Source organism: Petaurus breviceps, unplaced genomic scaffold, assembly GCF_028583685.1.
Source record: "Petaurus breviceps papuanus isolate PSGF00001 unplaced genomic scaffold, PetGlider_PUasm1.0 90491, whole genome shotgun sequence".
Lineage (NCBI taxonomy): Eukaryota > Metazoa > Chordata > Mammalia > Diprotodontia > Petauridae > Petaurus > Petaurus breviceps.
Genome location: NW_027187263.1, coordinates 3,548,672 through 3,620,760, shown reverse-complemented (window position 1 = coordinate 3,620,760; position 72,089 = coordinate 3,548,672).

The following is a 72,089-nucleotide window of genomic DNA, read 5'->3' as shown; positions in this document are numbered from 1 at the left end:
TTAGACTACCTGAAAGCCATGATCAAAAAAAGAACCTAGAAATCATCCTTCAAGAAATTCTCAAGGAAAATTGCCCTGATGTTTAGAACCAGAGGGCAAAATAGAGGTTGAAAGAATCTACTGATCACCTCCTAAAAAAGATTCCAAAAAGAAAACTCCTAGGAATATTATAGCCAGGTTCCAGAGTTCCCAGATGAAGCAGAAAATATTACAAGCGGCCAAGAAGAAACAATTTGAATATTGTGGAAACACAATCAGGATAACACAGGATATGGCAGCTTTTTCCCTGAGGGATCAAAGAGCTTGGAATATGATATTCCAGAGGTCAGTGGAGCTGGGATTAAAACCAAGAATCACCTACCCAGCAAAACTGAGTATCATGTTTCAGGGCAACAATATGGCTATTCAATGAAATAGAAGACTTTCAAGCATTCTTGATAAAAAAAAAACAGAGTTGAATAGAAAATTTGACATTCAGATACAAGAATCAAGAGAAGCATGAGAAGGTAAACAGGGAAAAGAAATCATAAGGAACTTATCAAAGTTGAACTATTTACATTCCTACACGGAAAACCAATAATTGTAACATGAAACTTTTCTCAGTATGAGAATAGTTGAGGGGAATATAAAGGAATATATATGTGTGTGTGTGTGTGTGTGTATGTATGTATGTATGTATGTATACAGAGAAAATGTGTAACTCAAAATCTTGTGGAAAGGAATGATGTAAACTAAAAATTAACATAAAATTTAATTTAAAAAAGAGAATACAAAGAAATACCAAAACACTAGGTAGTCTGGGAGGGAGGAAACTAGCTGTTAGAAAATATAAGAAAAGATTTCATGTAGAAGATAAGTCTTGAAGAGAGTGATTCTATGAGGAGAGAATCAATTTCAAAAATGAACTATGGTCAGTACAAAGGAAGAGGGATGTGAGATTTTAAAAATCTTTTTGGAGCGGGGAAGGTAAGGCAATTGGGGTTGTTACTTAAACAGGGTCACACAACTAGTTAGTGTTAAGTGTCTGAGGCCAGATTTGAACTCAGGTCCTCCTGACTCCAGGGCTGGTGCTCTATTTACTATGCCACCTAGCTGCCCCAGAATAGTCTTGAAAAGAAACAGAGAGAGGATCTCTTCAGATCACCTTGTACAAGGAAAATCCTGTTAATAAGGCTGGGAATATAGATTGGGGTGAGGTTGTGAAGGGTTTTTTTTTAGTGTTAAACAGAGGAGTTTATATTTTATCCTAGAGGCAAAAGTGGGGTTTAATGAGTAGGTGGGTGATATGGTCAGTTTTGTGCTTAAGTAAATCACTTTGGCAGTAGTTTTGTAGGTTGCATGGAAGTGGGGAGAAACTTGAGGCAAGAATCTTAGTCAGTTGACTGTTGCAAAAATCTAAGTGAATGGTGATAAGGGCCTGAACTAAGATGAGGTTCTGTGAGTAGAGAGAAGGAATTGAATAGGAGAAATATTGTAGAGGTAGAAAAAAAGGAGGACTTGACAATTCATTAGATATGTGGGATGAGGAGAAGAGAATGAAGAGTCAAGGATAATGCTGAGATTATAAGGATGGAAGACTTAAAGGAAGCTAATGCCTTCCTTGGGAATGAGGAGGTATAAAAGAGGGGAGAATTTCAGGGGGAAGATAATTGGAAATACTGAGTTTGAAGTGACCATTGGAGACATGGGTAATCAGTGCTCTGATCAGTGTGCTTAAGTTTGTTTTTATTTTAAATCATTTATCTATTTTTAAGTTTTCAACATTCATTTCCACAAGATTTTGAGTTACAATTTTTCTCCCTTTCTCTCCCTTGGTCCCCACCCCAACATGGCAAGCATACTGAATACCCCTTCCACCAATCTGTTTTCTCTTGTATCCTCCTCCCATTCCCCCCTTACTTTCTTGTAGGGCAAGATGGATTTCTATACCCCATTGCCTGTATGGTACCTAGCTGCATGTAAAAAACAATTTTTAACATTTGTTTTTAAAACTTTGAGTTTTGGATTCTTTCCCTTCTTCCCTTCTCACCCACCCTCACTGGAAAGGCAAGCAATTCAATATAGGTTGTACATGTGTAGTTCCACAAACATTTCCACAGTAGATATATTGTGAAAAACTACCTATATTTCCCTCCATCCTATCCCACCACTCAGTTATTCTATTTTCTCCTTTGACCCTGTCCCTTTTCAAAAGTGTTTGCTTCTACTACCCCCTCCCCCAATCTGCACTCCCTTCTATCATCCCCCCTCTTATCCCCTTTCCCCCTACTCTCCTATAGGGTAAGATACTCAATTGAGTGTGTATGTTATTCCTTCCTTAAGCCAAATTCAATGAGAGTAATGTTGACCCATTCCCTTTCACTTTTCTGCTCTTCCCCTCCATTGTAGCAGTTTTCTCTTACCTCTTTTATGTGAGATAATTTACCTTGTTCTATCTCTCCCTTTCTCCTTCTCCCAATATATTCCTCTCACCTCTTAATTTTAATTTTTAGATATCATCCCTTCATATCCAACTCATCCTGTGCCATGTGTCTATGCACACACACACATGTACACACACATATATTCCCTTCCACTATCTTCATACTGAGAAAAGTCTCATAAGTTACAATTATCATTTTTCCATATAGGAATGTAAATAGTTCAACTTTAAGAAGTTCCTTATGATTTCTTTTTCCTGTTTACCTTCTTATGCTTCTCTTGCTTCTTGTATTTGAAAGTCACATTTCCTGTTCAGCTCTGATCTTTTTTGTTAAGAATACTTGAAAGTCCTCTATTTCATTAAATATTCATATTTTCCCCTGAAATGTGATACTCAGTTTTGCTGGGTAGATGATTCTTGGTTTTAATCCTAGCTCCTTTTACCTCCAGAATATCATATTCCAAGCCCTTTGATCCCTTAATGTAAAAGCTGCTAGGTCTTGTGTTATCCTGATTGTGTTTCCACAATACTCAAATTGTTTCTTCCTGACTGCTTATAGTATTTACTCCTTTCCCTTGGAACTCTTGAATTTCCCTTGGAACTAGGCTATAATATTCCTAGGAGGTTTCTTTTTGGGATATTTTTGAAGAGGTGATCAGTGTACTCTTTCAACCTCTATTTTGCCCTCTGGTTCTAGAATATCTGGGAATTTCCTTGAGAATTTCTTGAAGGGTGATTTCTAGGTTCTTTTTTTTTTTATCATGACTTTAAGGTAGTCCAATAATTTTAAAATGATCTCTCCTGGATTTATTTTCCAGGTCAGTGATTTTTCCAATGAGATATTCCACATTGCCTTCTATTTTTTCATTTGTTTGGATCAGTTTTATAATATCTTGATTTCTCATAAAGTCATTGGCTTCCATTTGCTCCAATATAATTTTGAAGGAATTATTGTCTTCAGTGAGTTTTTAAACTTCCTTTTCCATTTGGGCATTTCACCTTTTTAAGGAACTCTTTTCCTCATTGACTTTTTGGGCCTCTTTTGCCATTTGAGTTAGTCTATTTTTTCAGGTGTTATTTTCTTCAGTATTTTTTTGAGTATCCTTTAGCAGGCTGCTGACTTGTTTTTCGTTATTTTCTTGCATCATTATCATTCCTCTTCCCAATTTTTCCTCTACTTCTCTTACATGATTTTCAAAATCCTTCTTGAGATCCTCCATGGCCTATAACCAGTTCATATTTTTCTGGGAGACTTTTGATACAGGAGTTTTGACTTTGTTGTCTTCTTCTGGTTCTATGTATTGGTCATCTTTGTCTCCAAAAAATGATTCTATATTTTGTTTATGCTTCCTCTGTTTGCTCATATTGTCAGCTAATCATTTGATTTTTGAAGTCTTTGCCATGGTAGAACTCTGCTTCCAGATTGGAGAGTGCTGTGTCCCAAATTTCTGGGGTTTTATGCAGCTGTTGTCAGACCTTTCTGCCTCAGAGCTGTGAGAGTGACTGCATTTCCATTGTTTCAACAAGTTCTGCCATGCTAGTGCTCTTCACACTGGGACTGTCATCCAAGGCTATGACATAGATCCAAGCGAATCAAAGCAAGAACAATTACCCTCTGAATGGTCAGTTGGTCATTGGTCCCCTTATGATCTATAGGCCTGGAGCTCAGTTGGCAGCTGCAGCTGCCACCACCTCTGCCACCTTGGGGGCAGGGATCAGACCACTCTGTTCTTTCACCCAGTTCCAACTGGCCTTTTACTTTCTCTTTGGTGTTTATGGATTGAAAAGTCTGGAAATCACCAGCACTGCCAGTGAATCAGTCCCCTAAAGTCAGCTCCAGATGGTCTGTGCTATGGGTCTTGGCCTGTGCGGCTCATGTGGGCCTGGGCTCCTCTCCCAGCTTGGTGTGATAGACCCTTGCTGTCAGCCTGTGTGATAGTAATGGCAATTAAAGATTCCCCTGTATTGGCTTGGTTTTCAAATTGATTGTGTTAAAACCCAGAGCTTGTTAATCCCACCTGTGGGATGGACTTGTTGATGTGAAAAGAAAGTCCTGAACTGGGAGGAGCTGGTGATGTAGATTTGGAGAGACAAGAGAGAGGCGGAAGATTTTTTTGGAAGCAGCACCTCATGGAGAGAGAGAGACTAAGAGAATTGCTGGTGGCCGCTTTGAATTGCCCTGGACTTTTGAGACCTGCCCCCTGAGCTTCCAAGGACTGAGGAGACATGGCTGTTTTTCTGGTACTTTGTCTGTCTGTTTTGATGTTGTTTTGCCAGATTTGTCCACTGGTGAAAGACAGTCCTTTTGTTGAAGAAGTCCTGGAACCTGGCTGTTCGCTAAGAAGCCCTGAGACTGTCCTGCAGACAGAGAGTGAATACTGTCCACTGGTGAGGGACAGTGCTGTTGTTGCAGGGGTCTGGAGACTGTCCTGCAGACAGAATGAATACTGTCCACTGGTGAAGGACAGTGCTGTTGTTGCAGGGGTCTGGGAGCTTTTCTGTTGGTTCAGAAGCCCTGAAGAAGGATTTTCTTGTTGTATGTTTACAGAAATCCTGGGAGAGGGCTTTGCTAATGTGTTCAGGGGTTCTAGGACTGTTCTACAGACAGAGGATAAATTCATGAAGGGACTGGCAATGTATCTTATGGCCTTGCTAAGCCTTGTCTCCCCAGGAACTAAGATTGCTGAGAACTTGCCTCGTGTCAAGATGAAGAAAAGACCTCCATTTGGGTATTAAGTGCTGTGTTTAAACTTGATGTAACTCTGGGGTAGATTCAATTGTGATCCAGGGGTGGGGAACTTTTGACCTTATGTTTGGAAACTAATCTCCATTTGAGAACAGGGGCTTTGTGGTGGACTTAATTAAGGTATAGCCTAGGGGTGGAGAAGTATTTAGAACAGAGACTTTGTAATTGATTGAATGATTGGAAGGTCCTGGGGTGGGGTAGTACTTGGAGATTATTTAATCATACTTAGTAAATACTGTATTTTGAATGATGTCATGTTTTGATCTTCTCTGTTCTGGGTTTGTTACTGAATAAAATAGAGAGCACCTATGCTGGTATTTTGAACCTGGGAAGTTGCCTTTGCTTGGTATTACATTACAGCCTGCCAGGCTGCCTTCAGCAGGAGATTTGTTTCTCTCTGTCACTTTGTGGGTTCTGTAGCTGTAAAAAATTTTTAGAGTAATTTTTTTTTCAGGTATTGGAGGTGGTTGGAGCAGGAGCTCAAGCAAGTTTCTGTTTTTAGTCTGTCATATTGGCTCCACCCCCTTAAGTTTTTTTTGTCTTTATAATATTATTCTCGTGTATATTTTTCCTTCATGTCTCTACTCAATTTATGATGAATCAGTTGACATGAACCAGGATTCTCTGCAATTGTTTCTTTCACCATTTATTTTTTTTTTTTGGTCCAATAAAACTCTGTTGCATTTATACACTGTGATTTGTTTTGCCTTTCCTCAGTTGATAAACACCTTCTTAGACTTTTTACTTCTTTTCATTTATTGTTCATTCCCCTGCCCCCCTTGAATCTCCACTTCAGGATCAGGAAATTTGTTTTACTTAAAACTATTTCCTTTCTGGCATTGTTTTCTCCCTTAACTGTCCCACCTCCCCAGTTCCTGATTGTTTCTCTGTTGAGGTTGATGCATTCCTACACTCTGTGTGCGTGTGTGTGTTTATGTGTGGATTAAATCCCTCTTTATCCATTTCAGGTGAGTGAGGTTCATGTGATGCTCTATCCTCCCTTCCTCCAGTTTTGAATATATTTCATATACTCCGATGATGAGAAATAGCAAGTTCTATTCCCTTTCTTCCTTCTTTGTGAACTAGAGTATACTTTTTATCCTCCCTTCTAATCTTTTTTTTTTTTTTTGCTTATTTTCAAAGGCAATTGGGGTTAAGTGACTTGCCCAAGGTTACACAGCTAGTTTTTGTGTTAAGTGTCTGAGGCTGGATTTGAATTCAGGTCCTCCTGACTCCAGGGCCTCTATTCACTGTGCCACCTAACTGTCCCTCTCCCTTCTATTCTTTCAAACACTTAGAATAGAACCCCATATGTTAAAATACAGGAGAGAAAACGTATCTGTTTTTCTATTTTTTTTAACTCCTTCACTACCCTTTAAAGATATTTAGGTTTTGAAAGGAGTCTGTTACAATATTAACACTATATCATCACACAACCCTTTCCAATTGCTGAAATTAATTCAACTTATCTTGACTTGTGTTTGTATTTCAAAGTTCCTACCCAGCCATGGTCTGCTCACCAGAAATACTTGAAAGTTCTGATTTCTCTTAAAGGTCCATTCTATCCCATGTTAGATTATACTCAACTATTTGGGTTAATTTATTCTTGGTTATAAGAAGATCTTTTGCCTTTTGGAATATTGTATTCTCAGATCTCTCATTTAAAATTAAAAGCTACCAGGTCTTATGTGATTCTGACTATGATTCTTTCATTCTTGAATAATTTTCTTTTGGGTTTTTGCAATATTTTTCCTTTCATATGGGACCTCTGGATTTTTGCTATTACAGAACCTTTTCATTTTAGAAAGTAACAACAGAATTTTTTTCTGTATTTATTTTGCCCTCTGGGTATAAGAGATATGGGCAGTTTTCACTTATTATTTATCAATTTCTAAAATCCATAATTAAAAAAAATATGTTTCGGGTGGCTAGGTGGCACAGTGAGTAAAGTGCTGGCCCCAGAGTCAGGAGGACCCAAATTCAGTTCCAGCCTCAGACACTTAACACACACACACACACACACACACACACACACACACACAAAACTAGCTGTGTAATCTTGTGCAAGTTACTTAACCCCAATTGCCCTCCAAAAAGGCAAATATATATACATATATGTTTCAGGGAGTCCAATGATTCTTAAATCACCTCTCCTTGACATGGTTTCTAGGTGAGCTTTTAAAAATATCAAATATATTCACTTTTCTTCTATTTTTCTCTCCTTTATTTTAACATTTCTTGTTTCCTTATGGAGTCCTTCATTTCTTTTGATCTATTTTAGTTTTCAGGGAAAGGTTTACAACTTTCTCTCCTAACCTAGTTATGGTTCCAACTCTTTCCTGAAGATCTTTTATTTCATTTTTTAAAAGTTTGCTTCACTTCTTATAGGGATTAATATAATCGTTTTGAAAAAATCAATTTATTCTTTTGAATTCCTCCAGTTGTTAAGGATTTTTTTCTCTTCTCAGACAAATTTTTAGGGATATTGCCAGATGTAAAATTTTAAAAAATACTGGTTGTCATTTTCTTTTGTTTATCTTTCTAGCTTTAGTTCCTAAATTGTGACTTTGTGCCCCAGCCAGACCCTTCCCCTTGCTGTGAATTGGTGTTTGGCCGTGAGTGATTATCCAATGGGTGTGGTAGGAAGAATATCTCTTAAAATCTGCAACTTTGCAGGTTAGACTATTAAAATGAATTAAAACCATCCTCAAGACTTAATTTACTCAGGTCATTAATTTCATTTCCTAGTCACCTGAATAAAGAAGTCAGGAGGAACTCCAGCCCTTTTCCTGCTTGGATGGTACAACACCATGGGCAACTTAGAGGCAAGGGAATTCTATTCAGCTGATCAATATAAGTGTCTTCATTGTATCTTTGGTAAGTATTCTTTTCTGCTATGGCTAAGTAAATCCTCTTTTGTAAACTGTTAATTAACTATGTGTCTCACTTTATTTCATTATCAGATTTGTTCTAAGGGACTAGCATGACTCAGACAAGCCCACAAGAATAGGTTTCTTTATGTCTTTCTTTTTCTTCCTCATTGGGATTATTCATGATTATATCATCACAATTCCAATTTTTAAATCCCCCTATTTCTCTTTAACTAGTGAGGAACAATGGGAAAAAAACCCACTGGATTTGTAGTCACAGGACTTAGGTTTGTGCCCCTCTTTGCCACTTACCAACTGTGTGAACTTGGACCAATCATTTGAACTTCTAGTCTGAGTTTCCTCATCTATATAATGTTCTGAGTTCTGATTAGATAATTTTTAAAGTCCCTTGCAGTTCTAAATCTGATCATATGAAGTTTTTCCTTTAAAAGTTTCTCCACATGGAGTCTTACATGTCATTTTCCTGAAATTGTTAAAAATCGGTTTTCCTAAAGCCTAGGGACATGTCTGACTTGATGGTGTAATAATTCCAAGATTGTAAGTGTAAATGTGCGACTGTTGGGGGACTAAAACTAAAGTAAAGTGTAAGCAATGTCACTGGAATTTTTAAAGGTTTAGGATGCTCAAGGCCTGGGTGTTAGATGGTTTTCAACATAAGTTTGCTAATTTTGAATTGAATTTTAACTGTCTTATTTTCCCCCTACTGAATTCTGTATGAACATATTTAGGTGTATATATATATATATATGTATATATATACATATATAATGTATGTATATATCCATATGTATGTAACAAAGATACCTGATTTAGAGATTTTGGGATATATCTCAGCAAAGATCAACAAAGATGAAACAGTCTTTGAATAGTGAAAGGAAGCACTTAACAGATATTTTTCACTTATGGTAAAATGTGATACTTTAGTGAGATCTGAAAATCAGAACCTGGATCAATATCACTAGAGTCAAATTTTAGAGGATCAACTTAAAGAAAAGGCAAAGTAGATTTTTACCAGTCTAATAATCACTTTCAGAGCAAAGGTCCCACTATCTATCATAGAAAAGAATAAATGTTTCTTTAACTTTCAGGGTTCAGAAAATAATCTTCTTCCCTTTATGAACTCAGACCAAAAGTTTATATAAAATAAAAATGTTCTAGTAAAAAATATGAGCATGGGTTTTCCCCTCAGGTTAAATCTTTCAGCCAATCATATTATGACTTCATTCTGCAGAGTATTTTAATATACTTGAAAGTTAGTATAGTAGCCCAGGAATAATTTCTTTATACTAGTTAATATCCTTGACTGGCTATCCCTGAAAATTTGTTTCATAAAGATAAGGGATAATGGTAATCTTGACTACAGCAAATTTTTAGCCCTGTGTACATGTAGATGATGTCATACCAAAGGCCAAGACCAGTTGTGTGACATGGAATTTTTAAAGACATTCAGTTAGATGTAGGATCAAGAATAACATAAGGTTTGGGGGTGAGGGTGGGAAGACAAAGAAGGGTTTGTTTTGTTTTCTTTTGTTTGTGATAAGACATTGTCTACATTTGAATATAGATCATTTGAACTGGATTATATTTGAGAGTTTTAGTTGTGAGTGGTTGTTCTCTATTACACTTATTTTTGTTATTTTGTATATTTACTTATCTATGTATATATTTTATCTATACCACTTCCCTCCCCCATTGTTGCCAATAGAATGTAAGCTCCTCAACCTCAGGGATTGTTTCATTTATGTCTTTATACATAGCGTAGTGCCTAGAATGGAGTGAATACTACTTGATATATCCTTGTTGAATGAATTTTTGTGAGTTTAGTCAGATAACCACTGTGAATGACATAGTTTGGACTGAATTAACTTCTTAGTTGACTTAGTTGAATTAGATCTGCAAGGTCAGAGATTTCATCTTAATTATATTTTTATCTTCTCTGGCATGTAGATTAGTGTACTGCAAACAGTAAGTGCTAATAAGTAATTTGTGAATGACTAAGTAGTGAATGAATGAAACGACTTATAATTGTTACATTGTGGGATTATAACATTGAAAAAAAGGATTGCCTTTGTTCAATGACCTGGTCATTTTTAAAAGATATACTTTAATTATTTTTCATTATGAACTCAACAAATATGAACATTTAAATATGCAAAAAGAAACAGGAAGAGGATTTTATATGAAACCATGTATCTGTCATATAGCTGCTTTTTTTTTAAGTATATGTTAAATTCACCATGATACTTCCCACTCTGTTCTGCTTTGTCTGTGTTCCCTTCTGGACTTCTGTTTTCTTCTGTGTATTTTTCAACTTTTTTGTTGACATTAGTTTCCCTGAGACATGTTTTCAAAACTTAACATTTAATTATGAAAAATCTTTAATATTTTCATTGTGAAGGGGATTGATCAGGGGAGCATGCCTTTATGCCGGGTCTACTTAGAAAAGAGAGGGGGAACAAGCAAGAGGCATCTTTTTCATAAAGATTCTGACAGAACTAAGCACAGACCAGAGAACTGCAGCAGGGTTTAGAGCTGACCACTATCAGAAGTGGAGGGGTGGAAGGGGAAAACTGCTTCTTTCCACCAATCTTTTCACTGAGAATTGCTATTGAAAGAATAATGCAGTGACAAAGCCTCTGAGCCATTTGTCCCTAGAGAGGAAGAAGTCACATGCCCAGTCTTTTGGAAAGACGAAGGATGACTTTCTGTTGAGTTGAGTTCTTGGTGACTTTGGAGTCAGACTCCTCAAAGGGGGAGGGGATCTCCCAGATAGCAGCAATCTTTCAACAACAACAAAAAGAGTTCTATGTATCACTGTAGGCCCTGGAGATGGAGAAGTACCCGAGTATCTAGTTACATACGGAAGACCGAGAACCGGGATTCTATCCTCTGTCAGTTACTATGATGGTTTGGAGGAAAATGAAATTAAATATTTAACAATCACAGATTTTTTTTTCCTTCCAGGTGTAGTCCAGAAGCCTTTAAGGGGCCCTGGGTGAAGGAAATACTCACTGGAATTCTGAGAGGTTGCTTGTCTAGCAATTACAGTTTTGTTTTCTTCTGGGAGCTACCCAGAATCTTGAAGACAGAAGTATAAGAATGGAGGCTTGTATCGTTGTTATTATTATATATAACATATTAAGCAATATTGTTGTTATTCTTTCTATTTTGAAGAGGACTAATGACATGGGTGATATCTTGGCTTTTGGATGAATTGGTTTTAAGTGAGTCGGAGTTATGCAAAGTCATCATCTCACTCTCTCTTCCAGTCATTGAAGTCCAGGGGCAGGACAAAAGTCAAGATAATTGGTGATAGCCTGGGGTGCAGTAGATGACTTTGGCATCTTTGATGTCTGACCAAGTTCTAGTACTCCACAATGCTGCTTCAGCTGCCTTTATGGTCATTGAAACAAATTGTTCTCATCTGCCCATCTGCCAGAGGAAGTCTTTACATGCTTGGGGTACACATCTCCCTAATTCACTGATGAGTTTGAGGCCTGTTAACCTCAACCTGGTTTAACTCATCTGCTGAGACAGTAACTACAATAAGGGTAATACTCTATGGAATGTCTGGGATTGCCTCTATAGTAACCCTGAGCTATTTCCCTTCTGAAAAGAGTCCAAACCCTTAGGGTCTTACTATAATGCAGAACACCTGTATAAATTCCCGTAGTTAAGGTGGAAATCATGCAAAAGGGAGCATTATGTGGACTACTTCTGAGCTATTGTTAATCTTTTATGTTTTTTTTCCTATATCTTCTGATTATGAATTAAAGGTTCTTCTATATGTAATATGTTTTGCAACTTTTTGTGCTTATATGGATAGATTTGGGTTGACTACAAAACCTCCTATAATAAATGATAAGTTTTGTTTCTCTGGAGTTAGACTTAACTTTTTAACTATACTAAATTAACACAAAAAATAATATGTTGAATTTTGAATAGAAAGTTTCCCCAGTTGTCTGTGACAAAAACAAACAAACAAGCAATTCTAACCTTTCCTCCCCCAATTATGTAAAATTCATTTTATCATGGGAGAAAAAGGAAGAGAAAGAGAAAGAGGAGTAGAAGAAAGGTAAAAGAAGAGGGAGAAAATGAGGAGCATAGGGTACCATAGTAAAGATTTCAGACATTCTTGAATTTAAATCACTTACTAGTTCAACACTGACCCTTTCTAGGGGTCAGTTTCTAGGCGTAGGTTTCTTCTTTACCAATAACAATAAGTTGCAAAGAAACCTATGAGCGTAATTGATTAACTATGAAAGTCATTTACATGGGAAAAAAGTAATTGTAGAAACATATTTGTCACTTTTAGGAAAATATTTTTCTTTATCATCCTAAAATTTTAAAAAATATATATATATGTGTATGTATCTGCACACACACACACACACACACACACACATTAAACAAGAACATCAAGCTAATTCTAAATGCTAGGGCAATTTGGAATGAAACCAGGGTACAAATAGCTATAGGTTGATATTAATGAAAATTATTATCTTGGATTGCCCTGTTCTAAACTTGGGACATCTCTTGCTAGAGTAAATGACCCAGGAAATTCTTAATTATAATGTTAATTAACCCGTAAGTATGTACTGTGCTCTTTTATTCTTTGAGATAAATCGCTGGAATTGGAATCAGAAAACTAGGAAAGGGACTGTGGTGAAGAAAACATTATTTATTAAGGACCTACTATGTGGTAGGCAGTGTGCTATAATCACTTTACAGACAGTATCTCATTTTATCTTAAAAACAACCCTGGGAGGTAGGTAGTAGGACCTTGATTTTATAGTTGAGGAGACTGAGGCAGACAGAAGTTAAGTGACTTACCTAAGACCACACAGCTAGTGTGTGGTCTGATTTGAACTTCGGTTTTCCTGCTTCCAGACCCAGTGCTCTATTCATTGTAGCGCCTATTTGCCTAGAAGTCCTAGAACACTTGGACTCTCCTGTTGGCCTTGTTTCTGTATCTGTATGATCTTGGGTAAACTATTTAACTTCTACAGTCCTCAATTACCTTATTTGTAAAATAACAGTAGCTACTCCACCTACTGACTTTCCTGGCTTCCTTTAAGTCTCATCTAAAATACTATCTTTTATAGGGAGCTTTTCCCAACCTCTCTTAATTCTAGTGCCTTTCCTCTGCTATTTGCTTCCTATTTATCTTAAGTAATTCTTGCTTTGTGTATATATATATATATATGTATATATATGTATATATATATATATGTATATATATGTATATATATATATAATGTGTGTGTGTGCACATATATACACACATATGCATACATACATATATACAAGTTTGCATGTTGTCTTTACTATTTATTGTAAGATCCTTGTTGTCCGAGACTATTTTTTGCCTCTTTTTGCATTCCTGGCTCTTAGCCCAGTGCCTGACACACAGTAGGTACTTAATAAAGGTTTACTGATCGATCTAATATTTAACACTTTGAGGTTTACTGAGCACTTTATACGTTTTATCTCATTTGGCCCTCACAACAACCCTGTGAAATAGGCGGTATTATTATCCCCATTTTACAAATGAGGTAAATGAGGCTTATAAAAGTTAAATGTCTTGCCTGTGGTGACATGGAATCTGTGGCAAGATTTGAATTTAGGTCTTCCTAAGTTCAGATTCATTGTTCTACCCACTGTACTGTCAGAAGACATGAAGGGTGTTAAGATGATGCTTAAGCTTCTTCAAGGTCAGGTAATAAATAGCTAAGTCAGGACTTGAGCTCAGGTTTTCTGGTGCCAAATCCAGCACTCTTTGCACATAGACGCTTGTGCTAATAATACCTACCTCACAGAAGCATTGAGAGAAAAGTATGTTCCAAACTTTGAGGCTCTATATGAATGGAAGTTAGTATTATGTTTTAGGTGTTGTGAATGCTATATTAATAATGATGGTAATAATGTCAATAGTAAAATGGCTACCTTGTGCCAATCAGTTTCTCATTCCTACTAACCCAATCTCACCTAAAAAGCCAATAATTTGGTATAGGAGAGGGCTCTATTTCCCAATATGTAAATAGACAAAGCCTATTATCAGGCAATTTTAAGAAGAAGAGATCCAAGCTATCAATAGCCATATAAAACGCTTCAAATCACTAATAATTAGATGAATATAAACTGAAACAATTCTGAAATTCTACAGTGATCAGATTGGGAAAAATTATTTTAAAAAAGAAAAATAATCATTGTTTGAAGATCTATTGGAAAATAGACACACTAATGTAGCATTGATGGAGCTATGAATTGGTGCAGGCACTCTGGAAAGCAATAATAATAACTAGCATTTACATAGCATCTACTATGTGTCAGGGACTTTGCTAAGTGCTTTACAATTGGTTTTTCATTTGATCCTCACAACAACCCTGGGAAGCAGGTGCTATTATTACCCTCATTTTGCAGTTGAGGAAAGTGAGGTAAACAGAGATTAAGTGATTTACCCAAGGTCAGAAATCTGGTGTCTAAGATTGTATTTGCCTCTTCTTTTTTCTGATACCAGGTCTAGTACTCTATCCTGGATGTCTCAATTGGCAACCATGTCCAAAAAAATCATTAAAATCCTCACACCCTTCAATACAATACTACTACTACTAGGCTTCTAACTCAAAGAGATTTTTTTTTAAGCAATTGGGTTAAGTAACTTGCTCAAGGTTACACGGCCAGTTATTTCTGGATGTGGTGCTAAGTATCTGAGCCCAGATTCGATCCCAGGTCATCCAGACTCTGGGGCCAGTGCTCTTACTCACTGTGCTACCTGTCTGCCCCTCAAAGAAATTTTTTAAGGTATGTAACCATATTACATAAATATTTATGCATGTATCTATTATTGTGAAGAACTAGAAGCTAAGGAGATGCCCATTAATTGGGGAATGCTGAACAAATTGTGGTGCATGAGTAATGGAATATTTATTGTGCTGTGAGACATGATGAAATGGAAAAAAACAAAGAAAGTGAAATAGTTTGCTTTGATCTACATTCAGGCTCCATCAGTTGCTTCTCCTGATGTGCATAGCATTTTCTATCATGAAATTTTTGGAATTGTCATGGATCATTGTACTGCTGAGAAAAATTAAGTCAATCATAGTTGATTATCATATTGTTGCTGTTACTGTGTACAATGTTCTCCTGATTCTACTCATTTCAATCAGCATCAGTTCATGTAAGTCTCCCCAGGTTTTTCTGAAATCTGCCTGCTCATCATTTCTTATATCGCAATAGTATTCCATTACATTCATGTGAGACAACTCACTCAGTCATTCCTCAGTTGATGGGCATTCCTTCAGTTTCCAATTCTTTGCCACCACAAAAAGAGCTGTTATAAATATTTTTGTACATATAGGTCCTTTCTTTTTTCTTTGATCTCTTTGGCATACAGACCCAGGAGTGGTAATTCTGGATCAAAGGATATGCACAATTTTATAGCCCTTTGGGCATAGTTACAAATTGCTATCCAGAATGGTTGGATCAACTCATAACTCCACCAACAATGCATTAGTGTCCCAATTTTCCCACATTCCCTCCAACATTTATCATTTTCTTATGGCCTCAACTTATATGTCTAAATCATGTAACTATTTTGATATTATCTCAGAATATAGTGTGAAATGCTGATCTACCTAATTTCTGCCAAACTACTTTCCAGTTTTCCCAGCAAATTTTGTCAAATTCTTTTCCCCCAAATCTTGAATGTTTTAATTTTTCAAAAATTAGGTTACTATGGTCATTTACTACTGTGTATTATATACCTAATCTATTCCACAGAACTACTACTATATTTTTTAGCCACTACCTGATTGTTTTGATGATTACCACTTTGTAATACAGTTTGAGATTTAGTACTACTAGGCTATTCTTGCTTCACATTTTTAGTTAGTGAATTTTCAAAATACATTATCATTTTAATTAATCAATTAGACATAATTTATTGACTTCTTACTTGGAAGAGCATATTTCAGAATAAGAGTATTGTAAAGAAGAATATTTTTAAAAAATAATTTGTGGATTGAACTCTAAAGTTTTGAGAAACGTTTTCAGGAATTCTGAATGAAACTTTGATCATTCCAGGAAGTTGGGGGTGAACATGTACCAGAAATCAGCCTAGTATTACTGTTAAGCTACCAAAGATAAATTGTGTGTGTTGCAGAAACCAGCAAATTTTGGTGCCCAAAATAACGACATTAAATTTAATTTAATTATGGGATTGGTAAAGATGTGCTGTAGTCTTTGGCTATGTTATACTCATATAGTAAGACATTAAAACTATCACCATATACAACAACAAAAGAAATTATAGGAATGAAATAGGGCAGCTAAGTGGCATAGTGGATAGAGTCTAAAGTCAGGGAGACCTGAGTTCAAATCTGGTCTCAGATACTTACTAGCTGTGTGAACCTGGGCAAGTCATTTGATGATGTTTGCCTCAGTTTCCTCATCTAAAAATGAGTTAGAGAAGGAAAACATTCCAGTATCTTTGCCAAGAAAATCTCAAATGAGGTCATGAAGAGTCAGACATGCCTAATAACAATAACAAGGGAAAGAATATTACAGAAGTTGGTGGGAAGTATCACCTTACATTTTAATGTGACCCACATGTGAGAAATGGATGGTATTTATGGTAAGAAAGGTAGATGAATTAATTTAAACCTAAATCTCCTAGGGCCTTTGCCCATTACAAGGATGAGTAGGACTTGGGTGATGTACTAAAAAGAACAAGTGTGTTCCTGTTCAAGTTGTGGTCTCAACAAGTCTCTTTTATTCTCTGGAAAGTTAGATCAATGGGATAGAAGACCATGGAGTAAAGCTATACTTGTCATTTATAGTCACAAGCCTTATTTAATGCATTTACATTTAAACTTTCTATTAAAAAGTCTTAACATCACAAATCAGCCATTTTGACTAAATATGTTGCAAAGAGATTAAATAACCCATTTTCTAGATTTGGGAATTTTAATGCTTCTCAGAGATGAGATTATTAAATGATCAAGCAGTAGAGTAATAAATAAATCTTAAATATGGGCAAAATGTAATTATACATTATATAAATGAATGAAAAATAATTTATTGACTAAGTACATTGTGCCAAGTAGGCTAAGCCCCAGGGACACATATAAAAAACAAATGCTGTCCCTTCTCAAAAGTAGATTACATTCTAAAATAGGGAGACAACACACATGGGAAATAGTGACCAGGGAGGGCATGATGGTCTAGAAAATTACATGTATGGTGAGTAGGAATGAAGGTAGATTTACATCTCCCATTAAAGAACAGTGGCACAATTGATTTGATTCCCTAACTGAAGAGAAGGAAAAGTGTGCATTCAAGGCAGTTGGCAAGTTTGGTGAGAAGATGGTTGGGAAACATTGCTTACCAAAGTAGCTGGCACTTAGTAGGAGCTTAATAAATACTTATTGACTATCAGGGAATGAGATGAAACATTCCTGAAGACTGCCTGAGAGAGTGGGTTGGGTGGCAGGAGTTACCAATAAAAACAATGAAAGCCTGGAGAAAAAAGATGAAAGGGTTAAAACCTCCAGGCCTGATCTCTTATCCAGGCAGCAAAATAACTGGCAATTTTGTAAAGAAGATGGTAGGGAAGTATGCAATTGCATTGAAAATATCCAGACCAGAAAAATATTTCTCAATCAGCATTGACTGTCCATTGATTTGAAGCAGTTTTCAGGACCACAAAAATCCAATATTTCTTTGTTAGACTAACAGGGCTACATAAGAATTAGTAAATGTTATAGTCATTTATTTTAATTTTAAAAAATCAGTACATAAAAAAAACAAAAGAATTTGTTGTCTGACTTTAAATGGGCCTTAGGTCTTTAAAATGAACTGTTTGGTGGTAATGATTAACTACATCTGTCCCCAGAAATTGCTTCATGCATTCACCTCTTTATTTTGCATCATTTTAAGACAGTGAGGCTTTTCTTCTATCTCAAGTGCAGTTCAATCTGCAAAAGTGCATTTCCCATTTTGTTGAGGCCAATGACATGTTGCAAGATCAGGGTGGCATGGCACTTAGAGAACATGATTAATCAACAACTACCTCTGTTCAGTATGTTTGCTGAGGAAGGTCTGAAACCCACTACTAAGCAATTTCTTGCTGCAAGGTCAGGGATTAACCTAGCTGCTTAAAGGATCCAAGGCAGAGAGATCAGACAAAAGCAGGTCTACCCTGACTGAACACATTACTTTCCTTACCATTCCTTAGAAAGGTTCTGTGCTTTTGTAGGCATCTTACCCAGGTAAACCCGATTAAGTTTCCTTTTACTCACTGACCCAGTTACTCATTGCATTACTTGGGTATTTTGAAGGATATATGATTTTTTGGCATGTTTATTCTCTCTAATGATGCTTACCTTCTCCTCTTCAATCCTTGCTCATTTTTTTTTCATAAATCCTATAGAAAGGTAATGGTTCTCTCTCTTTTTTCAATCCTCCAGGGGGCATCATGCAACTCTGAGACTTCTGAGGCATGGGAAATGGTTTAGTCCTTCTCCACTTTGACAACATGGCAGCTGTTCTCATGTGGATCACTAGGGAAGGAGGATTCCAGTAGGTGAAGTCCATATCCCTACCTTTTCTGTTTTGCTTCCTTTCTTGACAAGTCATGTTAAGATCAAGAAGGGTATGTCCAAACCTGAAGGTGACTCTGTGGGTTTAAGAGGTCTAGAACTCCATTGGGTCCACCTGACTGACTCTAAGGGGAATTTCTTCAACAGAGAAGATGACCACCAGTAAAATGATACCAGGGGTATATTAACAGTATAGATTCAAGATGAAATATGTCCATGCCTACTGAGCAGTCCCACAAACTAGTTTCTGATGAGGTTTAACTGTTATCTTCCCAGAAGAGATTGGATCAGTGGTAGTTACTGAATTCAATTTCAAGTCATCTTTTCAATTAATACTTATAAATGTGTTTTGTGTTTTAGTTTAAGTTTTTCTTTTGTATAGGAAATAATTTGATAATTTATTAATAATGATTGCCTTTATATTTTCTACTTTGGGGATACCCTAATCTTTAGGTAGTTTGTTTCTGGGATGAAGCCATAGAAGTTTAAGAAGTTGAAGAGTATGAGAAAGAGCCTTGTTCCTCTCTCTTTAAAGGTCAGGCTCCCCAAGGACTTAAACCAGGCTTTATTGCCTGAAGGGGTCTGGAGTAGAGAGGCCCCTTAGAGGAAAAGGGAGTGGACATAGTATCCCAGTTCCTTGGGCACAGTAGCATTTCTTTAATTTTAGACAGAGAATTGAAATCCTTTTATACAAATCATAGACAGAGCTGGAAGAGACTTAATGGGGGTCTAATCATTTCATTTTAAGAATGAGGATTGGAAGCTGTGAGAGTTTAAATGAGTTGCCCAAAGTGCTATAGCTGGCAGAGGATCTGGAATACAAAACTTCTTTCCGAACCACAAGAGGCAGCGATGACAGAATAAAGAACTTTCCTCAGAGTAAAGAAGATTTGGCTTCAAGTCTCATTTTTGATATATTCTGCTGGGTGACCCTGGGAAAATCATTTGATCTCTCAGTGTCCCCAGACTACCATCGAAGACTGTACTTACAGAGTAAGTTTCAATTTGCATTGACATTGCATTATCCACATCTCATTATCTCGCAAGACAGAATCATCCATTAGTTCCCTCAGCCCCTCTGATTGGACTCTCTGGTTAGAGGGCGAAGCCGCATTCAAGATGGGGCTGTGAACAAATTCCGGTATATTTAATGGAATATTATTGTGTAACAAGAAATGATGAACAGGCAGATATCAGAAAAAAAAACCTGGAAAAACATGTATGAACTGATGCAAAGTTAAATGAACAGAACCAAGAAAACATTGTACACAGTAACAGCAGCAAACATTGTGAGATGATCAACTGTGAATGACTTTGCTTTTCTCAGCAACACAGTGATCTAAGACAATTACAAAGAACTCATGATGGAAAATGCTATCCACATCCAAATAAAGAACTGATGGATTCTGGATGCAGATGAAAGCATACTTTTTTCACTTATTTTGTTTTCCTTATGTTTCCCCTCTTTGGTCTGTTCCTTCTTTTAAATCTCTGACTAATATGGAAATGTTTCACATGATTGCCCATATTATAACCTATATCAAATTGCTTACCATTTTAGGAAGAGGGGAATGGGGAGTAAAAAAATTTGGAGTTCAAAATCTTATTAAAGTAAACTCTAGGGGCAGCTAGGTGGCACCGTGAATAGAGCACCAGCCCTGGAATCAGGAGGACCTGAGTTCAAATCCGGCCTCAGACACTTAACACAAAAACTAACCATGTGACCTTGGGCAAGTCACTTAACCCCAAATTGCCCTCCAATAAAGCAAAAAAAAAAAAGTAAATGCTAAAAATTGTCTTTATATATAATTGGGAACAATACTATCAATAAATAAGATTAGGTCCGGCACAGCTTTCTCCTCATTTCTCACCAACTATGCTGTGCTCTTTAGACTTCTATATCATGTCCCTTCTCATCTTCCCCTGTTTTTAAACTTTCTTTTGTATGTTGTCTTCCCACCTAATAGACTTTAAGCTTTTTAGGGAGAAAGACTGTCTTTCTTTTTATTTATATTCCTAGCACTTAGCACAGTGCCTGGAACATAATAGGCACTTAATAAATGTTTATTGGTTAACTAAGTAGGCAAAGGGAGTTTCCTCCCCAATAGTTACCTAAGTGAACAAAGTAATAAATCCAGTCCCTTTGATTTCCCTCCTCCAAATGTTACCCATGTTTCCTTGAAATGTCTATAGCAGGGGTGAGGAACCGGCAGCCTCAAGGCCACACGTTGTCTTCTAGGTTCATGGATGGAGTCTTTTGACGGAGTTCAAGTTTTACAGAACAAATCCTTTTATTAAGGTGATTTGTTATATGAAATTTGAATTCAGTAAAAGGGCCACTCTTGAAAACCTAGATGGACACATATGACCTCAAGGCCATAGGTTCTCCACCCTTTGAGTACCAAAGAAGAGATATGAGACTATATCTACCTCCACACTTCTTTGTAAAGTGGGAGACTATTGGTTTAAAATATTTCATATGCAGTTGGACATTTTCTAAAGGTAAAATTGGTTAAAGTTTTGGGAAATCACTTCACCTAATCCTAAAATTCCACTACAGAGTACTTGATTCAAAATCAGAAAACTTAATTTTTAATCCCAAATTTGCTACTTTGGCCTTAGGCAAGGTACAACTCCTGTAGACCTCAGTTTCCTTTGAGGCCCCTTCCAATTCTAAATTGATGGTCAAGTGAGCCTTGTCCTTTACTTCCCTTTCAGGAGTAAATGTAGGTCCTACAGAAGGAAATAAGATGAACTCCACAGGCAAACAAAATAATCTGTTTTTACATTGTACATTCTTCAGGTGGAATGTGAGCCTTATGTTCTTCCATGAGATGACATGGACTGTATCTATTATATATATGTATATACACACACTCATATATGTATATGTACTATATATGTGTGTATGTGTGTGTGTGTATATATATATATATATATATATATATATATATCAGATAATTAAGCTTTGATGTGGTTAGTCCAATTACTATGGTTTTCATAATAATTACATCAGGTCATTTCATGGTGAATTATTTAACAATCAACTTTGTAGATAATTGTAGCAGCAAGCACCCCAAGCGCGTCCTCAGGGTTTGCTGCCCATACAGGTTCTTGGATCTGCTTTGTTAAAGGAAAGCAACTCAAAATGGGTTAACAAGCTTACTTTAATCAGTCAGACATATATCGTTTACCTTGTTCAGGAGAAAAGGTCAGCACCCTGAACCTCAAAGTATACAGGCATAATTATCAAGACAGAAACATCAAATAGACAGATTTCCAAACTGTCCAACCATTACATCCATACCCAGTCAACATCTGGGTTTCCACATTCTGGGTTTTTCAAAGCCGGGGGACTCTCAACAACGGCTTCCCAGAATTCAGATCAAATCACAGAACACTTCTCAAAGTGAGTCCCAAAACAAAGCCTCACATCAGGGCTTATATAGCCTTCTCCTGGCTCAGAGAATGTAACAACCTTTTGGACCCACTGGCCAATCAAAAAGTATCAACTGAAAAACAAGCCTCCCACCCCAGTCTCCAGGTGCACTTTAGCCTAGGGGCAGGGAAGATCTTTAAATTTGCATTTCCATTACAATAATTAAATACTGGACTAATAGACCATGAGAGGCAGCATGGCATAGTAGATAGAGGAGACAACCTAGTAGTCAGGAAGACTTAGGTTAAAGTCCTTCTTGTCTTAGAAATATGATGGTGTGTGTGTGTGTGTGTGTGTGTGTGTGTGTGTGTTTACAAGCAAGAAAAACTAACTTGGGGGAGGTAATTGTCAGAGTTAGTTGTCCAAATTTGTAAATAGAACTAGGTCTTGGATTTCACTGGCATAAGGCACTCCTGGGTGAGGAAATCCCCTTTACCAATGTAAGTCAGTACCTTCTCTTCAACTTAGCATCTTAAAGAATTGCGTAGAGTACTCACAGGTTAAATGACCTGCCTAGAACCACACAGTCTATATGTGCCAGAATCAAGTCTCAAACCCAGTACTTCTAGGCTTTGAGACCAACTCTCTACATATTAAATTCTGTTATCTCTCAAACAGATAAAAATCCTTGCATGAGGAAGTTACTATTGTGTGTGTGTATGTGTGTATGTGCAGTTATAGTCTCTGCATTATGTAGACTTGGCACCCTTATATCCTTAACTGCCCAGGTGTTATCTAAGTTTCTATTTAGAAATATAAAAGAGCATGTTCAGATTTGGGCTGTATGGGAATACGAAAACATTAAAAAAAATTGAGCATATGAGTTAATCCATGTGGGGAGCTCCCAGTATGAAACTTCTTTTCACTGATGCAGAGTATGAGTAGAATATATTATTATTTATCCTTTATTAATATTGTTTGAACTCAGCTTTAAGTGACTAGAAAACTATCTAACCCAAAGCAGATAGTAGAGTTCAAGCTGACTTCAGACAGATACTGGGGAAGTCTGATGGCTGCAAGATTTGCTTGAATCCCACCCAGGTCCTGTTTTAGGTCTACCCAAAGCTAGTATCTTGAGTGCCCCAGATTTGAATGTTTATACTTATCTGCTGACATTCATCTCAAACTGCCCTTCTGTGAAAACTCCCTGCTGCTTACCTGACACCAATCAGGCAAATGTCTTTCTATATAATGTAACTGCACAAAGACTCAGGAGGAAGCCACAGCTTTTTCTGACTTTCTCCTTTGCCAAATGACCTAATAAAATTATTTCTAAAGCTTTTTCAGGTATTGAGGCTTGTTCTTGTGACTTACAAGAATACCAACTCTTCTGTAGTCAACTGTATTTTCTAGCCTTTGCTGATGACCAAGTCTCACCTAGCATCAACATGTGCTGAGGGTGGTACCTGTCTGCAGACAGGGATGACAATGAAAAAAGAGGGAGAAAGGTGTCAGAACAACACCTGAACAATCCTACCATTATCCAGGTATTTGAAGCCATGACTAGGATGTGGGTGTTTAGGACTCCGTTTCAGAGCACTGATATTTTTAGAGTATAGAAATGAAAAAGATAGACTCCCTCAAAAGGAACTAAAAGTCACCATAGTTATTCATTTTCTTGCACTGAACTGATTTTGTCTTAGTTACTTCTTGTACTATTTTTACATCATGAACTACAAAGTGGATTAAGGGCATGATTTGTGTTGCTAACCTAAGGTGAGGGTGTATTGCTACTTGTTCTTGCAGCCAAAATTTCTGGTTATAGTATGTTGTCTAAGACAGCCTAACTAGCAGTTGGTTAGCCAAAAAAAAAAATAATGGATTAAATAAGAAACGTTTGCCTCATACCCTTCTTCCCTTTCACAACTAAACTTCAGACAAAGCTAACACTCTGGCTCCACTTACCCTTTTTCTCATTTTTTAATCCTTTATAATCTGGCTTCTATGCCACCCAAGGTTACCTTGGACGTCTGAATCACTAAAATTGGTAGCCTTCACACAACAACAACAACAACTTCATCCTTGACCTCTATATTTTTCACTGTTTTTTTTACATAGAAAAAAGGCTTTTTGTTAACATTAATTTAAAAAAAATTTTTGAGTTCCAAATTCTCTCCCTCCCTCCTACCCTTCCCCTACTTATTGAGGAAAGAAATGTGATATCAATTATATGTGTGAAACCATACAAAACAGATGTGCCTATGAGCCATATTGCAAAAAAAAAAAAAAGAAAGAAAGAAAGAAAGAAAGAAAAATAAAGTGAAAAAATTGCTCTTCAATCTGAAGATTCCATCAGACTCTGGAGGTGGGCAGCATTTTTCATTATAAATCCTTTGGAATTGTCTTGGATCATCGCTTTGATCAGAATAGTCAAGTCACCCCAGTTGTTCATCATACAAAATTGCAGTTGCTGTGTACAATGTGCTCCTGGTTACACTCACCTCACTCTGCATCAGTTCATAAAATCCCCCCATGTTTTTCTGAAACTATCCTGCTCATCATTTCTTATAGCACAATAGTATTTCATGACAATCATGCACAGTTTTCAATTCTTTGTCACAACAACAACAAAAAAACTGTTATAAATATTTTTGTAAAAGTAATAGGTTCTTTTCCTGTTTCTTTGATCTCTTCAGGATGCAGACCTAGTAGTAGCATTGCTGGGTCAAAGGGTATGCACAGTTTGGGCATAGTTCCAAACTGTCTTTCAGAATGGTTGGATCACTTCACAACTCTACCAATAATATATTAGTGTCCCAATTTTTCCACATTCCCTCCAACATTTTTTATTTTCCTTTTCTGTCTTGTTAGTCAATTTGATGTGTGTTAAGATGGTACTATAGAATTGTTTTAATTTACATTTCTCTAATCAATAGTGATTTAGAGTCTTTGAAAAATATGATTAGAGATAGCTTTGATTTCCTCATCTGAAAACTGCTTGTTCATATACTTTGACCATTTATTAATTGAGGAATGACTCATTTTTATAAATATGACTAAGTTTCCTACCTATTGGAGAAATGAGGTCTTTATCAAAGAAACTTGCTATAAATTCCTCCCACCCCACTTTCCTTCTAATCTTGGGTGGATTGGTTTTATTTGTACAAAATTTTAAAAATTTAATGTAATTAAAATTATCTATTTTACATCCTATAATTCTCTCTAGCTCATTTGGTCATAAATTCTTCTCTTATCCATAAATCTGACAGGTAAAATATTTCACTCTCCCCTAATTTGATTATGATATCACATTTTATGTCTAAATCATATACACATTTTGACTTTATCTTGGTATGTGGTATGAAATGATAGTCAATACCCAGTACCTGACAAACTGCTTTCCAGTCTTCCCAGCAATTTTTGTAAAATAACAATTTCTTTTCCCAGAGATCCCAATGGGTCTTTGGATTTTTTCAAACACTAGATTACTATGGTCATTTACTATTGCATATTGTGAATCAAATCTATGCACTGGTCTACCACTCTGTTTCTTATTTAGCACCAGATTGTCTTCATGATTATTGTTTTATAATATAGTTCAAAACCTGGTACTGTTGGGTTGCCTCCCTTCACATTTTTTCATTGATTTAAAAAAAATTCTTGACTTTTTGTATTTCCAGATGAATTTTGTTATCATTTTGTCTAGTTCCATAAAATAATTCTTTGATAGTTTTATTGGCATGGCACTGAATAGGTAAATTAATTTGGGTAGAATTGTAATTTTTATTATATTGACTCAATCTACCCATGAATAATTAATATTTCTCTAGTTGATTAGATCTGTCCTTATTTGTATAAAGTGCTTTATAATTGTGTTCATATAGTGCTTGGGTTTGTCTTGGCAGGTAGACTCCCAGGTATTTTATATCATCTGTAGTTATTTTAAACAGAATTTCTTTTTCTATCACTTCCTGCTAGACATTGTTGGTAATATATAGAAATGCTAATGATTTATGTGGGTTTATTTTATATTCCACACTTCTGCTAAAGTTGTCAATTATTTTTAAATTGATTCTCTCGGATTCTATAGATACACCATAATCTAGTCTGCAGAAAGTGATAGCTTGGTTTCTTCATTGCTTATTCTAATTCCTTTGATTTCTTTGTCTTCACTTTTGTGGTAAAGTTAATATTTTTAGTACAATATTGAACAATGGTGGTGATCATGGGTATCCTTGCTTCACCCCTGATCTAATCAGGAAGGCTTCTATCTTATCCCCATTACAGATAATTATTTCTGATGGTTTTAGATAATATTACCTATCATTTTAAGGAAACCTCCATCTATTTCTTGGCTTTCTAGTGTTTTTAATAACAATAAATGTTTTATTTTGTCAAAAAATTTTTTCTGTATCTATTGAGATAATCATATTATTGACTATTATTGATATGGTCAATTATGCTAATAGTTTTCCTTATATTGAACAAACCCTCCATTCCTGATATAAATCCCACCTGGTCATAAAGTATGATCTTTGTGATATAATCTTCTCGCTAGTATTTTATTTAAAATTTTTACCTGAATATTCATTAGGGAAATTGGTCTATACTTTTCTTTCTCCGTTTTTGTTCTTCATGGTTTAGGTAGCAGATTTATATTTGTATCACATAAAAAACAACTAATAGGACTCCTTTGCCTATTTTCCCAAATAGCTTCATAGTATTAGAATTAATTGTTCTTTAAATGTTTGGTAGAATTCACTTCTGGTGAATTCACATCTGGTCCTGGGGATTTTTTCTTAGAGATATCTTTTATGATTTATTAAATTTCCTTTTTTCTAAGATAGGATTATCTAAGTATTCTATTTTTTCTTCTGTTAATCTGGGCAATTTACATTTTTTGTAAATATTAATCTTTTTCATTTATATTGTCAGATTTATTGAAATATACTTGGAAACTTTACTTTTGTCTTCATTGACGGTTCATTCATTCTTTTCATTTTTGATATTGGTTCTTTCTCTTTTTTTCCTTTTAATCAAATTAGTCAATGGTTTACTTTATTTTATTTTTCATAAAACCAGTTTCTAGTTTTATTTAGTTTAATGTTTTTTTTCAACTTTCAATTTTATTAACTTCTCTTTTGATTTTTAGGATTTCTATGTTGATGTTTAATTAGCGATTTTTGATTTGTTTTTTTCTCTATTTTTAAATTGCATGTTCAATTTATTGATTTGCTCTTTCTCTATTTTATTGATGTAAGCATTTAATGATGTGATTTTCCCCCTTGATTATTGCTTTTACTACATCCCACAACTTTTCATATGTTGTCTCATTCATGTCATTTTCTTTACTGAAATTATTGATGTAGGCAGCTAGGTGTCACAGTGAATAGAGCATGAGCCCTGGAGTCAGGAGAGCCTGAGTTCAAATCCGGCCTCAGATACTTAACACTTACTAGCTGTGTGACCTTGGGAAAGTCACTTAGCCCCAATTGCCCTACCTTCCCTTCTCCAAAGAGCAAGAAAAAAAAAGGCAATATGACCTAGGGGTGGAGAACTTTGACTTTTGTACTTCATGTCCCTTAAGGAGGCTTGCTCCTTAAGAATGATTCAGTTAAGGACTTACTTAATGATATCTTTTGTTTAAAGCTATGTGGCCACTTTAGTGATAAGTTGTTATGTTATGATATTGTGAATGCTGTACTTTGGTTTCTGTGAATATTTTGCGTTAGTTTACTGATGAATAAATAGAGAGTTCACTATATTATGTGATTAGAACCTTAAAGCTGTTCATAGCAGCAGTCCTCTGGAAAGCTGCTTGTGTTTGGCTTTACACTTTGTAGGAGATCATGATTGCTACTCCTGTCTTTTTTTTTTCCTCAGCTGTAGCATAATAGATTCTGCTCCAGCCCCTTATTTTTACTCTATGCATGCCTTTTGTTATAATTACTCACTGTGAATTTCCCTCCATTATATTCCTCCCCCCATTTATTCATCTCTCTATGTTTTTTTCTTGTACCTCCTCAAAAGATTGTTTTGTTTTTAGCCTCCCTTAATATGCCTTCCCTTCTGTCTTTCTCTTATCTCCTTCCCTTCTACTTCCCTGTTGTGTAAGATAGATTTCTATATCCTATTGACTATATCTGTTGTTCCCTCTTGGAACCAATCTGATGAGAGTGAGGTTCAAATGATGCCCACCTTTCCCCCCACCCAGATTTTCCCTCCCACTGCAAATGCTTTGCTTTGTTTACCTCTTTTATATGAGATAATTTTCCCCATTCTTCTATCTTACTCATTCTCCCATGCATTCCTCTTTCTCACCCCTTAAATTCTTTTTTGAGATTATAGTAAATTCATACCCATGCCCTTTGTCTGTGTATATTTCTTTTAACTGCCCTATAATTGATAAAATTTTTAGTGTTTACAAGTATCATCTTCTCACATAGGAATGTAAATAGTTTAACTGTACAAAGTATCATCAGATATTGCTTTCATATTTACCTTTTTATGCTTCTATTGCCTCTTGTGTATGAATGTCAAATTTTCTATAGTAATGCTTGAAAATTCTTCACACTTTCCTTTACTGATGCTTCTCCTACTGATCTGACAACTGTCTCTCACCTTTCTTTGTTAGTTCTTCATCTCTTTTTTGTTCCCCTTAGAAAGGTAACCACTAGGGCTCTATACTGAGACCTCTTCTCTCTCTAAACCCTCTCTTGGTGATCTCAGCCTTCATAGATTCATTTCTCTTCTCTGTAGATAATTCTCATATCTACTTACCCAACCCTCATTTTTCTCTTGAGCTTCAGATTGCATCACCAACTATCTCCTGGACATTTTAATTTCAACTAAATATTATAGACATTTCAAGTTCATCATATCCAAATAGAATTCATTGTTTTCCCTTTAATGCATTTATTAAAGCTTCCCTATTTCTGTTAAGCATACCACTGTGCTTCTATTTAGCCATTTTCACAACCACAGACTGATCTTTGCTTACTTCCTACCAAACACCATCAATTCAATTAGTTTTCTGGTATTGTTCACACATCTGGCATAAATCACAGCATATCTTGTACCCAACCCCTTTGGTTTACATGGTCACTACACTAGTTCAGGCCCCCATCACCTCTTGCCTGGACTACTGCAATACCACCCATCCTAATTGGATTCCTGGCTTTTAGTCTATCATCTGTTCAAAATTGTTGAATTTTTGACATTGTTGACAAAAATAACACTCCTAAAACATATTGTCACTCCCTTATCTATGAACTTCAGTGGCTTCCTATTTTCTAAAAGATAAAATGAAAACTCTCCAGTATTGACATTCAAAGTCCTTCACCAACTGGTTCTAGCCTATCTTTTCTGGTTTATTTTACATTACTTCTCTTCATACATTCTATGTTTTAGCCAAGCTGACCTAACTGCTCGTTTCTGAACTCAAAATTCTACTTCTTATCTCCATGGCTTTGCACAGGCTATGCCTGAGTGCCTTTAATATACTTTCCTCAACTCTACCTCCTAGAATCCTCAACTTCCTTCAAGTCTCAGCTCATATGCTCCCTCCTATGCAAAGTCTTTTCTGATTCTCAAAATCAGAGATGCTGATTGGTGATCCTGTCGATCTACATTGCCAATCACCTATTAGACATTTCAAACTGGATGTCTTGTAGACATTTCAAACTGAATATGTACAGAAAACCCATTATCTTTCCTTCCAAACCTATCCTTCTTCTGAACTTCCTATTTCTGTTGAAGAAACCACCATTCTTCTAGTTAAGTAAGTTACATATATATACAATATATTTACAATACCTTGGTGTCACCGTTGACTCTTCACTCTCATTCAGCCCACATTTCTGACAAGCTGCTAATTCTTGTCTTTTCTACACCTGTAATGTCTCTTACATTTGTCCCATTTTCCACTCACAAAAGCATCACCCTAGTTCAGGCCCTCAATGTCTCCCACAGGGACCACAACAATTGCCTCACCATTGGCCTTCCTACTTGAAGTTTTACCTTATTCCTATCTAGTCTTCACACAGCCACCAAAATGTGGTGAGTTGACTAAATGATTCATTTAAAGTCACTGAGGAAATAAGTAGGCACATACCTTGAAGCTAGGATATACACAATTTTATCCTGCATCTCCCACTGATTATAGTTCTATCACAATTCCAGGTTATGCTATTATGCACATGGAACAAAGTATGATTGAGAATGACTGTCCTAGTGTCACTGCCTCATCAGCCATATGAAATGTGAGGGGAGAATTGGGAAGCCATGTAAATTACAGCATTTTGCAAATACATTCTAGGAAAGAATCATGTTACTGGGGTGATGTAAAAAGGAGTTGAGCATAAACAGATGTAGAAAAGTGATGGCAAGTTTGGAGCATCTTAGAATTTTTATATATCTTAAGGGGAAAATACTTTCCTCAGAGAGTAAACATTATGGTAGGCATTTTCTCCCCAGAATCTAAAACCTTTACAGTAATGGGTTTTTGTTCCCAGAAATTAATCAAAATAAATCATATTATTCCCAGAAAAATACAGTATAAAAGCTGCTCTTACTGAAAGGAAATACTCTATTAGGAATTATTACTCAAAGATTAATTCCTTGCCTCAGTTGAGGTAAAAAAATAAAAGTTGGATGGTCACCAACATTCTGGCTCTAGATTTTTCTTTTTTAGCTGATGAAAAATGATTTAGTATTTTTAGAAATCTATTTTGAAGAACACTATTCCTGCTCCCCAACACAACTTACTTACGATATGCTATTTTAGCAAAAGAAGCTCTTTTTTCATTCCATTTTTTTTTTACATTAAAAGCTTATACAGCAGACATGTAATTTTGGCTCCCCAACAACGTACTTTAAAATCTCTCAAAAGATTCTCAGAAAAAGACCCGCTTTGAAGGAAAAAAAGCAATAAAACTGCTATCAGTGTGTAAAGGACCTCCATATTTTTCAAGACAGAGAAGACTTTTTTGTTATAGAGAAGATCTTTGTCACTCAGAATTCTTTCATTTCTTTCTTGTGAACAAAGATTCAGACTAACGTGTCCCTTTATTATGAGTTAATACACTTTGATTTCCATAGAAAGCAGATGTTTTTAACTTTAATTTCAAATCATATTACTACTAAAAAACATCTTTCCCTTTAGTTCTTTTCTTTTTCTCTTCCTCATCTTTGCGCCTCCCCTTTTTTCTATTTTCAAATTCATTATTATTTACAGATATTCTCAGAGCTTACCATTCTTTAGAAGATTATGGCCTTCCATGTTAAACTATTTAAAGCAGGCCCTCTCTAGGAAATATTTCTTAGCACTTCTTTAAAAGGACATTACTTTGACATTACTAAGATGAATGCTTTTTTTTTTCCCTCCATGTCTTTTCCTCAGCTATCTTTTTCTCTACTGGACCCATTTCTATAAGTGCTCTCTCTGCTCTTTCTTCCTTTAATCAGACATAATACCTGATATATGCTGTGCATTGAACTGCTTAAAGTTCACTTTCATTATATATCCATTAGCTTTCTCTCTCCACCCTCTCCCTTTTCTAAGTAGATGAGAATCAAGTTTGCTCACAGGAAAATAAATCAGTGTCATAAAAGAGTAGAAAAAAATGGTATAGCTTGAGTGTTTACAACAGCCATTTCCTTTCTTCTATCCTCTTAAATTGAGCAATTTGAGTTCTGAAGTTAAAGGAAATTGGAAAAAGTTGTTGATTGTAATTACTATTAATATTGTTGTGGCTACCATCATTATCACACCATAATTGTGCTATTAAAAACCATACTTCTGAGGTAGTGTTCTTTTAAAAGAAATTCTCATGGAAGTTATATAAAACAACTACAATAATAATGATAATATCTGACATTTACATGGCACTTTAAGGTTTACAAAAAAGTTTACATACATTAAAAATTTAATCCTCTAACCATGGGAAGCACATAATTTAAGTATTATTATCCCCATTTCATAGATAAGGAAATTGAGGTTGAGAGAGAAGTATCTTCCCTGTCATCACTAAGCTAGTAAGTATATGAGCTGGGATAGAGATGGCAATTCTAAGTAGATACAACAGGTTAAGGTTTCATAGCTACAAGGCAAGCCAACATTCCCCCCCCCCCCCAGAAATTTCTAGCCCTGCATATGTAAAGATCACCAGAAGAATTAATTTTGAAGTGTGTGTTGAAGACTATGGGAATAAAGATGGTATTTTTATCATCAAATGATCATTATCTCTTTTGTATTGATGCATACTATCTCTGTATTCCTTCAGAAACAGAAAATAACTATCTAACTTTGACAACCAGGAAGCTAAATTATTGTTGATATATTCCATTTCTAAGGTAAGAAAAAAGTGAACAGGAGCTTGTCCATCACAATGGCATTTTCTTTAATATGCCAACAGACCTTTTTACTCACTGGAATATTAGAAGAATAATTAGTTATCAGTGTTCTTTATATTCATAAAATATATGTTTGGACAACTGGGCCACATTATTTTCTATTACAGATAGAAATAGAATTACCTACAATGAGAATATAATAATATCTTACATTTGCCTAGTGCTTATATTTTATTTTTCAAAGCACTTTCTTTTCTATTCTTTTCTATTAACCTTACCATATTTAAGGGTATGTAGTCTGGATAATTTGTAGATTAGTAAACTGAGGCATTGAAATGCTAAGTGATTTTTCCAAGGAAATGCAGATAGTGTGGCTCTGGGATCATAACCAATAATTTCTAACAAGTTCAAAGAATTTTCTACTAAAAAGAGACTACTTCCAGGTTGATCTGAAAGATCATCAAGTAAATATTTCAGTAACTCCTTGTGGCAACATCTCAAATCCATTCTGAGAAAATCTACATTGCACAGTAATGATTTTTCAAAAAAATTCTCTTTTTTTGCTTAATGCAGATCAAAGGTGAGGTAAATTGTTAAAAGAAAGCCTTTGGGACTCATCTCTCTAATAATGCTAAAAAGGAAGACTATGAAAAAAGCCCAAGATGTTAATATACTTTAATGTAAAAGAAAACAAATAAAATCAGACATCCTACAAACTTCACCAGGTTTCTGGATAATCACAGAATTTCAGAATTCAAAGGGAACTTAGAGGACATTCTTTCCCTGAAAAACTCCACCTTGGTCCCTATAACAATTCACAAGTAGTTATTCAACTTTTGCTTGAAGATATCCAATTAGGTAGAACTCATTACCTTCCAAGACAAACTATTCTACTTTTCTGTAATTCTATTAAGGAGCTTTACTGCCTTCAAATTTAAATTATTCTCTTTAAACTCATCTATTACTCCTAGCTTTATCCTCTGATATTACAGAAAGATTAACATACTGGAGACAGCTATTATGTTTCTCCCATCTTCTCTTTTTTAGGCTAATCTTTAACCACTCCTCAAACCATAAACTAGAGACCTTTCAATATTCTGGTTGCTCTATTCTGGATACTCTCTAGCTTATCAAAGTCTTTCATAAAATTCAGTGCCCAGAAGTGAACGCATTTCTTCAGATATAGTCACAGAAATGTTGCACATACATTGACTATTGCTTCCTTATTGCTGAAAGCTACAACTTAATTTAACCTAATTCCACATGAAATTTTAAAAATCTTCCATATTATATTATTGAATTATATAAAATTTGTAGTCTGTTTGCTGCATACTATGCTGCAAGCTGAATTATTTAGTAGCTACATTTTGCCGTAATCCTTGTGAAACTGCTTTTTGAACCCAAGTGGAAAACTTTACATTTGCCCCTATTAAATTTCATTTTCCATCCCAATGTCTAGATTTTTGTGTCTAGTCTGTTTAGATTTTTAAAAAGTTCTACTTTGCTATCCAGTTCCTTTGCAATATCTCTTCACTTTCTCATCTGCAAACTAATTTGGCAATCCTTTCAGTCTCCTTTCTTAAGTATTTAAGCATATATGATTTCGTAGGTGTATGTAATCACTCCACCAGAAAAGATCAAAGCCCTTCAATCCCTTAACATATGGTCTTTTTGAGTTGCAGTGAACAAAGATGATCATCTTGTAGCTAACTCTGTAATGAACCTTTCTCTATTTTGCTTGTCCTCAGGTGAATAACAAGGGGCCCATTCATCATCTTTTCAGTGTGTCAGACCCTGTTAGAGCAAGAACTCTAATGGATAGAGGAATGGTTTTGACAACAGCAAGCTTTTTGGAATTCAAGATCCACACTATGTGACTTTGGACTTTGGTGGAGGCTTCTCTGTAGATCTATAGCAAAAAGCAGACAATACAAAATGAAAGTGATGCATCCTAAAGTTTGTAAAGTTGATGAATAGAACAGGAATATTTCTCTAGTTAGGGGAATATTTGCAATGGGGTTTTATTTGGTCAGAATCTTTGAATTCATTAGCTTATAGGGAAGTCCAGGTTTGAAAATTCTCTTCACTGATACAGACTGGCAAACTGCCTAAAACTTCTGGTCTTTCTTAGATGCCTGGGACAGAGTTTAAATAACTTGCCAATATAATTTAACACAACTGGTTGTGTTGGGCAGGAATTTAACTCAGATCTTTCTGACTTCTCTATACTAGGTCTACTTCTCTGTAAAGGGGTTATGAGCCCAAGAAGCTATAGATGATATACCCAAATTAATAAGTCACTGAAATGGTATAGGTCAGATGGACAACAATTAGTATTTTCTAGGCAATACTGCTCTCCAGTCCCCTTTTGCACATCAGTCCAAACCAAGAAGTAGAATTGTAGGGTGACTGAATAACTTGTGAAAGCAGGGTTTATTTTTTAGGGTCTTAGAGTTAGAAGGGACCTTAGAGATCATCTGATCAGACTTCCCTCACAGTGCAGGAATCTATCTATAATATTCATTCAGCAAGCAAGCAAATATTAATTATTATAGTCAACCAACTTCTGATGATTGAAAGTTTTTATTGACCTAGGAAGGGGCATGTGTCCCTTATAAGGCAGATTATTCAATTGTCAGAAATGTCTTCTATATTGCATGCATAGTTTATAAATTTATATTCACTCATATTTTAGTAGGAGGGGTTGAAGAAATTGGGAATGACTAGGTGAAAAAAGAGAAGACTCAGAGGAAAAATGATTGATATTTTCAAACATTTGAAAGACTGTCACAGGGAAGAGAGATCCCATTCATTGAATATGAGATTGGAAGGAAGAAGTAAGACCATAAGTAGAAACTATAGCAAGGCCTCTGTCTTTCTCTGTCTCTGCCTATCTTTCTACACACACTTATTTACATATATACGTACATACATATATACATATATATTTCTTACACCTAGAGCTATTTGAAATTAGAATGTATCATAAAATTAGGTAGAGCCTTTCCTATCACTCAAAGTTACCTATTAATAATTAATATTTATACAGTGTTTTGAAGTTTACAAAGAGTTTTTCTCACATCAGTTCTTTGAGTTAGGCAGTATAAGTATTATCACCCCCATTTCATAAAGGAAGAAAGTGAGACTATGAAGTGTTATAATAATTTATCCATGATCATCAGACAAAGAAATTTTGAGGTAGAATTCAAATTCAGGTCTCATGATTCTACAATCAGCACTTTATCCACTAGGCCATGCTACTGAAATTTCTTGAGGAGAAATTTTTATAGAGGACATTTACATAATTCTTAGATTGTTGGAAAGTTAACCTTTAGGTTCCTTTCCAATTGTAAGATTCAAGAATAGAGCACCAGCCCTGGAGTCAGAAGGACCTGAGTTCAAATCTGACCTCGGACACTTGACACTTACTAGCTATGTGACCTTGGACAAGGCACTTAACCCCAATTACCTTGCCTTCCCCCATCCAAAAAAAAAATATTCAATGAAATGGGCACCTGGAAAGGGTACGAATTCTAGTGGTAAAGACATCCAGGAAAAATTAAGGGGAAAAATGAGCTATTTTAGATTACTGAAACAACATTTTTGTGTTATATTTTATTTTAAAATTTTGAATTATTTTTTAATGAAGTGTGTTTAAAATATACTGTACACTTGCCTGTACACTAAATATAATTTGATGTTATTATGATAAGGTCATTTTAAAAATTAAATTTCTTACCCCTCAAATCTGCATTCAAGTTCTGCCTTTGACAGTTATTGACTAGGTGTCTTGGGGGCAAATCCTTTAATCTCCCAATACTCTAGGCAACTCTCTAAGACTTTAGTGCTGACCTACATTGGTAGAGTACTTTGTCTTTTTTTTTTTAATTTTTGGAAGGGGGAAGGCAGGGCAATTGGGGTTAAGTGACTTGTCCAAGGTCACACAGCTAGGAAGTGTTGTGTCTGAAACTGGATTTGAACTCAGGTCCTCCTGACTCCAGGGCCTGTGCTCTATTCACTGTGTCATCTAGCTACCCCTAGAGAGTACTTCTTTACCTGGGAATTTCTTAAATCCACAAAATTACAATATGGCCCAGTCCCCTATCCTAATAACAAAAACAACATGCACTTCAAATGGTTGACTTTATGTGCAACATGATGGAAGAAATGCTATTGCAGAAATGTAAATATGGAACATAATCTAAGGAAAATGGTTTTTGGTGAGGAAATCACCACTACACCCTAAGGGGTGGCAAAATTTGTCAGTGAGATTTTTGTTTTGGAGGTTGTTGTGCCCTTTGTTTCATCAGAAGGCTCATTTTACTCTGGATGCATTTTTTCAGACACCATTAACAAAGTCTTAAAACACAATGCAGAATAAGTCCAAAAATCCTGGAACATTTAAAAATGATTATGCTTGAGATTCATGTGTTGAACATTACTGTGGATTTCTTGTCTAAATGTTAGATTTTAATCTTTTCAAATAAATTTAATTGTGAAAGTTGGAGATAACTGAAGCCTTAGAATTAAAGGATGTCAGAATTAGAAAAGATATGAGAGATCACCAGATTACAGGATCATAAGATCTAGAACAAGAAAAGGCCATAGAAGCCATCTATTTCAACCTTCTTATTGCATAGATGAGGAAACTGAGGCCCAGAGAAGGAAAGTTACTTGCTAAGCCCCACAAAGAGAGTCAGTGACATACAGGGTCCTAGATCCAAGTTTTCCTGAGCCCTATTCTATCAATTACATGTCTTTTCATGGCAAAATAATTTTAGAAATTTTCCATCTTCCTTTTCTTTCAAATTTAGAATGGGTTAAAGATGAGGAAACCTCCTTTGTGAGCTTCCCTTGTGTCAGGCAAGACAGCCTTTGAGTGTATGTTCCTATCTGCTTAAAAAGAAAGATAGGCAATTGAAAGACTACACAAGCCACTGCATAGTGGGTTCAGATGCAAGTGATAAGCTATCCCATATGTCATCTTTAAAAATATCATGAAGAGAGAGATTCATAGTTGAGGGAATCTCTCATGATGAGGATGACTTATAAGGTCAATTTATTAAAATGATATCTATTTAATTAACTTATAGTCACTGTTTATACATTTTTTCCCATCTCCCTTTTAAAAGTCAGTCCTTCTTACGTATGGTTAACTCAAAAAAAGGTGAAAATAACTGTTTTTTCAGCAATACTTTTTAAATAGCTATGAAATTTATAGATAGGCAGTGAGGTGCTCTGGAAAGAATATTGGATTTGAAGGGGGAAGCTCTGGGTATTATTAAAATCTAGGAGGCAGAGCATTCACACTCTGCTCCAAGAAACGTAGAAAATACTATCAGTAGTCTTTTTTTTTAAAATTATTTTATTTTTAACTTATAGAGTAAAACAAGAATTTCCATTAAACAGTGCAATAAAAAAGATGATTGCACACAAAACTGCAAATCTATCCACAATTTTCTGTTCCTCTCAAATATATAACAAAATTATCATATACGTTTCTTTTTTTCTTACCTCCCCTCCCTTCCTTAGAGATGACTGCCATTAGTCACAAATAGGTATACATATATAAAATTATTCTATACATACTTTATTCATCAGTTCTTTCTCTGGAGGCAGAAAGCATCTTTCATTTATGTGTCTTTTAAATTTAATTTGGATCTTTATAATAAACAAATTCGCTTAAAGTCACTCAAAATAATTTTCCTGTTACTTTATTAGTAGTCTTAATAAAAGCATCAGTCTCTTTCCAACTTAAAAAAAATGTGAAGATCCCAGGTCTCTTTGTTGGTGCTCCTATAAAGGCTCTTAACATATGGATTGTGTTAGAAGTTACCCTATATGGATTATGAAGTGAGATACTCTTGTACAAGAAAAATATAGCTCTAGGGAATCTGGTTATCTGAGTGACTTTTTTTGTGGGTCTCTATCTGTGTCTGTGCTCTATGTTCCTTTCTGTGTTGTTTCTAAGAGGTTTCCTACATTGAACTGGGCTTAAAGCTGCTTAAGATCTTATCAAAGATTCTAAGGGCTAGGCTTTGATGACTCTGTTAGGATGTCAGAAACATTAGTGTCCTTAATAATGCCTTCAGAAATCTTCCCTATTCTCTTGAGAATGCCTTTGTTAGAGTTTGGTTGGGGAAAGTCAGTGATGTTGGCACCCTGATGGAGGATTCAAGAACTGGCTCTGGCATTAAATCTCTGTGTCACTTCAGGAAAATTGTTGGGCTTCAATTGTAAAATGAGTATGAGAAGTAGCTGGAAATAGGATGTAGAAGGTGTAGGGAAGACCAAGACTGAAGTCTTGCCTGTGATATGTAATAGCTATGTGTCCATTGGCAAGTAAGTCATTTAATCTCTTTGTCATTTGGGCAACTCTTTATTAGTAGAAATTGTAGATTAGTTTCAGATCTTCAATAGCAGAGTGAGTTTTTATGCCATGAATTCCTTATACAAATGAAATTATAGGCCCACATCAAAAATATAAATATATTTATAAATATATATTTAATATATATTATAATGTATAAATAAATATCTCATGGCATAGAAATATATATATGTGTGTGTCTATATGTATATATACACACACACACACACACACACACATATATATATATATTAGCATTTATACTAACTACCTTAGATGGTTGTTCTGAGGAAAGTATGAGAATGCTTAGAGGCAGCTATGCAGTGCAATGGATTGAATGCTAGACCTTGACACAGGAAGATCTGTGTTCAAATTTTACCTCAGACAATTGCTATGTGATGCTGGGTAAGTCACTTAAACCCTCTCAACCTCAGTTTCTTCAACTATAAAAATGGAGATAATAATAGCACCTAACTCCCAGGGTTGTTCGTAATATTTGTAAAGCACTTTGTAAGCCTTAAAATGCTATATAAATGCTTATTATAATGTACATGAAAGTCCCTTATGAACAGGATAGTATCATTGTTATTATTATTACTATTGTTATTTCAATGTCAAATTGGATTTTACTACTTTATCTAGTCATCTTTGCAAATAACATTTTAATAAAGAAATAAGGCCCTTTTTGTTCTACTGGAAAGAATATTAAGATCCTGAAAGGAGGGGAAATATTGACTTGAATCACAAAGAACTGTAATTCTCAGATGGCTTTCACTGATTTATCTTTATTTTTTATTTTTATTTATACTTTTTGTTTTTATATCTTTTCATTTGTGAATATATCCTTCACCATTCCTTTTCTTAGCGAGTCATCTTTTATAGATTTTGAAAAGAAAGAGAAAAAAAGGTAAGCAAAATCAACTATATATTAATTGTTTCTAACAACATATTCATATAATTCACACCCAGAATCTCTGAAATCTGCAAAAAAGGAAGGAAGGTGCATTTTCTTAACTCTTCTTTGGGGCCACTCTTGGTTTTTATAATGACATAGTAATTATTTTCCTTTTTTTTGTTCTTTAAATTGCTCAGTTCCTGTTGCATCAGTTCAGGTAAATCTTCACATGCTTCTTTGAATCTTTCAGGTTCATCATTTATCATGGCGTAGTAATATTTCACTATATTTTTGAACCAGAATTTATTTAGAAATTCTTCAATTGATGGACACCTACTTAGTTCCTAATTCTTCATTTGACTGGCTTGATTTAAATGAGCAGTTTGACAGAATCCACCAAATCCCTGTGAAAGAGACTCCAAGGAAAAGTATCATTTCCAAGGTCCTCCTTCCAATAAAACTAAAAAGAAGCATCTTTACTACTAATGATGTCAGAATGAAAAGGTAACAGTTATTAACTATGGCCACTTGATGTGGCTAAAGCAAAATCCCGTTTCTTCTAAAATCCATTTGTATCAGGACATGCTGCTCTAAATGAATTTGCCTCTTTTTACCCTTCCACTTATTTTCCCATAAGTGACAGTTGAGAATGTGGTGTCCCTTCATTAGAAAATGCTGCAGCCTGCCGAGCAAGCCACTAGTGAGTGGCCCCAGTCATTTTGACATTCCTTTGCAAATTAGCTCGGCTTTGCTAGTACAGGTCCGCTCTACTGCACAGGGGGGCTTTCAACTTCGAGAATCTGGCAGGAGTTCAAGATCAAAGTGTTGCTTTGAACCCACTTGTTAGCCGTGCAAAATAAACACAATACACCTTGCAATAAAAAAAGCATCAGCAGGAGAAAAAAAGAGAACATTCTAAAACCCTGCACGGAGACTTCAAAAACTCTCACTCTGGCTGCTAAATTAGGGCTGGAAAAATAAATCCTGCTCCTGAAAAGGAGTTGGGAGGGTGGGGTACAGAGGAGAGAAGAATCATCCCATAACAAACAACAGAAAAATTAGAATCGCTGAGAACTAATTATGTTTTCATGATCACAAGTACATTCAAAGTTTGAAAGCACATGGATGCATCCTGATGTTGCCATAAAATGTTCCCCTGGCTAATGATTTGCCAGTACAACTGTTCACTTCCTGTGGTGGATTTATGCTAAATCCTGTTATTAGTCTTGGTCTGCAATTGCCATTGTCTATGACTAGAAGCAAGGCTCAAAGGCTACAGTCAGCCTTTTATTACACAACATGTGAATGGAGATTTGACCCAATGTCCGACCACTTCCCCCCTTTGGTTTTTATGTAAGCTTGCTGAGCCTTTCCCTATAAATCACTTGGTTCCAATGAACTTTTACTCTTCCCCATCCCCCTTTTCAGCTCTGTAGGGTTTTTTTCTTTTCTTGTCTTTTTTTCTTTTTGGAGTGTCTTTTAAAAAATAAACCAGCCCATTTCTCTTTCTCTTAAACTTTTTAGGTACTTGAAAAATATTTCATTGCATATGATTCCTACAGGCCTGTGCTATAGAAAACATATGAAAGCAATACTTGATGTTTTGATTTAGTTTGATACTTAACATTGGGAGTTGCAAAAATAAATTACAAATAAATAATTGGGGGAGGGGTGACGAATGGCTTAATACAATTTACATTTCAATAGGGGGATAATTTAAAACAAACATAGCTTTTGTAAAAATTAAATACTTCCTGTAGTGCTCCAAGTGACCAATATTTTCCAGAACACTTGATATTTGCTGCATTTCATCTTAATTTGACATCACCTTAAATATGCTTTTCTGTTCTCTGTTTAGATGGAATTGAGACAAATAACATAAACTAATGGAAATAAAAAAAATTGGGAGGACAGTCTGTACTATTCTAAAGTTCTGAATGTAAATATAATGTGCTCTGTTTTCAGTAAGATGATACTCCATGATGGATGACTTTGAAAAGCAATTTTAATTTAGAAGCAAATTTAAAACATTTAATGGAGGCCAAGAAATGTTGGACTATACAGGACAAAGTAGATTATACATTCCTTCTGGACCTATTCATCTACAGAATTTTGTGTAGAAACTCCCTTCATTGATATAAATCACCAATTGTTCTATCACTTATTATCTTAGCAAGTTATGAGGGGTTTTGAAGTGTGAAATGATTTGACCATGGTTACACAGCCAATATGTGTCAGAGGAAATACATGAAACCAGTTCTTCTTGATTCCAAGGCTGTTCTTCTATTTACCAAATCATTGACTCTCCAAAGGTAGATAAGGTATCCTTCCCTTCTCTTCATACAGAGGTGAGGATCTCTGGCTGTGAAATCTCCCATATGTTGTCAGACTGTCAATTGCTTTTGCTTACTTACTTTTATTTGGTTCGTTTGGTGGTGGTGGAAAATTGGAAATTGTGATTTAAGAACAAAAAGCATCAATAAAACATTGGAAAAATAAATTCAGGAGTTGGAAAACTAAGTGAAAAAAAAGCTTAGTGATGACACAATTGTGGACAAGTCACTTATGCTATCAGAGTCCCCAAGCAGAGGTCAAAAATTAAAATCGATAAAGAAATATAAAAAATGTCCAAAAGACCCTCTTGTTACCTGCTCTGCAGTGGTGTGACATTGTGAATTGTGTCATCCATTCTTTCAATGATTTGCCTAAGGTTACATAAATAGTAAGTGGTACAGCTGGTATTTGAACTCATGTCCTTTGACTCCAATGACAGTGTTCCCTCTCTACCATCCACTTCGCTGTTGTTAAAGTTGGCTTTACTCATTTGGTAAAGCTTGACTTCAATGTCTGTTTATTCAATTCTAGCATTTGCCCCTTCATCTTCTTAGAAGTTACCTGACTTCAGTAGGAGCTGCTATTGTGCCTGTTTCTATTACGTCAGCCTCCTACAATGACTAGTATGTGTTTGTCATCTCTTTCTGCTACACCTATTGGTGCTTATTTTAAATAATAAAAAAAAATCTGGAAGGAAAGGAACTGAGATTTTATCCAGTCTAACCTTGCACTCAGTGCATAAATCATGCTGCCCCTCTCCCCTATCAAGTCCCTTGAATGATTATGTACAGTCTTCCTGGATACTTCTAGTAATTTGCCAAGGCCTTCCATTGTTTTGTTTAGGTTCGTTTTGACAGGTATCGTTACTGGAGTTAGACAAGAAATGAAAAATATCATCACTTGTGTTTGACACAAAACCATGTTTGAATTATTTTTTATTATTAGAGAGGATTAATAGAAGTATTTTACATGACAGAAAATTTAAAAGTAAAGCATTTTAGATTATTTTAAAAAATTTAAGCCAGAAAAATCTGGGTTATATATTTTAGCAGGCTAGTAAGATAGTATAGCCGAAGGCTAAGACATTTCTCTTTGGTGTTTTTTAACTTCTGTGATAAGTTACAAGATAAAACAAATGCTTCTTATTAGGTTTAATACACTGGTAAATTAAAAAAAAATGATTCCATGGAAATGCAGATATCAGAAAATGTTTCTCATATTTATTTGTAACAATTTATTAATATAACTATTTTCATAATTTAAAAAATTGAGATAAGTAGGGGCTTAACTTTTTTTTCACTCAGTGTTAAATTCACAGAATTAGACAGGATACTTATTTTTGTGAAAAAGCCATTGGTGATTTCTGAACTCATACTGATACAAGTTTTTTGATAGAAATGATAATATTTCACTCATAAAATTAGCAAGAAACTTCTCATTCTAACTCAGTCACCTTTCCTGTGTGCTGTCAGTGCTCTCTCTTTGGAGTAATATGACTTGGTGTAAGATCTCAGCTGTCATCACTTACTGTGTGACCTTGAACAAATTATTTAACCTCTCTTAGCCTCAGTTTCCTCATGTGTATGTAAGTCACAGCCCAGGCCATTCCTCCTCTGTTATGCTTCTAGGTTCCAAAGGTCTAGATCTGATCTTTGGGGTTGACCCATTACCACCATCTTTAGTTTGCTCCAAGAAAACTGCTTGGATTTCCACAATGGTGGGTAATAGGGACCTGCAATTCCTGTACAAGCACAGGTTAAAAAAAAAAGATACATACATTTCACTCCACAGAAAATTAAAAGGACTCACAGGAACCTATAAACAGATACAGAAAGTACATACTGCTTTCAAAGGACTCATAGGAACCCATAAGCAAATGCAGAAAACACATAAAGCATGTATGACACCCCATACATTTCCTTTTAGCAGGTACTGAACTTGAGTTGTTCATGGGGCACCACTTCAAAATCTGATGAATATTCAGCACACTCACAGGGTCCTATATATTCCCCCTCCCAAGCATGGAGTGCCCACTCCACTTGAATTTCTACCAGGAAGGCAAACATACTTTGGAACTGATGAACAAACAATACCCTACATTCTGGTGAGTTTCTCTTTTTCACCCCCCAGAAACTATTACAGGCATTCAGTCTTATGGCACTACTCTGACTGTTCATATTCCCAAGAAACAAAACACACTTTGACTTTGTTACATGGCAAAACCTTTTTTAAAAATCATACTTGTGTAGTCGGAACAATTCTTTATAATGGTAGTGGTGGTGTGTGTGTGTGTGTGTGTGTGTGTCTGTCTGTCTGTGTGTGTGTGTCTGTGTCTGTGTGTCTGTGCGTGTTGGTGGGAACAAGGTCCTGGGCTTTCAACTTCACCATGACCTTATCATTCCTCCAGCTGTTGGGGCCATGTCCAAGCGCTCCTGCATTACTACAGCTGCTGCCATTTCTTGGGTAGGGAAAGTTCATTCTCAGTCTCTGAGGTCTGAGACCTGACCTGTTCTGAGAAAGTTGTTGGCAAGCAATGAAATTCCAAAATGCTTCTGCTCTAAGGCAGTCATTGTGGGAGGCACTGAGGGACAAAGGAAGACAGAGAGAGAAATTCACTGTCTTTCCTCTTTCCCCCTCAGTCTATTCTGTTTTCTTTGGTCAGTCCTCTAAAAGTAAAAGGCAAAAACAGAAGTAGGAGAGACAAAGGGACTGATAGAGTCTAGTACTTTTTTTTTAGCCCAGCTGAGGAGGGTAGTTTCACAGGTACAAATCTGTCTTCCTCTGAGTTCTGGAGGGTTCCCCAATCTCTGAAAGGCAATCAGTGATGATTCCCTGCCTTCTCAAAAAGGCACAAATGGTGTCTTTATAACTCATTATAACAAGGTGTTCATCAGATGCTTCGAAGAAAGGGCCATCATTCTGTGAGCTCATCAAAGTGATCTGAGAACTGCCCAGATTGACCCCCTTGAATATAAAATGACTAGGTTGGGCTGAGCTCTCTTCCAATTCTGATGATGATCATTCCTCAAGGCTCACTAGGTTGGCATTTCCAGTCTGACAGATGCTTCTAGTACAGCTGACTGGTGTATTGGAAGTCTAATGAATGATCTTGCTTTTTTCTAGCTCAAGTGGTTAGCTACACCCACTTCCCCAGATTCTCTCTGATGACTCATTTAGGTACTCCCCATAAGGGAGTGACTTTTTTTCTGGAATGCTTCCATCACAGGTTTACAATGCAAAACTACTTTACATATAAAATAATAATAACAACAGACAATTTCAACCATTAGTAAGAAAACTATTTTTTTTCTCATTTAGCTTATTCCATTTTATCAACTTGAGAGAAATGAGGGGAATCCTTGTTCTGACAGTGAATTTTGACAATGTTTTCTAAGACTCTGAAGCGTTTCACTTTTAGGAAATCCTCAGCTCTCAAGTAGCCCAAAATGAGAATCTGGTGTATCGTCTATTTCTCTGTGTGTATATGTGTGTGTGTGTGTGTGTGTGTGTGCGCGTGTGCACATTTGAAAGAGGAGAGAAGAAAGAAGAAGAGAGGAGAGGAAAGCAGAGGAGAGGAGAGGAGAAGGAAAGAGTGGAGAGGAAATAAGAGGAAAGAAGGAAGTCAGAGGTGGGGGGATGGAGAGAGAGTGAAGGAGGATGAAAGAGAGGAGGGAAGGAAGCTGGTAAAATGATTAAATTTGGCAAATGTCAAGTTGTGACTTAGTCCACAATATTGAGGTGGAACTTGCTATCTTATGTAATAATGAGAGAGTTTCAGTAAAATTTTATTTCTTCCAAGAACCTGAGAACTTGAAATTCTTGAAACAACTTGAAATAACCAGAGATGTTAAAAAGATTTACATCTCTGAACCATCTCTTTATGTAGCCTGTCATGGTACCTGGAATCTCTACCATTAGAGTCATTTTTGGGAGCTTACATTATCTCCAAAGAGTGATTGTTTGGTTAGGTGATAGGTTCACATTTAGGTTTCAGCACTTATTAGCTTCCTAAATACAGGAGAACACTTCACTTGTCTGAACTTCAGTTTCCTCATACATATAATGGGGCTAATAATATTAGCATTACTTACTTCACATGCTGGTTTTTGAAGGAAGTATTATGCTAGTGTAAGTGGTTATTATTATGTCTCCTGGGAGAGGTAACATATTAGCCCATTTGTCATAGCATGGATTGGTTAATGAGATTAACTGGCTACCAGAGAGTAGGGCCATGGGAATGGGAGAAAAAGGACAGATAAGTTTTGAAAAAGAATCAAGGAAATTCCAAGGGCACAAAATACTTCCTAAGGAAGACAAGTGTTAGTAGGGTCCCATAACGGGTGGCTTGGGGCCAATAAGAAATATCATAATGGCAATGAGGCTAAGGCCTAGGACCTTTTTATAAAAATTTTAATAAAAATTAATATTAAAATTAAAGAGAATTAAGGCAAACTTTTTCCTCCTTTATACTTTTCTTTAAGGACATCCTGTTCGATCATCATTATCACTTTTCTTTTCTTTATGGAAGCAGAAATGAAACCATCTACAGCATAACAACAGTGCTACCATTCCTCTCCCTGGATTACTTCCCAACCTTGTACTTGTACTCAAAGGTTATTTTCCCCAGGGGCACTACGTTCCCGTTTGTGTTTCAAACTCTCTAGACTTCGATTCCATGCTTCAGCTACAATATCAACTTGGAACCTCCCTCAGTGCCTGGAGCCTCCTCTTCTTGGAACACCCATTCTCCCTTGTGGTTTGTCACCCTGACCATCATGGCTCCCTTTTCTCCTTGATAAGTTTCTCCTGGGGTCTCCATTTTAAGGAGGGATCCAGGTCATTCTCCTGGCTATGCTTCTGATTTTCTGAACTTCAGCTCTACTCTTCTCAGCGGTTGCCTTCATTTGTATCCTCCCAATCCCCTCCCATCCTATACTTTCCATGTATTGTCTTCTCTCGTTAGAATGTAATCCTTTTGAGATCAGGAACTGTCTTTCTCTTTGCTTATATGTGTATCTGCAGCATTTAGCATGGAGCCTAGTACACTTATGCTTGTCACCTTACCTTGACCAGAGAGGTAGCTTCTACTTAGGGGTTCAGGATTAACATTTTAGGTCTAGTTTGTAGACTATACTGTAGGTCACAAGCCCCCACTAGAGTGCCTACCATTAATAATCAGCTAGTAGAGTAAATTAGTTCTTATCAAAAATCATTTATTCAAATGACATAGTAACAATAGAAGATACAGGACATTCCTCCCGAAAAATAAGGGAACATTTTCACAAATACAGACAGCATCCATGGGAAAAAATAGGTTCAAATTTGTAACACAATGGTACTAAGCCACACATGTAGAACACACACATGTGTATATGTATGTATATACACATATGTGTGTTTGTGTTTAGCAAAGGGTAACTCAGAAGGCTGGTACTGTCCTTTCTTGAATCCAAAGCTGGCATTCTTTGGTAACATGAGTGGTTTTACTCCTTGATGTTGCCACTTCCCTAGATCACCCTCTTTCCCAACATGTCTCTGACATTTTTATTTCTCTCTGCTCTTGATGCAAATATTTCTTCTGCCTTGAGCCAGAGAATGGAATACTGTGGTATACTCCCATGATATACTGCCATTCTTAGGACTCTGCAACAGTTTTTAGGCTTTGAAGTATTTTTGAATTTTTAAAATCAATTTAAGTGGCCTGGACACTTATATCACATAATACTCTATGTTGTCAAGAAAGAACAAACACAAAGAGATAAAAGTAACAACGTATTCATAACTTCCATGGTCAGGTAAGGTAATGTGTCCAGCTATTCCTTATCTATACAGCTCTCAGAATGCATCCCAATATAGCTGTGTTATACATATCATTGGGAAATAAAACATTGGTGGATGAAAGGGGTTATTTTTTTATATCTACTTAGTTCTGGACTAGCAGTTAATCTGAGTCTATCATCATTTATATGTAAACTATTGCTCATGCATAGCCAGAAGCAGTATCCCCTCAAATTTCCATGTGGTAGACTTTGGCAGTGAATATCTACACATGTTCCAAGAAGTGAGTAGCATAGACTATTCTACCCACTCATCTATACTATGTTTTGTGAACATTTCTTCATAAATGCCAAATGTCGGATTATATTAGACCTTATCACCTATCATAGAATGGTTCCACTGAGCTGATCAGATCACCATCAATCAATAAATAAGACAGCAAGCATTTATTAAGTACCTACTGTGTGCCAAGAACTATGATAGGTTTTGGGGACACAAAAATACATCAACCTGATAGCAAAATTCCTACAATGAGCAAGTTGTAGTATTTAAGAAGGTTTAAAGCCCCAGTGATATGTTCAATCAATGGTGTAGATCAATACTTGAAATTTTTGAAAATCCCTTATATTTTCCTTAGTTAATTGACATATTATTAAGAGAAACATAATTTTAATACTTAAACCAGGGAGGAATAAAGCAGGGAATGAGAACTAGAGGTCACTTTAATTAATAAATATTGATGCAAATTTTTAACTAAAATCCTAAAAGAAGGACTATGTACACACTCAGTTATTCATTAAGACCAAATTAGATTTATGCCAAGGATATATGGATAGGTCAATATTAGGAAAATAACATAATAAATAGCATTAAAAGCAAAGTAGTTAAAACCACAAAATTTTAGCATTAAAAGGAAACTCAACAGTCATGTAGTCCAACAAATACTTAGAAAAGAATCTTTTTCTATAGCACAACCAATTCTTCATTCCACATTTGCTTGAAAATTGACAATGAGGAGAGACTTGATACTTCATATGACAGTTCATTCCATTTTTGTATAGCTCAATTTTTGTTAGGAAATATGTCCTTATATTAAACTTGAATTTATGTCTCTTCAAGTTTTACCCATTTCTACTAGGTTCCCCCCCCCCCATTAAGGTTAAACAAAACAAGTCAGATATTTTCTCTTCTCTCTCAAATACTTGAAGACAACTGTCATATTTTCTCTGAGCCCTCTCTTTTCCAGGCATCCCTAAATTTTTTGGAATCAAATTTATTAACTTAGACATGTCTAACTGTAAACTTGTAATACCATAAACTCCTCTATTTCTTCTTTATTGGATTTTTTTTTGTCTTCAGAATTTCATTCTTGGGTGACTTCCACTTTTCTTGGGTTTATTTTAGAGGGAGGAAGGAAGGGCAATTGGGATTAAGTGACTTGTCCGAGGTCACACAAGTAAGTGTTAAGTGCCTGAGGTCAGATTTGTACTCAGGTCCTCCTGACTCCAGGGCTGATTCTCTATTCACTCTGCCACCTAGCTGTCCTTGGGTTTATTTTATCTGTAGAATTTTTGACCATCCTACTATTTTTTTCCTCTGAAATGAATTCTCCTAAAATCAAGGGCATGCATCAGACCCATCTTTCTTCTTTTTTATCATGAAGGCTAGGACAGAGTGGTCACTTGCCCCCAGGTTTGTCAGCATTCTTTAACACCTAAGGTCTTTTAGATCAAAATCAGATACAGAGTAGAGTTTGGCTTTTACTTCCTCCACTTTTGAAGAATAAAATTATAATTAAGGCAAGTAAAGAAGTCATCACAGACAACGCACCAACACCTATGAATGGTTGAAATCATAATTACTCTATCCTTTCAAGTTTCATATTTATTTCCCCAAGCCTTTTGCAAATTGTTTCTTCTGAATGGTTGGCATATGGAATACATGCATGACAATAACCATTCTTGTGCTTTTTTCCTTGATCCTCACCAAATTGTTCAAAGTCCTACTTTCTACTTTGGGTTCCTGATTCTCCTTACATGAGAATATCTCCTTCATATATAATGCCATTTATTTGCAATGTTTTAATACATGGCAACCTGGTCTGCTTCGCAATTTATTGGGATCATGGACTGGATTTGCAAAGAGTCTAAGAGCAAGAGAAATCAGGAGGATAGTGTCCTTATAAATGATTAAATATCTTGTTCCTTTGAACAAAACAGTAATTTGTTCTCTGTCTCCTGGCTAGACCCTTTATGCATCGGAGGATTTAAATATTGATGACAGCTATCATATATCCCCTATTTCTTCTCTTCTCCAAAGTAAGCATCCCATGTTACTTCAACCTGTCTTTAGATGGTCTGGAAGTTCCCTGATCATTTTGGTTGCCCTCCTTTCATCACCCCTTCTTATCAATAATAAACATTTTTGCCTATTATAGTGCCTGAAATGTTGCCATCAGATATTCATTCCTCTGGGTCTTAAAGGATTTTCAATCTTTGAGTTTCCTGTTAAAATGTAAATTCTCTGGGGAATTAACACTTTAAGCCTGTGTCAACTAGCATCTTATGAAGATTAGCTTCTAAGCATTAACTAGGTGAGAGAACAAGGTCCTTCTGAAATTGGACATAAAATAGACACCTGAAGGGGGAAAAGAGAATGCAGGGGTGAGTATGAAGAAAGAAGAGGTGGGAGGGTGCCATAGATAAATTAATGCTAGCTGTCAACAATTTTAGAGAATCTTTAGCATCCATATGTGGTAAAAAATAATTTAAAAAAAATTATCTCTTATAAAGACATTTGGTTAGAAATGTAATGCTCTCTACTTAAATTGCCTTTGGAAACTGAGAACTTACTTATGTGAACACATTTAAATCAGGCCTTAAAAGAATCTGTAGATCTGTTCTGACCATGTGGTGATTGAATGAGTTTTTAATGCTGGAAAATCCTCCTTACTATTGAAAAAATATATAGCTTCAGAATCAAGAGTTTAAAAAGGTCAACAGAATCATAAATGATCATGTTGTGATGACATTTGAAAAAATGAGATCTTCTGTAGAAAAAAAAATTATGATCACTCACTGTCCTCCCCTTTTATACACACTTACTTAAGATGCATTTCTCAACCTCTGAGTACTTTCTTCTGAAGTTTGTTAAAAAAAAAGTGATCAGTTTTAGATCTTATGAGATTGTACCTTAAAACTTACCCTGAGTTTTGCCAAGTTTAAACTACTTTTTCCCAGTTCTTTGCAGGATATTGCAGAGGGAGAAGAAACTAATTCCAAATGGCAATGGAAGCTGATCACATGATCACAAGTGCAGGCAAAGTAGGTAATGTAATGTGATTTAAGGACCTCTGGGACATCATCCTCCTTAAAATCTCTTCAAACACTACCACCTTTCAAGTCTCCCACATTTACAGTTACTGTTGGGTTATACTGTAAAGGGAAGAGTATTGTCTCCAGAGGGCTACAGTTAAAATGTATGTGGGTGTTAGTAAATTCTTTAACCATCTTTCATTATCACAGTAGAGATTTCTGAATTGGAAATGAGTTGGATTAAATGAATTCTAAGATTCCTTCCAAATCCAAGCTTGATAGTTATATGATCAGTATAATCAAGTCACAACAGAATAAATAAACTTCACCTTTGGAGAGATCATGGCAACAATAAAGGCTTATTAGCCTTTATAGCAAAACTCAATGGATAGAGTAGTTTGGTAGAAAGAACCAGAATGAAGTAGCCTTAAGATTTAGTATTGATTCTACCACCTACCCCTTCTTAAATCTATGGTTTTGAGTAAGTTATTATGCTTTTTATTTTCTTTTTTGGAGGGGGGAGAGCAGGGCAGTTAGAGTTAAGTGACTTGCCCTAGGTCACAGAGCTAGTAAGTGTTAAGTGTCTGAGGCCTTTGAACTCAGGTCCTCCTTACTCTAGGGTCAGTGCTCTATTCACTGATCCACCTATGCTTTTCATTTCTTAAGTTGAATTTTTTTTATATATATCCAGTTCCTTCAATTGATTCTTATATGTCATAATGTTAAGATCCTCCTCAATTCTGGTTACTTTCTCTGAATTTAGTCAAATTTCTCAATGTCCTCTCTAAAATATGACTCTTGGTATCTTGTATTTGTTTCAATTCCTTGAATATATTGGATGTTTCACTCTTATCAGAAATATCTGAGGCAAAGATTTCCCCCTCAGGGATAGTTTCTTTTCTTATTCTAGTTGCACTGATTGATTTTTGTCCTTGTAAAACAATTTTATGTAATTGAAAGTATTTATTATCCTTTATAATCACCTCTTTTGCTTCATTTGTTAAGAATTATTTACCCCTAGCAATCATTGTGAAAGGTGCCCCTTCCCATTATCCTTTAGTTTTGTATGATATAAGAGTTTATAATAAAGGCATTTTTTTTCCATTTGGAACTTATTGTGGTTGTGTGCTGTAAGATGCTGGTCTCAACATAGTTTCTCTTAAACTTCATTCCAGTTTTCTTAGTAGTATTTGTCAAATAGAGACTCTTTTCTCCAGCTATTTACAATCTTGGGTTTAATAAACCCAATAATAATATACCCAATAAACACAGTGCTAACTGAATTTGATTGTTTCTCATTTTTACTTGTTTAGTCTTCCAGCCTACTTTTTTATTTACTAATAATATCAATTGCTTCAATGATTACTAATTAATAGCATATTTTAATGTCTGGATATTTCTGCTTCTAAAAATTATTTACTGATTAAACAATTCATTAACACAACATATTATGATTAGTTCTCCGGAGTATAATTATTAATGATTATTGTTAACTATTAATGATCATACTACAAATTCAAAAGTAAAATCACAATGATTAGAACTCAGACATAAGAGTTCAGCAATTTTCCATGGGGCCTTTATATGAGGCTCTAAGTGGCTAAGATGACTTTTATCATTATGTATCTATGACACCAAGCATCTCCATGAAAAGTACAAGATTTAATGATATGGATTTTGGAATTTTGTAGATAAAATATGGGTCTGCTACACAGAAACCATTTTATTCATCATCTGGATGTTGAGATGCCATGGAAATATGATTTAAGTGGTGACAGCAATAAAAGTTTCCAGCTATATTCCCCATGACTTTGGTATCACTGCCCCCAATGGTACAACTTGTACCAGTAAGCTTTGTATCACCAAAGGACAGTGATGGTGTCATTGCTTTTAAATCTGTCACAGAACCCTTTTATGCCATAAAATGGACACAGGTACCTCTCACAATGAACTAGTAACAGGCTTTGTCTGTGTTAGCAAAAGAATGTAAAGAATCATACATATATGTGTGAAATATAATGTGTAATGCAATTTATAGAACTGACCAACCTGAACAATTTGGGCCAAAAGAACTTAAATCAGGGGACTGAGTTATTTGAATAATTCAACTCTTAATTCTAGGATACTTTTTTAAAGTAAATGATTTCATGAGTTAGTTGTGAATAAATCACCAATACAAATATCTCATATTCACATAGTGTTTTAAAGAGTTTTCATATACATTCTTTTATTTGATCCTCATATCAGCCCAATGGCATAGGTTACTATTTCCATTTTACAGAGGATAAAATTGAGATTAAGAAGGTTTGTGAACTGCTCAAGATCATGGCTACAAAGTGTAATCATAAAACTTTAACATTGGAAGAAATCTCAGGTGTCATTTAGATCAGGTATTCTTTTATTTTTTTTAAAGCAATCAGGGTTAAGTAACTTGCTCAAGGTTACACGGGCAGGTGTTTCTGGGTGGGTGCTAAGTGTCTGAGCCCAGATTCTATCCCCAGGTCATCCTGACACTGAAGCCGGTCCTCTTACTTGCTGTGCTACCTAGCCGCCCCTAGATCAGGTATTCTTAATGCGGGGTCCACAGAACCCTAAGTTGTCCATAGATAGATTTCAGGGGGTTGGTGAGTGACAGAATCAGGACCTGATTTCAGGTATAATAACTCCCACAGGTGTTCTAACTCTTATAAGGTCTTTAGATCTGAGTCAGGTACTCTTTCTACAATACTGAAATGCCTCTTTGGGTCTGTTTTCTTCTGAAGCAGAGAGGTATGAGCATTCTATGACAAATTCATATATCTTTGCAACCCAAACAAATTAACAGAAAATATCATGACATACCTATGGATATGAAGTGGTTTTGCTATTAATTTGAGAATTATAACCTATTTTGACTTCCAATAATATTACTGTAAATTTATTCTAAAAGAAAAAGGAGAGATCACATTGGCATATTTAAGAAAAGCATAATTTGTATTTGTTAAGTTATATTCATCTACTTGCAGTTCCATGGTGCAGAAAAATCATTCATACTATATTCTGTTGACTTCTTTGTTACCTTCTGGAAGAAATCTGGGTTGTAAAGATTTACAAACAAGATGCTGAAAGACAAAGCTTGCATATTTTCTTGGGGGATCAATGGCTGGCACCAAGTTCATTCTTTAGGAAGACTGGACCACTCTGGCCAAATCTTATGCATAATTACTCCAAGCCCTCTCCTCCCCTTCCATTGATGTCAGTTTGGCAATTATGACTAGGCCATTTACAACTCTTTAGCAGAATGTCCCGGAATCAAACTTGCAAACTGAATGATGAATATTAGGAGGTAGGAAAGGATAGAGGAGAGATGCAAAGACCCAAAACATGAACAATATCTATTTAAATCTTTACTTTGTAAGGATAATAGCAAATTCTTTCCAGAAAAAATATCTTAATGGACTTTTATGTTTATTGAGAAGTAAATTGAAAATAATTCCATTATGATGTTATCAGAATGTCCCTGTATGTACAAGTGTTTTTTTTTCCTTTTTGCTCAAAAGCAGGATTAATTAGCTCAGCTCAACCAAGTTTTACTTCATTAATATGTTACCTTTCTCTTTTTTCTTCTCTTTCCTTCCTTTCCCCCTCATATCTCTCTTCCTCCTCCTTTTCCTCCTGTCTATCTTTGTTTTTGTCCGTCTGTCTGCCTGTCTGTCTCTCTGTCCCTCTGTCTCTGTCTCTCACAAACACATACACACACATCATCCCCTCTTCACCTCCCTCCTTTTGCTCTGAAAAACATTCTGTTTATGAAAATTTGACGAACATAGTCAAAACATTTATTAACATTTCCACCTTCTCTTTCTTGAAATATATTCATAGAAACCCCACATGCACTTGAGGATTCAGGCCTGGGGCCCAGTTTTCACAAGCAATGCACAATGCCAAGGACTACAGTTGAATTGTGTAATAATACCTATGCATTTTAAAGCCTGGCACTGTAGCCAGAACATGTCTGCTTGCATTCCTTATTTCACTTAAGTGGCATTTCTTATAAAAGGTTTTGTTTGTATTGCTGCAGTCAGGGGGAAGAAAGGGAACCTCACTGCGTGAGTGGAGCAGAAGAGAAAGACTTTAAAGAGGGTAAAATTCAGATTCTGTCCACCACCACCTGTTGCAATTCAGATGTGAAAGCAAACTTGTGAGCACTTAAGAAGCTTCTAAAATTTAATGCCTCTATTCAGTGTGCAGAAGAAGCTTATGATTCTTAGAAGAGATCCAAGGGTTGCAGAGGTGTGAGGAAGCAGCTCAAATCTAGAGAGAATGCTTGACAATGAGAAGAAAAGAGAGGAAGTTGGATATCTTCATTTTCTGCTTGGATAGCAGAATCCATTTTTCATCTTTTGTAATGCAAGAAGAATGTACTATAGATACTTGAGAGTGGACACTAATTATGAGCCAGATTGGGGTTCCGTGCACATTTATTGGGATTCTTCATACAGCCTTCCATGGTATATTTACTAACAGACTAGATGTCCCATAATTCATTAGAAATGCAATCAAATATAAAATAACTCCCTTACTCAAATGTGCCAATATTAGAGTTAATTTTTTTCTTTTTCTTAAATCTGGTTGGTTTGTTGAATATCCCATCTATAAATGTCAAAAGAATTTTTTTTTCCTTTTGAATTTAGGGTCCAAATGTGTTTCAGATTACCTCTTCAAATCCGTATGCTATCATGAGCTTGTTTAAAGCGTTTTTATTAACATTCACCAGCTGATTTTTTTCCCACCTCAGAGAAGCTGATTTCAGTTTGAGTATGTTAACTTTTGCCCAAACACACACACGCACACACGCGCACATACTCTGGTAAATGTTTTCACATTGAAATGGAAGACGTAAATGAAACCCTGCAGTCGCTGTCTGGTTTTAGTTACAATGTCTGTTTGTTGACATCTCAGATGAAGGCCTGCTGTGTCTCTGGCTCTGTCTACTCCATTTCCCCTCTAATTAGGCTTTGCCCTCAATTAAGTTAATGATGCAACTTTTCCTATAGATCATTTGCCCTTTCAATCAATTAACAGAATATGAAGGGTGCATCCCTCCCTGGCTTTGGATTCATTTGCCTGAGGGCAGACTGTTCAGTTCACAGAAGTACATATGCAAAAAACACGACATTTACTCTCAAACCATAAACCCAAGTGAATTAGGTAGTCCCCACGAAAATCTAAACATGCTTAAAAAATGCAATTCACTAATGATTAATGTCAGCATGCAGCCCATATCTCATATCTCTTAAGAGAGTCACAATTTAAATTTATGTAAATGACATAAATTCAAGAATGATTATATGAATTTAGGTGCAACCCTTGAAAAGAACATATGAACACTCCTGAGACTGCAAACAGAATTAGTAGGTGCAATGTAAAGAAAAGTCCTAACAATTCAATCTGAAATTGAATGGGACAATCATAGATTTAGAGTGGGCAAGGGCTCTAGAGGCCACATGGTCTAATTCCCTCATTTCATAGACAAGAAAACTGAGGCTCAGCGAAGTCATAGGACATGTACAGGGTCACACATCTGTGATAGTAATGGAATATAAAGATCCCTCTGTATTGGCTTGGTTTTCAAACAATACAGGGGGATCTTTATATTCCATTACTATCACAACATCTTATAAATATCAGCGGCAAAATCTGAACCCAGGTCTTCCTTGTTCTAAGTGTAGACCTCTATTTGTTCTACCATAATATTTCAAAGAAAACAGGTTTCCTTCCCTTCACTGGAGATCAATAAGCAGAGATTGTAAGACTATTCATTAGGGGTCTCGTAAAGATGGTTTCTGTCCAAGTGTTTGTTGGACCCAATGCTTTCCCATGTCCCCTTTAACTCTGAGAATCTGTATGTTTTTTTTAACCCTAAATAATAGATAGATAAAATAACCATCTACTAAAATATCTCTAGATCTCTTCTCTATATGTGTGTTCTCTCCGTCTCTTGGCAACATTATCCACTTTCATGGCTTTATTTATTACTTCAGTTCAGATGATTACTAAATTTGCATCTCTCCATTAGGTATGCTCTTCTTTTGAGATAGTCCTGCATTTCCAATAGTTTGTTGGACATCTCTACCTGGATACCCCAAATTCTTCAAAACTAAACCCTTTGTCTTCCAAATCTGCCCCTCCTACCAGCTTTCTTGTGGCTGTTAATGGCACCACCATTCCTCTAGTTACTGTCATTCAAAATCTTGAAATAATCTTTGACTTTTCCCTATGTCTCCCCCTTCTGTCCTTCCCTTCTCCCTAGGTAATCAGTTGCCAAATCCTTTTGACTCTATGCCAGCAACATTTTTCATATCTGTCCCCTCCTTTCACTAAAATGAATTGAAAGCTTTAATACTCTTGGAGTTAGAAAAAGATGATCCCTCTCCAACAGGATCATGATTGTGTGTCACACTTCTATTAGTATAGTTTCAAGCCTTCATTGCTTCTCTGTTAGATTATTGTAGCAGCTTCCTACCTCATCTTTTTATCTCTTGTCTCTCCCCACCCTAATCCATCCTTCACAATATTGCCAAAATAATCTCCCTAATCTACAAGTCTGAACATGTTATTTCTCTGCTTAAAAATCTTTAATCATTCCTCATATATTCCACAGATATATAAAGAGGAAAAAATACAGTCTCCTTTCTCTAGCCCGGAGAACCTCCATAAGCTGATTTCAACCTACTCTTTCAGCCACATTTAACACTACCTCTTTATTCCCTCTACATTTCAGCCAAGTTAGATTGCTAAAGATTCCCTAAGCTTGTCCCGTGCTCCATGCACTTAGTTACACCTCTTCCACATCTAGAATAGAATCCTGTCTCTGCTATTTACTGTTGAGGTGATCTTGTGGAGAAAATGGATCCTCCCTAGGCCTCAGGCTTTTCATTTGTAAAATGGAGCTCTGAAGCTCTGTTCACAGAATCTGAGCATCCTTCTTCAACTCTACACATCGAAACCCTTCCTGTCGTTCGAGGTGCCGTTCTTCCAAGAAGGCAGCCAGGGGTTGTCCCTCTTTTCTCAAATATTTTGTGTCTTTCTGTTTGCCTTTTCCTAGACGTTTATCTCTTTCTAACTCATCATCATTATCTAGCTTGCATTTTACTTGCCTGTAATATCATAAATTCCTAGAAAGTAGGGAGAGTGTGATTTTTTTTTCATTTGATACTTTATAAATGTTCACTGAATTGAATTTAAGCTTTAATGTTCTTGGATGAACCCATTCCAATAAGACCATGTTTGTGTGTACAAGTCTGTTTATGGATAAAATTGTGATTTCAGAATGAATTGGTTTTAAATAATAAAGATGAGATCATGACAAGACCCATCCACAAGTTTGACCAACATTGTGAAAAGAACAAAGCTTTAGAAAGGAGGCTGTTGCCCAATGAAATGTATGAAGTTTTGGATGATGAAAATATCCATGAGAAAAGTTGATGTTTCATTGAAAAAATAATGACATAATAGACTAGGAAAACTACAGGGAATATATTTTTCACAATATCTCAAGAAATTTGTGTTATATGTAGACCTGGAAGGTTGATTTTACCCTACTCCTTTGTTTTACAAATGAATAAATTGGGGCTTCTGGAGCATCAATCTCCTCTCTCTTTTCTTTTTAGTAAGTTTATACGTAGAGCTAAAACATGGTACTAAATTGCTAAAGTCCCACCCAGCTCTTTTTTAGAATTATGACTCTTGTCTTCAGTGGAATTAGAAAAGAGGTCTTTAATGAAATTCAAAGATCAATTCATATAATTTTAGAGTGTTTTAAAATCTCTTGGTCAGAAGGGTCACAGACAAGGAGGATGATGTTGGAATCACTGATTTAAATTCAATATATGCTTTTAAAAAACCTTAAGTTTTATTTAAGAGAGATATTAAGAGAGCAATATCTATTTTATTTGCTACTACTTCCTTTCTAGAGTGCATGTTCCTACTATAAAGATGTATGTAGGGAAACCATTTCTATTCTTTAATGAGAAGGATATTAACATACAAGTGGGACATTTCTCCTTGTAAAGTTCATCCTCTCAGAAATTTACTAGCTGTGTAACCTAGGGAAAATCATTTATCATCTGTCTCCCTCAATTTCCTCAACTGTAAAATGGAAAGAATAATAGCACCTACCTCCCAGGTTACTGTGAAGATAGATCAAAGTAGTTAATGTTTGTAAAGTACTTTGCAAACCTTCAAGTGCCATAAAAATCCTAGCTATTCTATCCAGTTAAAACAGCCTTTGGAAACAATAAAGAAATTCAAATAATAATATACAATACAAAGAAACTTGAAATAGCTAATTCCACCAAAAAATTGATACAAGAATTAATTTTATACCAAGTTAGCCTACAGAAGCAAAGACCAGTAAAAGACTTTATTTTTATTTTCTTTCATTTTTTAAAAAAATTATGAACTTGTAAACATAGATATTTTCTTGTGGAAAAAAGAAGAGAAAAAGGATTGTATGTGACAGAAATGTGAAACTCTGCACTGGGCCAAAAGTGACCTGCAAAATTCCATAGTGTAGCCTAAACCATTAAAATTAAATTGAGAAATGTTTAACAAAGTAAATAAAAATGCAGTACAACCTAGATAATGTTAATTTGTGGTTTTTTAAATCAGAATGAGGCTTGCAGGGAAACATTTCTTTTGGAGTTTGACATAACTGGCATATAACACTGTGAATCTCTCTTAAATAAAACTTAAGGTTTTTTAAAAGCATATATTGAATATAAATCAGTAATTCCAACATCATCCTCCTTGTCTGTGACCCTTCTGACCAAGAGATTTTAAAACACTCTAAAATTATATGGATTGACCTTTGAATTTCATTAAAGACCTCTTTTCTAATTCCACTGAAGACAAGAGTCATAATTCTAAAAAAGAGCTGGGTGGGACTTTAGCAATTTAGTACCATGTTTTAGCTCTACGTATAAACTTACTAAAAAGAAAAGAGAGAGGAGATTGATGCTCCAGAAGCCCCAATTTATTCATTTGTAAAACAAAGGAGTAGGGTAAAATCACCCTTCCAGGTCTACATCTATGGTAAGTTGTCCAAATTCACAAAATCAAATCTTCTGATTGAAAGCCCAGTGCTCCATGGGGTTTTCCCTGTTGTACTCCCTACAATCCAGGAAGAAGGTCATAAATTACAGTAGGAGAGATTTAAACGAGACATTACTAGGAACTTCCTGGTCACATATGTTGTGCCATAATCTATTTATATTAAAATGAACCTATAACCATACTTCTGAAAGAAAATCATAACATGTTAGATTGGGAAAAGAATAAACTATTATCTTTGGAAAATGGTTTATGGAAATTCCTGTTTCATGAAGTAGAACAAGTGTTGAATGTAGAGTTGAGATATAGGTTCAAATCCTTACTCCTTTGTGCAACTTTGGGCATGTTACTTCCCTTCCTTGAATCTAAATTTCTTCATTGGTAAAACAGGAATAACAATACTTCCATTCTCCACCTCAAAGAGGTAATAAAATGTGCATATCTTAAAGTGTTATGAAAATGGGAGTTATTATTAGGTGACCCCTTCAACTTGTCTTAGGAAGCATAAAATTTTAGATCTTGAAACAATCTATATAAGCGTCTATAAGCAGCAAAAAATGAGTTTGTCTCATCTAAACTTTTATCTTCTCCAGTACATAGTTTATTGTTCCAAAGAAACATAAGATGTGCAAATTTAAAGATATTTCATCTCCAAATGTTCATATGGACCATATATGCTCGACTTGTGGTACAGCCTTCATAGCTCATATTGGTCTGATCAGATACTCTGTATCTTGACTCTGACAAAGTGATATCATTTTGGTCCTTTTCAAGTATGAAGGACAACAAACCAAAACCAATCCAAACCAATCAGCACCCTACAAAAATAGATGCTTAACAACTAGCCTATAGAAGGAAAGATCAAGAGAGGTCATTACTTCATTTTTCCAAATATTCTATTTGCTTATTGAATTAATCTGTACAAATTCCTTAATTTTGCAAATAAGGAATTTTACCCCTATAAAGAATTCAATGAGCTGCTTGTGGTTACACAGGTAGTAGCGGTGGGTTAAACTTGAACCCACATTGCTTGACTCTTGGTCAAGGTTTTTCGACTTTTCCATATTGCTTAATAAGTCATAAAGTTTATTTGTTGTTTTTTGGTTTTTATACTTAAGTTATTCTGAATGTACATCCTTTTCCCTCTCTCCCATTGACTCCTTCCTTGTAAAAGAAAACACTTAAGCAAAACCAATGAAAGAAGCATGCCCATCATTCTCCTCTTGTGGATTCCCATCTTTCTCCCTAGAGAAAGGAAATATATGATTATTTTTTCTACAAGATCAAGATTGATTCTTGAAATGAATCTGAATTAGATGCCTTTCAAGTTATCAGTTCTTAAGATCTAACCTCAAATATCTGAATTTCAGTTGAGGCATATAACAAGGATGAAATAATGTTGTTACATAAAGTTAGTGTGCCTAGCACATCTGCTATAGCCCTGACTAACAAAAGAGCTGATAGGGTGCCGATTAACCTGGAGATATATTGGCCTAGGCCATCTCACACTTAGGGAGGTTTTTTGGATTTTCTAAGCAGGAGAGTGACATTGTTGGACCTGTGCTTAAGGAATATTATTTCAGTGATGATGTGGACATACTTTGCACTTATTAAATAATTACTATATTTTTCAGAAGTATGTTCATAGATGCCTATATTTAGGGCTGTAAAGGATCTTGGGAGTTACCTAATCTAGTCTTTTTCATTTTACAGGTGTGGAAACTGAGGCTGACTGCCCAGATCTGTACCTCCTTCATCAGAAAGATAGGAACCAAGGAAGATCTGGCAACTTCCTTACACTTGGTTAAACCCTAAACAAAAGCAAAGTAGCTTTTCCCAAGCACAAAACAATTATTTGCAGTTCCAGCACCTAAAAAGGGTTGTGTGGCCTCAGGCAGTACTGTTAGAGGTTTGCTTCCTGCCCTAGTCACCCTTGACCACTCTATATAAGGTATCAGAGAACAGTATTTATAGCCACTATCAAATTTTGGGAAATTTCTTCCAATACTACTTCATAATTCCAATGAATTAATAAAATCTATAAATCTATCTTGTTTTATTCCTTCCTTTCTTCCTTCCTTCCTTCCTTCCTTCCTTCCTTCCTTCCTTCCTTCCTTCCTTCCTTCCTTCCTTCCTTCCTTCCTTCCTTCTTTCCTTCCTTCTGTATTTCCTTCCATCCATCCCTCCCTCTCTCCTTCCTTCCTTTCTTTTCTTTGAGGGCAGGGATTATTTTATTTTTGTCTCTTCTTCCCATTATCTAGCACAATGCCTTTCAAATACTATTGTTAAAATGTTTATTGAATGGCATTAAATTGAATTTGGGGTTTATATGAGGCAGCTGCAGTATATCAGGATGGATTGGACCAATATATTTTATAACAATGTAAAACTTCATCAATTCCTTTGATTTAGGCATAAAACAGAGGGCCTGAAATGATATTTTTGCCACTTCCCCAGAAACTACTACTCCTGCAGTACTAACAAATTGTGCTCATGTAAGCACAGCTTAGGTTGTGAAGGAGCGGAATGGAACCAGAGATCAACTCCCATCAAAGTTCTGAAAGCTCTTCTGGCTCCCACAAAAGGTGCAAAGATAGGATGATAGCATTAATAGTTGACATATACACAGCACCATGAGACTAGCTGATTTAAGCTTCATAAAAAAAATAAACCTTTGAAGTAGTTACTTTGGGTATTATTTCCATCTTACTGATGAAGAATCTGAGGCTGTAAGACAAAAGATGAGTTCTCTGTGTTTTCATAGCTAATTCAGTGTCAGAGAATTCAAATTCTGATCTCTTTTTTTCATCTGTGACCATTTCTTTATTAGGCAATGCTGTCTCCCTAAACTAAGCCCTAGTTATCTACATATGCTAGACAATAGAGTAGCCTACAGTTAAGGATAAGCTCAATTTCATAGAATATGGCTATACCACTCTTCATATGTTAATGCAATTATAGGTCTAAATTCTTTGTCTAGTCCTCAATACAAGTGTTGGTTCTTTGGGGGGACTGTTCTGTACTTCCTCAGTTTAAAAAAATCCTTGGCATTGTTTAGTTTTAAGGAAAATTAGCAATATTGTTGAAATTAAATTATACTTGCTGCTTCCTTTGGAAATTACAAGATATGAAAATTAAGTCAACAACAATATAAATCAAGAGAGACTCATATTAAAAAAAACAGTTTATCTTACCTATAATTCCAATGGCATAGGCTAAAACAGGACTCTGGGCCCCTTGCTTGTTTCACTCCCATTCCCCACAGAGAGTCAAAAAAGCTTTTTTTTTTTTTTTGCTTTTTATACTTCAGTTATTCTCAGTTTAGTGCTTCCTCTCTCACTGTCATTGATTCTTTTCTTGTAATAGAAAAATACTTAAACAAAACCAAAGATGAAAGGAGCCTGTCCAGTAACATATGCAACATTCTGTTCCTATGGAGCACCACCTTGCTCCTTAGAGGACAGAAATGTGTTTTGTAGTTCCTAAACTCCTATTCCAGATCACCAGCTCTCCCCTTTCAGAGAGTGATCTATCTCATTTCTCATCTGGAATTATCTTAGCCAGGAGTCCACTCAGGCACCAGTACCTCTGTATGGTCATTTGGGGCTACCATGTGGATTCTAGCTATTCTGATTCTAACTACTTTGATATTCTTTTAAGACAATAATTTGAAATAAAGAAAGAAGAAACCAGGAAGATGGTAAAGTTGCTGGGAAATAGGACTTAGAGTTATGACATAAGAGAAAAGGAAGTTCCCCAAAAGTCATATAGATTTTGGAGTACCCTCAGGTTTTATCAGATCTTATGAACTGAAGCAAAATTGATTCCTGGGCTATCCTAAATTGCCTATTAAAGAGATATTGGCCGCAGAATAAAGTCTTGATATGCTATTTCCTGAAAGTCAGTGTTGATCTGGGGGTGCTAGTTTAAGAGCTCTTGAAAGTGATTCTGTACAGCAGATATATAAACAAAGGGACTTTTAAAGAAGGAGAGAATGGGGAATATCCGCAGAGATGAGAGCCCAGCCTGAGTTGATTCTGATTAAATAGGTTTTAGGAATCAGCCCTTGGAAACATATCAAAAGAGAATATAGATGATGGCCAATGTGCCAATGGAACAAATATTTGATCTAAGCTAGGATTAAGGGAAGTTTAATGTCCAGAACAGAGAAAATTTTACCTTGATCAGAACCTATCTGAAGTATTTTTCTCAGTTCTGGGCACCACATTTTATGAAGGTCATTAAAAAGTTGAATATTTTCCAAACAGAGGCAACCAGGATGGTGAGAGAACCTTAAGACCATGCCAAATCAAGTCAACATAAGCATTTATTAAGAGTTTACCATTTGGGGGCAGCTAGGTGGCGCAGTGAGTAGAGCGTTGGCCCCAGAGTCAGGAGGACCTGAGTTCAGTTCCGGCCTCAGACACTTAACACCCACACAAAAATACTAGCTGTATAACCTTGGGCAAGTTACTTAACCCCAATTGCCCTCCAAAAAAGAAAAGAGTTTACCATTTGTCACTGTACTAAGGCTTGGGAATACAAATACAAACAAAAAGAAAAGTAATCCCTGCCATCAAGGTATTTACATTCTAGTGGGTGAAAATAACACATAAAAGTAGCCAAAGGGTGAAGGGGAAAGGGAAAAGGAAATATGTCATTTGAATATCAGCTGAAAGAGTTAGCATGATTAGCATGATCCTAACTACTGGTGGAGTTGTTTCCAGGATCGAACACAAGATCCTGTCATTCAAAGACCTTCATAACCTAGCCCCTTCTCACCTTCCCATTCCTCTTACATTTTACTCCCTATAATGTATTACTTGCTATTCCATCTCTCAGCTCTGGGCATTTTCTCTCCCCATATCTAGAATTCTCTGCTTCATCACTTTTGCCTATTGGCTTCTCTAGTTTCCTTTAAGTCTCAACAAAAATTCTAACTTTTACAGGAAATCTTTCACAACCCCTCTTAATTGTACTGCCTTCCCTCTTATTTATTTTCAATTTATATTGTATATAGTTTGGTTGTACACATTTTTTTTTTGCTTGTTTTCTCGCCCATTAGATCATGAACTCCCCTTTTTTTTTTTTAAAGCAATTGGGGTTAAGTAACTTGCTCAAGGTTAAACGGCCAGTTATTTCTGGGTGTGGTACTAAGTATCTGAGCCAGCATTTGATCCCCAGGTCATCCAGACACTGGAGCTGGTACTCTTACTCTCTGAGCCACCTGGCCGCCCCAAGATTATGAACTCCTTGAGGGCAGGGACTGTCTTTTGCTTGTTGTTTTGTATCCCCAGAGTTCAGGACAGTGCCTGGCACATAGGTATTTAATTAATGTTTACTGACTAACTGGTTCTTTAGCAACAAAAGGGATTTGTAGCTCATACCTGAATTGGGGGTGGAAATGAAAATTGCATTAGCATAAAAGATAGAGTAAATCCAAAGACTAGAAATAAAGGGAAATATTAGACCATATGAAAGGGATGAAATAAAGAATAATTATCACAAAGAATTCAGTACTTTAAGCTCAACTAATATGAACTTGCATACCTGTAACTTTCCTGCTCTAAATACAGACTACACCATAAGATTGCCTCAATAGTAGGACTAGGTTTTCAAATACATATACTTTAAGGAAGAACATTTTAATAGTCAATTCCTACACACACACACACACACACACACACACACACACACACATACATACACATACACATACCATGTTTTATATTTGTGTCACTTTATTTTTCCTGATAAATGCCCCCTTTCCCCAATCCAGAAAGTATTTTTAAAATTATCCTTTATAATAAAGAATAAAAAAAGCAGAAAAAGACTTCTTCCTCTACCATGTCCCAGTTCTTAACCTTGAGGCCTCACTCCAGCTTTGGAATTCAGACATTGGAAGTCCCTTCCACCCCTGTAAACTTTCTTCCTTATTGGATGACTCCTTGTAGAACTTCCATTTAATGATCTCCTTTCCCTCCTGGTTTCACTCAGAGATTACTCTATCATGCTCTCTACTGGGTACCTTTGATGCTGTTTCCTCTCCCTTTTTTCTCAGCTCCTTTTTGTGTGTGTCTCTCCCCATTAGAATGTAAGTTCCTTGGGGGTAAGTTTGCCTTTTTAACCTATTTGTGTATTTTAGCACCTAGCACAATGCCTACACAGCAAGTATATAACAAATGCTTGTTGACAGATAGCAAAACAAACCAACATATCAACTAAAGTTTGACATTAAAATTATCTAGTTCCTAACTCATGGTCCTTCACCTCTGCAAAGAAGGGTGAGGTTTGATCATCATAATTATGCAATGTTTAATTTTAATTTTTTTGTTATTTCCATTTCCATTGTTGTCATCATGTATATTGTTTTCCTGGTTCTATTTACTTAACTGTGGCTAGGTTCACATAGGTCTTCCCATGCTTCTCTGCATTCTTAATTGTCATTGTTTCTTATAGTACAGTAATATTCTATTACATTAATCTACCCTAATTTGTTTAGCCATTCCTCCAAGCAATAGGCATAGACTTTGTTTTCTATTCTTTGATATACAGCATGATTAGTTGAAGTAATTGGAAATGTTTAGCTAGGAGAAGGCAGAATTTGGAAGGACATGTTTGTCTTATTCAAATACAGGGGCCCATTGTGGATGGAAGGTTTAAAATTGTTCACTTGACATTAGAATGAAGAACAAGGGTCAGTGGATCCTAGGGAGACAAATTTTAGCTCACTTTAAGGAAGAACATTTTAATAGTCAAACTTTTTGGGAGTCAAGATGGTGGAGTAGAAGCAGGACCTCCCTGTGACTCTAGCTTCCACCTTCCCCAAGCCATGTAAAAAGGGGACTCTAAACAAACTTTGGAGCTGCAGAACCCACAAAATGACACAGAAAAGCTAATCTCCTGCTGAGGACAGCACAGTGGGCTGGCAAGAATGGGCCAGCACAGAGCTCTGGGAGTCGAGCCCAGGCCCACACCAGAGCTTTAGCCCCAGGGTAGGCCTGACCAGCAGCAGGCTGGAGGGACTCCAGATCAGCAGCAGCTGTGGCCGTTTCCAGATTTATCAACACATAGATGTGAAGGACGTGAAGGACAAAGTGATAGGTCAGTGCAGTCTGGACTTTGGGACCCAGTAAGTGAGAGTGCATGGCTTTTGCCCCCAGGGCAAGAAGCCACTGAGATGCCCGGCACAGCCAGCCAGTGACATGTGGCAGCTTCAGCTCCTGGCCTGCAGAGCGTAGGGGGACCAAGCACCAGTCTGAGGGATAATTGCTCTTGCTTTAACCTGCTTGGATCTGGATTGCACTCTAGGGTGGAGGTCCTGGGGTGTGTGTCCAGCTTGCTAGAGCATGTGGAGACCTCAGAGAGGGCACCCATCTAATACCTCCAGCAGCTGAGAAAACCCCAGCATTTGGGACAAAAGCTCCCCTGTCTGGTGGCAGAGTCCTACTGTGGCAAAAAGCCCAGGGGTCAAGTGACTGAGGGGTGACATGACAGGCAAAGGAAACAAAGAAGACAGAAGATTCCAACATTTGACTCCTATTTTGGGGACAAAAAGGAGCAAAGCATGGAACAGGAGGAAAACAGTGAAGTCAGAACTCCTTCACCAAAAGCTTCAAAGGAAAATATGAGCTGGTTACAGGCTATAGAGGACTTTAAGAAGCAGATAAGAGAAGTGGAGGAAAAATTGGGAAGAGAAATGAGAATGATGCAAGAAAATTATGAAATGAGAGTCAACAGCCTGACTGAGGAAAATAACACCTTAAAAAATAGACTAACTCAAATGGCAAAAGAGCCTCAAAAAGGCAATGAGGAGAAGAATGCCTCAATGAGAGGAATCATTGCTTCAGAATTAGATTGGAGCAAATGGAAGCTAATGACTTTATGAGAAATCAAGATACTGTTAAACAGATCCAAACAAATGAAAGAATAGAGGGCAATGTGAAATATCTCATGGGAAAAACCACTGAACTGGAAAATAGATCCAGGAGAGATAATTTAAAGATTATTGGACTCACTGAAAGCCATGATCAAAGTAAGAACCTAGGAATCATCCTCCAGGAAGATCTCAAAGAAAATTGCCCTGATGTTTTAGAATATGAGGGCAAAATAGAGGTTGAAAGAATCCACCAATCACCTCCTGAAAAAAATCACAAAAAGAAAAATCCTAGGAATATTATAGCAGGTTCCAGAATTCCCAGATTAAGGAGAAAATACTACAAGCAGCCAAGAAGAAACATTTTGAATGTTGTGGAAACACAATCAGGATAACCCAGGATCTGGCAGCTTCTACAATGAGGGATCAAAGGGCTTAGAATATGATATTCCAGAGGTCAAAGGAGCTGGGATTAAAACCAAGAGTCACCTACCCAACAAAACTGAGTATCATGTTTTAGGGGAAAATATGGTCATTCAGTGGAATAGAGGACTTTCAAGCATTCTTGCTGAAAAAACCAAAATTGAATAGAAAATTTGACATTCAGATAAAAGAAGGAAGAGAAGCATGAGAAGGTAAACAGGGAAAAGAAATAATAAGGAACTTATCAAAGTTAAACTATTAACATTCCTACATGGAAAAACAATAATTGTAACTCATGAAACTGTTCTCAGTAGTTTAAGGGAATAGAAATATATATATATATACATATATATATACATATACATATATATATGTGAAGGTATATGGGCATATGAATACATGTGTGAGTGTGTGTATATATGTTTACAAGTATACATAGATAGAGGGCACAAGACCAATTTAACAGGAATGATGATACTTAAAAGGTGAAATTAAGAGGTGAGAGAGGAACATAATGCGAAGAGATGGGGAGAGACAAAATGGGGTAAACTATCTCATATAGAAGAGGCAAGGGAAAATGGTTACAATGGAGGGGAAGAATAGGAAGGCAAAAGGGAATGGGTCAACCTTATTCCCATTGAATTTGGATTGAGGAGGGAATGAAATACACACTAAATAGGGTATCTCACCCTCCAGGAGAGTGGGGGGGGAAGGGGATGAGAGGGGGGATGATGGAAGGGAGGGCAGGCGAGGATGGGTGGGTGGGGAGGGAAGTTGGAAGCACCCACCTTTGAAAAGGGAAGGGATCAAAGTAGAGAATAGAACAAGTGGGAGGTGGGATAGGAGGGAGGGAAATATAATCAGTTTTTTTTACAATATATCTACTATGTTATTCTTTTGCATTAGCCACACATGTACAACCCATACTGAAGTGCTTATCTTCCTAGTAAGGATGGGTGACAAGGGAGTAAGGGAATCAATCTGGAATTCAAAGTTTTAAAATCAAATATTCAAATATATATATATATATATATATATATATACTATTATTAATACTATTTTACGTGTAATTGGGAAATAAGATATACATGCACTGGGGCATAGAGATTCACTGGAAAAGTCTAAAGGGGTATGGGAGAAAATATGGGAGAGAGCAGATTGGAGGAGGGGATATCCTGTGGGACTGCTATTTTGGGGCAGTGGGTCGGGGAAAAATGGGGAAAAAATTTGTAACTCAAAATGTGGCAGAAATGAATGATCTAAATCAGAAGTTAATAAAGGATTTGAAAAATACAACATTAAAATAAAAAAAGAAATAAGAAAAAAAATTAGTCAAACTTTTCCCAAGGTCTAATGGGTTATCTGCTAAGGTAGTTAGTTTTCCTTCATTGGAATTGTTCAAATGTAATATGGCTGTCCACTTGCCGGGTATATTTTAGAGAAGATTCACCTATTGGTTAAGAGGTTGAACTAAATTACAATAAGATCTCCAACTCAGAATACTAAGATTTGAAGTTACTGTGCCCTTTAAAAAGGCAATCAGTTTCCTTCATTGTAGTGATCACCACAGGGAAGGCTGTAAGACTGAAAATCCTACTACCTTGGTCTTTGGAAGATAAACTCTATGGTTATCCCTTGGTGGGTTGGGTGGACAAAGGAAATTTCTGTGAACACACAGTAGCAGAACCCACATAGGGACCCTCCCGTCTAGTGGCTCAATTGGAGAGTCAAGAGGAAAAAGAGGGAATTATTTGAGGAGAACACAAATTGTAGATGAATAGTGATTTTTGGAGACATAAGTTTCCAGTTTGATTTTTTTTTTTTGGCTGTAGATTCTATCATAGATCCCCACTTTCCAAGGTAACTTGCAATATGCATTTACAATTATTTTCATTCATTCGTTCATTCATGCTTGCCTTTGCAAATCATTCATTCATTATCCTGAAGCTATTTTATCTATGATTGTAGAATGGTAACAGCATAGTTCCCTTAGCCTCGGTTCAGTGCCTAAAAGGGAAAAAAGGTATGATATGTCCATAAAATTTTAGTACATGAAAGCTTCAGATTCACTAAGCAAAGTGGAACCAGTCCAGCCTCAGAGGCAATTCAGTAATTTGAGAAATGCCAGATGAAGTTCCAAGTGAAACTGTAATCTTTCCCAGAGTGGAAAAAAAAGAGGTGGGGAGCATGGGAGGAGGCCTATGAATGGTTTAAGAAGAGTTTTTTTTTTTTTAAAGAGACCTCAAGCATGGTGATACATAATTAATGCATCACATAGGGAAACATTGTGCTAGAAACAGCTTGTGGTCAACATATGTACACACATATACACACATATACATATGTGTATGTGAATGCATACAAACTGAGAAGGATAAAGATTTGCATGACATTGAAACTGCATATGTTATATTGGTTTTAACTGAGCACTTGTAATTAAAATCCTTAATAAATCTACTCTAGGTGAGGAAAAAAAGAAGGAAGGAAGGAAGGAAGGGAGTTAGGGGGAACAGACAGATGGAGGGATACATATATGCATACATTATACATATACATATGCATATATACATATATACATATGCACACATATATAGGCCCTGTAAACATAAGATAGTATTTCAAAGAGACAGTCAATGAATCTAGGATGCTTATAGATCTGAATTGTGAATAGACTGACTCCTTTGCAGATAATACAATCATAACTGTAAATCCTGGATGCAGGAATGAAATTAAAAGTGCTCCCCCACTGTCTAGAGCCATATGGAATCTGGCAAAATGGGCATTAGGGTGTGGGTATAATAAACACCAGATCTCAAGTGATGCCTCAGGTTTTAGGGCTTGCCATTGTGATACTTCCCAGACTCCATTTTTGTTTTCCATTTTTGTCAAGTACTGTAGCTTCTTATTTCCCTTATCCCATTGGTTTACTTTTAATTTACTTCCCAGATCAGGAGAATGTATGCTTATTAAGGGCAGGAACTGTGTCATTTTTATTTGTGCAGTGTCAGAACCTAGTATAGTGCCTTGGACATAGAAGACATTCAATAAATGTCTGATGAATTGAATCCCTGATCCCAGGAATGGAATATCAACTGTGTTTGCAACAACTTTTTTCTCTTCCATCTTTTTTTAGAAAAGATGTTAAATGCCCTGTTACATGCTAGTAATTTATGACTTTTACATAAATCTTTCCTTCCTTCCTTCCTTCCTTCCTTCCTTCCTTCCTTCCTTCCTTCCTTCCTTCCTTCCTTCCTTCCTTCCTTCCTTCCTTCTCTCCTTCCTTCCTCACCTAAAGTGGATTTATTAGAGATTTAGTGCTCAGTTAAAGTCAATATTATATATATATATATATATATATATAATTTCAATGTCATGCAAATCATTACCATTCTCAGTATCACCATTATCAAAAAATATTTACATATAAAGACTCTACTTGAGCTAAACCCTATGCTGGGCACCATGCAAACACAATCCCTACCTTTTAGGAGTCTATGATTAAAAGTAATAATAACAACAATAAAGAAAAAAACAAAGGGGGAAAAAACTAACCTGGATGCATAACTATTAGACATACAGGGAATAAAATAAAAACACCTCAAAAAGTCATCCTG